General features: G+C 39.3%; 4 protein-coding genes and 1 long non-coding RNA gene across 9 annotated transcripts in view; 3 read left to right on the top strand and 2 right to left on the bottom strand.

Annotated features, from left to right (window-relative positions):
• The window catches only part of prg4a (proteoglycan 4a), a 10,450-nt gene extending 9,508 nt beyond the window's left edge, over window positions 1-942 (bottom strand). The window contains exon 1 of one of the 2 annotated variants that reach the window (XM_019347958.2): window positions 1-942. This exon is cut by the window's left edge and continues 54 nt beyond it. In XM_019347958.2, coding sequence (XP_019203503.1) covers window positions 1-19 — 19 coding nt within the window. In that variant the 5' untranslated portion in view covers window positions 20-942. The other variant, XM_003453169.5, reaches the window with a different exon arrangement.
• Window positions 1-6,639, top strand: part of LOC109195647 (uncharacterized) — a 9,878-nt gene extending 3,239 nt beyond the window's left edge. The window contains exon 3 of the long non-coding RNA XR_003214972.1: window positions 5,584-6,639. This is a non-coding gene — a long non-coding RNA (uncharacterized LOC109195647). The remainder of the gene's footprint in view (window positions 1-5,583) is intronic.
• Window positions 6,640-7,057: 418 nt separating this feature from the next.
• On the top strand, window positions 7,058-11,858 carry dusp12 (dual specificity phosphatase 12). Of its 2 annotated transcripts, none has more exons than XM_005457950.4 (8): window positions 7,058-7,259; window positions 7,957-8,221; window positions 8,362-8,475; window positions 8,623-8,741; window positions 8,866-8,953; window positions 10,016-10,107; window positions 11,138-11,217; window positions 11,372-11,858. In XM_005457950.4, exons 2-8 carry the CDS (start codon window positions 7,959-7,961, stop codon window positions 11,513-11,515), a joined length of 900 nt encoding a protein of 299 aa, XP_005458007.1. In that variant the 5' UTR covers window positions 7,058-7,259; window positions 7,957-7,958; the 3' UTR covers window positions 11,516-11,858. The 2 variants fall into 2 exon arrangements, with proteins under 2 accessions (XP_005458007.1, XP_003453216.1); XM_003453168.5 differs by having other exon boundaries at window positions 7,059-7,215.
• Window positions 11,859-29,360: 17,502 nt separating this feature from the next.
• olfml2bb (olfactomedin-like 2Bb) lies at window positions 29,361-44,603 on the bottom strand. 3 transcript variants are annotated; one of them, XM_019348177.2, is made up of 10 exons: window positions 43,924-44,603; window positions 43,556-43,823; window positions 41,898-42,170; window positions 41,668-41,775; window positions 39,667-39,828; window positions 39,298-39,517; window positions 38,746-39,162; window positions 38,215-38,391; window positions 36,650-36,846; window positions 29,361-34,538 (listed from the first exon to the last, which is right to left on the bottom strand). In XM_019348177.2, the coding sequence occupies exons 2-10, from the start codon at window positions 43,808-43,810 to the stop codon at window positions 34,143-34,145; spliced, it is 2,205 nt and encodes a 734-aa protein (XP_019203722.1). In that variant the 5' UTR covers window positions 43,811-43,823; window positions 43,924-44,603; the 3' UTR covers window positions 29,361-34,142. The 3 variants fall into 3 exon arrangements, with proteins under 3 accessions (XP_019203722.1, XP_025756289.1, XP_005458002.1); XM_025900504.1 differs by having other exon boundaries at window positions 43,556-44,603; XM_005457945.3 differs by having other exon boundaries at window positions 38,746-39,024; window positions 43,556-44,603.
• Window positions 44,604-45,965: 1,362 nt separating this feature from the next.
• On the top strand, window positions 45,966-62,448 carry LOC102079196 (protein Niban). Its single transcript, XM_005457944.4, has 14 exons — window positions 45,966-46,167; window positions 48,962-49,092; window positions 49,258-49,395; window positions 49,498-49,615; window positions 50,984-51,145; window positions 55,441-55,556; window positions 55,947-56,051; window positions 56,795-56,957; window positions 57,114-57,295; window positions 58,104-58,250; window positions 58,355-58,465; window positions 59,003-59,110; window positions 59,208-59,319; window positions 60,887-62,448. Exons 1-14 carry the CDS (start codon window positions 46,113-46,115, stop codon window positions 62,155-62,157), a joined length of 2,919 nt encoding a protein of 972 aa, XP_005458001.1. The 5' UTR covers window positions 45,966-46,112; the 3' UTR covers window positions 62,158-62,448.
• Window positions 62,449-71,630: the final 9,182 nt, after the last annotated feature.

Below are 71,630 nucleotides of genomic sequence, written 5' to 3'. Positions count from 1 at the left end.
ATATAATCATCATCACCATCTTCACCTTTATCCGTAAGCAATATCAGATCAGATCTAAGTGAGATAATCAGTAGTTAGTTACCTCCTCAGTGTGTCACCTCGCCTCTTCTACTCTGTCTGTCATCTGCCGTCTATTGGTCTTATATATGAGACAAAAGCACACACGAACAGGACACTTTTAATTAGCAGCACACACAAACACACACTGGCAGTACACCCACAGACTAATTAAAAACTGCCAACATGCATTTAAACTTCCTACATTGTCAGTAAATCAACTCCTACACAGAGTAACATATTTCAAGACTTCAAGTAAAAAGTAATTAGATTAATTACTCCAGTAACATAAATAATATTTACGTATTTGAGATCAAATGTGCCGTAAAGCACTTTGAAAGTAAAAAGGAGCACTAAATCAGAAGCTATATTTACTACAAGTATTTGTAGGGATGTTTGGTTCCGTGTGATACCACTCCTACCTGTTGACCTTTTGGCCACATTTTTCCAAACAACCAACTTAGGTACTTGATCCAAAACTGATGTCATGTGGCTTTATAATCTTTTATGGTGGATTTTAAATAGTTCAACTTGGTATACGGGTCATAAAAAGTGTCTACATATGGGTGACTTTAACGAGGAGATGAACAGAGGCAAAAAGAAGAAATGAATGAGAGGGGTCTATCCGGTGAGGCATTTACTAAAGTTTGATGTATATGCACTGCATCATATTAGTTTTATTTATTTATGCTCTACATTAAAACAAAATGGATAAAAGTCAAATAGATTTTTTGGGTGGAGGTGGAGGCAAAATTATAGCATGGGGATGCCAAAGGAACCAGGTTACTGGTGTTAACTGATTATGTCACTGCTTATAGCGGTAGCAGCTATATCATTTTTGACAGATTATATGGTATGCTTCAGATCATGTGCTGTTTCTCTCCTTCTCCATATTTTTCTCTTCCCAAGTACAAGTTCATCTTTATTTCATCTGTAAAGATATTTTTTCTTTTTCTTTAAAAAAAAAAAAAAAAAAAAAGCATACCAGATTTTCTGGCAATGTCTAATCTGGCCTTTGTGTAATCAGTGGTTTCACTCTGTATTTCAGTTTATCTCTTGATTGTAGACTTTGAAAATGATATGCCTCCTTCCTTGAAAGTATTCTTGACTTGTTTAAATTTTGTGAAGTTGTTTTCCTTAAAAGGATTTTTTTTTGGTGACAAGCGGTTGATTTGGCCACTCTTAAATGTTGGATCTTTCTGTGGATTTATTTCTGATTGTCTTGACTTGCACATATATTTCTCTAAACTTCCTATTCAGAGTTGCAGCGAACAGAGACCAAATGTATCTTCAATACTCAGAATAAACTCCACATCTCTTATTGCTTTAATTTGTCATGTAATAAAGAAGAAACCAACCTCACCTGGTTATGAAACTGCTTATCAGTCAATTGTCCAATTATTTCTGAACCTCACAAAATATGGCACTATGTATAAAAAGGGCTGTAAATACTAAAAGGTTACCACAATACCTTAGTTAAACTCCATCTTGATTGCTTATCAACAAGTGGACTGTGTTGCCCCTATCTACACATACACACACACACACACACACACACACACACACACACACACAGTACACTCCCCAGATCTACACACTACCTAATTTAACCATCCCCTTCTGTGAAAGGACTGCTGCTATCTACCTGAACAAATGTGACTGGAGTTTGTTTTAGAACTTAGATTTCATGCTATTTATGCCTTTTTTCGCTGCTCTTTTTTAAACTTATTCTTTTAAACTGTATTTATTCTTTTTAATCTGTATTGCTTATTGCACTGTAGAGGCTGGTGAGAAACAGTATTTCGTTTCAGGCTGGGTAACGCCATACGAAATGACAATAAACTTCTTGAGTCTTGAGTCTTGATTTAAAATTAACTGTGGTAATAATAATAATTATAATAAATAAATATATGATTTTTGTAATTTCCACAGTGCTTAGCTGTTCTGTTAATTCAGAATTTATGACTGACAACAACTATACTTGTTGTACTGGCAAACATCTACTCTAAAATGTTGACAATACATAAACTGATGTTTTCGTTTGCCCATATCTATCCAAAAAACATGCCTAACCAGGGACCAAGTCCCCGCTTATGGACGGGATTAATCAGGCATAAAATACAATTATATATTGAAGGTCAGTTCTGTACACAGCCCCTACAGGTAGGCAATTGATGTATCAGTTCTTTTTTTGAAGCCATCTCTTTATATGTACAGTGTTATGGTCATAAGAAGCTGCTTATTCAAACGACATATGAGATTATTTTCAAGTAGAAGAAAGGCTCTGTTTGACTATGCTGAGATGGACACAATGTCAATGAGTCACTCCACCAGACCAAACACACTATTAACACGCCCACACTGCTCACAGTCACCTGCTGGCCTTTTCACTGAATATATGTGTGTATGTGTTCTGCCGTCTTCATATGGTTCATTTTGAACAGTCAATTATGTGTGATGGGGAGCCCTCTAATAAGCCCTCAAGGATGGTTGTGGTTACTTCAGGGTATTGTGATTGGCGAGATGGCCAGATTAAAGCAGCTCGTAAAACGTTATTAGCACCCCACATTGTGACCATGTACAGACTGTGGGATGCATGTTGGCGGGCAGTTCAGAGCAACACACACACACTTGTTAGGTGTAAAGAAACAAGAGTCCAGACAGACATCATGAAACATGTATTTAAAGAGCATCTGGCAGTAGAAATAACCGATTCATTCATCCAGCACATGTAATTGTCACTTATACAATATACAAGTCAGACAGTTCACTTGAGAAATGTGCCTGTTGCTGTCTGTAGCTGCCATGGGACACAACATCGTGCCTGTCCATTCACATTCACTTTGTTCAGTTTTACTGTCAGTGGTAATGACTCTGGTGGGACCGTGGGCTGCTGACCAGTGTCTGCTCACATTACCTCACCCTCCTGGTATCATCCTCTCACTGTCTTCACTTGTTCCTACTTGTTATTTCATTTTTATAGTCAGAGCCAATTACATGCTTAAGTTTATTTAGTAGTGGGAAAGGAATGTGTTCCTTTGTTTACTTAGTGTGATTAGCTCATTCCAACTTTTAACTTCAGCTTTATTAGGAACACAATGTGAAAAGCTTGTATGACAGTATCTTATGTTTTCAGATAAATTTGAGTTTTTACATTCCACAGTTATTGATCTGTTAAGCACTTTCTAAAAAAACAAGTTAATGACTTTTGGTTTGTCTAAATCAAAAGACTTCTTAATACTTAATGCTTTTCCCAGTAACACATCATTCTCGGAAAAGGAGAGCCTTTAATGACTAGTCACAAAGGGGAGTGGGTGTTATGGTTTTGAGGTTTAGTTAGTGTTTTGGTCTATAAAATTTCTATTTATTTTTTCTAGTTTTTGTGATTCCTTATTTCTCAGCTTTTGCGCTTTCCTAAAGTCTCCGGTGGTTCCATGTCTGTGACTCTGTCTGTCCATGTGCTGTTCTTATTACTGATTAGTCATTTCCTGTTTTATTTTGTTATCCAGTTTTCCTTTTGATAAAACTTGTTTGTTTTGTTCTCAGTTGCTGTCATATGCCTTATTATTTCCCCTTAGGGAAATCAAGCTTATTTAATTCCCTGAAGAAGGGATTATATGCCCTGTCTTTCAAACCACTGATTTATGGCCCCCTGTCAAAGGATTTATGACTTAGGAAGTTATAAATGCTTATGACAGTTATAATTTTTATGAATATTGTAAAATTATGATATGTCACAACTCGGTAATAATCAATACTCAAATGCCCCAAAAATGTGGACTAGGATGATGAATAGGATGTTTGAGATAGAACTGGACTATAGAATCATTCATAATGGTCTGCTGTTGTCATTTTAAGCCAAAAAGTTTACTTTTCAGACTAAAAAAGCGTTTGTAACAGTGATGATGGAGGGAGATGGAGGCTGCATGCCCCTGCATGACCCTTCTTGATTGCAAACCGAGAGATTGACAGATAAGGTCTAGGAGTAGTCCCCGATGTTTGCAGACAACATTGTGATCTATAGTGAGATTAGAGAAGAGAGATATGGAGAGAAGAGGAATGAAAGTCTGTAGAAGCAAGACACAATACAGTGGTCCCTCGTTTATCACTGTAGTTACGTTCCAAAAATAACCCGCGATAGGTGAAATCCGCGAAGTCGCTAACTTTAATTTTTACAATTATTATAGATGTTTTATGCCTGTAAAACCCCTCACTACACACTTTGTACACTTTTCTCCAACAGGCATGAACACTTTCACACTTTTCTATCTTGTTTAAACACTCTAAAAGTTCAAACCTTCGTAGAAAAATAAGTCCAGTAGGCTATTATAGAATAAAACCAAAGGCACCCACAGGTGCCTTTGATGGTGCAAAACGTTTCATCGACATTTTTGTGTTTGCTGGAGAAAACTTACAAACAAACAGTACAGCACTTCAGAGTCACACTGCTAGCGATAGAAGATTTTGATAAATTTGACAAGCTGAACGCATTCTGTACTGTACAGGAGACACGGCACGGGATTGATTGACAATGGTCTACAGCCAATCAGAACGCAGAACACAATGCGCTGTTAAAAAAAATAAATAAATGAAAAACACGGATGCAAAATTGCACAAAAAATAATCTGCGAAACTGCGAAAGGTGCACCGCGTTATAGCGAGGGATCACTGTAGATATATGTGAATAAGCAGGAGACAGGTGTAACAGTAAAGCTGCAAGGAGCAGACATATAGGAGACAAATGAGTTTACATACCTGGGGAGTAACCCATTCAATACAATAGACAGTCAAGAAGAGAGTGCAGGGCAGTGGAGTGGGTGGAGACAAGTGTCAAGGGTGACTTGTGACAGCAGCAACATTAAAAGGGAAGATTTACAACATGGTAGTGAGCAGGGCTTGACTGGGACAAAAAATCGGCCCGGGCATTTTGACTAGAGACCAGCCCACCAGGTATTATAGGAAAAGCCACAAAGCCTTTGAATGAAAACAAACGCTGTCAGTGACAGTGCCAGTGATGTACACTGTCTTGTTGGTATATATGTATGATTTCTATACATTTTACATCAGATAAAAACTTTACTTGTAAGATCCAGATAATTATTTATTAAAAGCTAGACATTTTAAATGGAATAAGAAAGAAAAGTATTTCTTCGTGCCCCCCTTTCCCTGTTAATGCCCTACCTGGCCCCCTGGCAAAACTTTGCTAGACCCGCCCCTGCACAGTTACCAGCTGTCAGCTACGTAGAAAAGGATCCTGGTGTTTGTCTCTCAGAAACACTTCATAACTTCCCTTCAACTCATTCATGTCACCTAAAAGGTAAACCTGTTTCTCCATCACCTGTTCAGCTCTGATGATTCAGTAAGGACATCTCCTGGTTTCATCTTCATGTTTCCCTCTCACCAGGATATCCAAACCGACATCAAGTAGCGGCAGGAGAGGGAGGGGGAGAGAATAAGAGAAGAAGAGGCAGCAGCGCAGCGTAAAGACACAGAATAACTCCAACTTTGTGTCTTTTTTCATTCTAGCTGAAGTACGGGACAAATCGCTTCCTTTTCAGCTCAAAACGAAACGCGGCCGGCCCGGCGGCCGCCACGGGTCTCTCCCCCTCCTTCCTCCCCTTTCCCTCATCCACCTGCTGGCCTCTGTGGAGGTTCTGCCATAGCCACCACCAAGCAGTTATTTTTACACATCTGCCAGCATCTTGTGATTCTGACAAATCGTCTGGAACCAAAACTGGAGCTGGTAGCTGAAGGTTTTCACCGGGAGTGAGCAAGATGGACAGGATCAGAAATGAGTACATCAAGGGGACAGCCCAGGTTGAGTGGTTGTGATTTCACGTGTTTTCCTATCATTTTATTTGAATGTTGTCACATATTATGCACAACATAGGCTTGTAATGTATTTTTAATTTCCCTGCTTTTAGCACAGAAAGTGCCTTCTGTGGAAGACAATGAGGACCGTGAAACAGAAATTAATCGGTCTGACATGAAGTGGAAAAAGGTTTGAGCAGAAATGAAAAATCACAGTTTGAAATGTTGCTTTTCTGTCTGTTATTGAACTCAGCAGCTGTTCTGACATCTGCAAGTCATTCAAGTAACTGGAATACAGAGCAGACAGGACACAAAATATGGTTCAAAATATGGGGGAGGGGGGGAGAGAGTTCCTAAGTGACAGAAAATATTTGCCTAGATCAAATCCCATATGTAAATACTTCAAAGTGCTTTTCCCCTTTTTTACTTAATCTGCCCAGACCCTGTGTCCTCACATAACAATTTGGCTTTTCTGCACTTTACAAAGTGATGTAAAACACAGAATGAAGTGTAAAGTGATGTTGACTTTATCTTTGTTGTAAATTAAATGCATTGTTCCCATTTGAAAAGTTATTAAAATGATGTAAGAACTATCAAACAAAGTAAGACTTCCTCTTTCAATTTAGATGATGAGGAAATGATTAAGATGTAAACATAAGGGGGTAAGGCTAAATAAGTATATACTTCTGCCTACTCCTTTTCAAACAACTGCATGGAATGATATTATGAAATGTTGGTGAATGTATATGTTTGAAATAAAAATGAACTGAACTGAAAATTAAATGTAGTTAACATACTTTTCACGTTCAGCTAATTACAAATAGCTAAGAGAAATTAAAAATTCACCCTAACCAAGAGCCAAGAGGGTCTCCAGATTATTTATTGGAATTTTTGTATTGCTCTCCGAGCGTTGTCTAGTTTATCTTCAATTAATACTTTTCTGGGGTATGATCGATAGGGGTGGGTGGGAAAAACAAGTAAAAAAAAAACCTTTATCAGTAAAATGACCCAAATTTGGTATTCGCAATTGTGTTCCTCTTGCTTTGTTTAACGTCAGAGATACTGGCTGTACATAGAGCGTATATGTAAATACGTTTTGACTATTTAATTTTCTGCCATTCTTATTATAGTTATTGAAATTATTTTGAAAGTATCGAGGTCGGAACTAACGACGCGTGTTTGTGTTGACATCTACGTTTCCGACCGAGCATTTTAAAACAGGAACCAAATGCTGATACAGAGACTACACGTTAACTTTTTGGGATTTTATTTGAGTCTGTAACGTATTTCACTGCACTCACTTTCTCTTAAATCAGTAGCTGCGTTACACACTAAAAGGCGAAGCAGGTGAGAATCAGCAAAAAGGCGAAAACGACTGCGAGAGATCGCGAGTGAGTGAACGATGTGAGGGTGTGTGGGTTGTCAGAATGAGTAGATGTTAAAGTGAAAGTTCAGATTGATATTTTGGCAACTGAACTGAACCGAACACGATCACTACTTGCGACACAGAAAACAAAAGTAGTTACTTGAAAATAATACTAATGACGGTTTCTTTGAACTAAAGCATCCTATTTTTAATCTTTTGCTGTGTCAGAGACAATATATAGAGAAACATGGCACTGAATGGTAATCAGTTGATGAATAACAGCAACGATGGTGGCAGCAGTGACTTCCAAGAGGAAAAGCTTTTAATAAAAACCGTATTTTAAGCCAAAGACAGCAAACTGTTTGATGATTCGACCCTTTTTATGTCCGGGTGACCTTTGAAATTAAAATTCAGACAGCGGTCCAAATTTGCTTCTAAGATTAAAACATAATTGTATTCTATTCCTATACTTGTATGTATGTATGTATGTATGTATGTATGTATAAAAAGTATTTTTTGTTTTTGATGCTTATTGATATTTTTATGTTCACATTTTAATCTTCTAATTTTAAATTGGTATCTAACAAATGAAATGCCAAAATGATCCAAAGGGGGAAAAAATATAAAGGTTTGATTTGAGAAATTGGGCAGTGATCAGAATGTTTAAAGCTGTAAATGTGGTCTACAAAAATGGTTATAGACATGGTTATATGTCTCTGCAGTCATGATTCTGGTGGACCCTGGGCTGTACATCGGCACTGCAGCTAACCTCAACGACCACCAGGAACTGGTCAGTGCGAACATCAGTCACATCCTGTCTGTAGATTCTGTAGACCCCAGCCCACTGTTTCCTGATGATAGAGCCTTTGTTAGGAAGTGGATTGATGTCTTAGATGAAGAGACTTCTGACCTCCTCAGTTACATGGACACCAGTTTCGGGTTCATTAAAGAGGCTGTGGATGGTGGCCGGGCTGCACTGGTTCACTGGTAAGGCAATTTTATATATCAAATTTCAATATTGTGATTAAAAAATGCTCCTTTTATTATACTCAAGCTTGTGAAAACATGAAATGTGAAATAATCGTGTTAAGTGGCAAACTGCAAACATGGTTTTGTGTGTGTTTTAGTCAGGCTGGTCGGAGTCGCAGTGCCACCATTGTTACTGCTTATCTAATGAAGAGATACAAACTGGGATTCACTGAGGCTTATCACAGACTAAAGAGCCTCAAACCAGATGTACAGTAAGTGTGTGTTTCACTTTAAAGTACTATTATTTGTATTTAATGTTTATCTTCTGCAGAGATTATATTTCTTACTCCACACATAAAATTTATATATATATTTTTTTAATTCTCCAAAGCACACTTGCTGAAATGTATGTCTTTTAGGGTCAACAGTGGTTTTGAGGAGCAGTTGTGTCTGTACGAAGCAATGCAGTGTGAGGTGGATACCTCCAGTCCTCTGTACAAACAATACAGACTAACCAAGATCACTGAAAAATACCCTGGTAACCACACACACACGTTCTGAGATTATAGTTAAACATTTGAGCTCTTCTTGTTATTTGTGTTGTGCTTTCTTGTTCTTAAATTATATGTTTCCTTTCTGTATGTGTGCATGTGTTTGAGCAGAGTTACAGAGGGTGCCTAGGGAGGTGTTTGCTGTTGACCCTGCCCACTCCAGCTCCTCTGAAGCATCCTATCGATGCAGGAAGTGCAGGTGAGAGATGGAACCTGAATGCTTCAAATTACTTGTCTTTAATAGGAAGAAGCTGATGGCACACAAAAAAAACAAAACACTTTGTTAAGTTGATGATTTTACTTCTTAGCTCAACAGTCCACAGTTTAATTTATGACTCACAGCCGATCATAGCAAACTACTTAGAGTGGTGTGAAAAAGTGTTTGCCACCTTCCTGATTTCCTTTTTTTTTTGGTTTTGTTTGTCACACTTAAATGTTTAAAGTAAGCGCAAAATGCATTTTCTAAATGAAGGTGTTTATTTTTAAGGGGAAAACTAATCCAAACGTACGGGGCCCTGTGTGAAAAAGTGACTCTCAGTCTGGAAAATTCCTACACAACTCTGTAAAAGGCGAAAACACGGAATAGGGGTTAAACTTCCCAGGAGTAGCTGGCCGACCAAAATTACCCCAAGAGCACAGCAATGGCCTATTCAAGAGATCACAAAAGACCCCAGAGGAACATTCACAGAACTGCAGGCCACATGTACCTCAGTTAAGGTCAGTGTTCATGACTCCACCATAAGTAAGAGACTGGGCAAAAATGGCCTGCGTGGCAGAGTCAAAAACCACTGCTGAGCAAAAGGAACATAAATGCTCATTTCAGTTTTGCCAGAAAACATCTTGAAGATGCCCAAGACTTTTGGGAAAATACTCTGTGGACTGACGAGACAAAACCCTTGAGTGTGGCTGAATTGCAACAATTCCACATAGATGAGTGGGCCAAAATTCTTCCACGTCGCTGTAAGAGACTCATTGCCAGTTGTCGCAAACGCTTGATTGCAGTTGTTGCTAAGGGTGGCCCAACCAGTTATTAGGGTTAGGGGGCAATCACTTTTCACACCAATGTATCCTGGTATTGTTAAAGTTTGTCTTGAAGTTTGTACATCTTGGATAGGATATGTAATTTCCTAATGTAATCTAAGGAATCCAAGGAACTGAGTGACTCTGCTTCTGAATGGAGAAAAGGGGGTATTCAGCCTGGTGTGTGTGCCAGTTTGAGCTACAGCTTCTGCAGGCAGTAACCTCCACTTTCTCCTTGCAGTCGAACTCTATTTCGTGGCTCCAGTATTCTCAGTCATTTAGTAGGAGAAGGAGCTTCGGCCTTTAGTCACAAAAAGGCCAGTAACCTTACTGGTAAGAACACATACTGTGAACATTCACTCAGTAAATTATTGACAATGTCATTTTTAATTAGTATCTGGGTATTTTTTTTTAACATTTCATTGACTTTTTTTCACCCACATGTTCTTTTTTTTATGTTACAGAGATACAGCTGCCCTAGATTAACAGTATTAATATTACCATTTTTCATATTTCTATTAACAGATGCCCCACCTATATTTACAAGCTAGTTAATCAGAAAATATAATTACTGATGTTATCCAGGAATTTTCAAATGAACTTTTTTGCAATAAAGCTGAAAAACAATAGTAAAGCACATTCTTTTTTTTCCAGAGATTTAATTTTAGTTATTTATTTACTTGCATTCCTTAAAAAAACATTCTAGTGGTTGAATGTTGAGTAATTTAATTTATGACTTGTCAGAGAAGTGTGACGGCTCAAATTTTGGCATTAAAAATGTGAATTCAGTTTGTTTTTCATCTAATAAATAGTAATATAATTTTTTAGTTTTAAGCAAGTTTCAGATTGATTTCTTAAAAAGTTTCTAAGATATTTGTGTTTTCTTACTTTTATGACAGGGACAGCTGAATAAACAGCCTCACCAGAAGTGCATTGAGTATTAATCGTATTTAAGTTTCTGCAATATTGCCCTCACTAAGTCTTGTTTGGAGCACTTGTGTTGAATTTTGTTGTAATTGTTTTTTGTTTTTTTTAAGCCATGACTTATTTCTCTCGGTGGTGTCAGAGGCTCTTGATTAGGTCATTTTGTGAAAGGATAAAGAGTGAAGTAATGCATTAAACAGACTCTTTTATTTGAGCTTGCACATATCTTAAAGCAGAAAGTCTGAGTTAGCAAAGAAAACTGATCACCATTGTTGTTACTTGTTATCTCTGAAATGATTTTACATTGTGTTGACATGGCTAAACTGAAGAAAGCTTGACTGTTTCAAACTGGCTTCACAGTACATCCATACATCCATAAAAAGACTACATAGTAATCGCACTTACTGAACTTGTAATCTTTTGATGTGTTGTTGTTCAGGAGAGGTCCAGTGTACATCATACTTTATTGAGCCAGTGCAATGGATGGAGCAAGCCTTACTTGGAGTGATGGATGGACAGGTAAAAAACTTGTCATTTTTCTCTTGCATCATTGTTTTTGACCGCCCAACAACTTTTGAGCACATATGAATGTTTGATATGACCACCTTTTGCTAATTTACAGTTCTTGCTCATTCTCTCTTCCTTTCTCTTATATATTTTTGTGTGTGTGTAGCTGCTGTGTCCTAAGTGTAACTGTAAGCTGGGCTCATTCAGCTGGTGTGGAGATCAGTGTTCGTGCGGCCGTTGGGTCACTCCCGCCTTCCAGTTGCACCACAACAGAGTGGATGAGATCCGGCAGCTGAACATAATGAAATAGCACTTCCATATAGTCTGTAAGAAAGGGAATAATCATCACGAATAAAGACATACTCCAGTTTGTAACATGAAAAAGTGATTCAATTTAGAATGACTGATTTGGATGATTATCTGAAATACATAATGTAAATAAATATTATCTAAGAACTGTTGCAGGTACTTTTATGTTTCACTGATTAGTATACAACAGTACTATGTGTGTATCTGTTTTTTTTTTTCCTACCAAAAACTAACAAATAAAAAAAAAAGAAGAAAATGTCTGCCTTTCACACAAAAAGTGGACCATATGTTTCTTTTGAATTTGAATATTTCATGTTTAAGCTATTAAAAGGAGCAATGTGTAAGCAAATGCACTTCTTCGTGTGCTGCAGCACTGAATCGTTTATGCTGTTTCCTGACATTGATAATCACCTGTCTCATTCTGTCCTAGTTGAAAGTCTTAAAGTAAGCTTTTTATACAGATTAATCGCAGCATGAGTTATCATGGGATCAATGAGCCCACACTGAAGAAAAACTGATAATTGAAAACATTTACATTTTATTTATATAGCACCAAATCACAACAATTGCCTCAAATTGGTTTATCTTGTAAGGTAAAGACCCTAAAATTGTTGAGAGAAAACACAAACAGTAAAAAGAAAAACAGGAAGAAACCTCCAGCACAGAGTCAGGGGAGGGAGACAGGACAACAGACAAGCTATGGAAGAGAGACAGAGATTAATCATAACTAATGAGTAAATGCAAAATGGCATATAAAACACCCAGTAACTTAAAAGAGTTGAGTGAAGAAGAAACACTAAGTGCACCATGGAAGCCCCCAGCAGCCTAGGCCTATTACATCTTCAGAACCTTGGACCCCAATACAGGAAGTCTGGGTCGGCACTCTTGTAAAAATGTTTTATCCTCTGAGCCTGTGGGTCAGAGTTCAGATGGAGCCAATGTGGATGTGATGAAACGAGCAATGAAGGAACATCAGGCACAGGTTAAAGTCCATAGAAAGGCTTTTTATTTAACCCCAAAACAAACTTGGTTAAATTATACAACAATCAAAATCTTGAGCCCATAAATCAGCCCCCCAAAATACAAAAAGGGGTAGAACACACAAAAACCCAACTGAAGCTAACATATTCTACCAGTCACACCTGTTACAGACCCTAGATCTGTAATTTTAGGGACCAGGACAGTAGGCCTCAAGGGACTGTTACATCGAAATGGCTGGAGTAACCTGTAAGAGCTTTTTACACATAACAAATGTCATTCCCCCCCGCCCATGATCCAGAACCTGACCAAACCTGGTGTCTGTGTTTATTTGATTGTAAGACGGCATCACATCCAGTTCAGACTCTAAGTGTACAAGATTCACACACATTCATACAGTGCTTTGTATCTATGCCTTTAATCTAATATTCACACACACACACCACTCATTCCGAGTATCTTTTCAAAGGACACGTCAACAAATGGAGTTGATCAGTCCACTGACCTTCCTAGTAGTAGAGGACCTTATTAAGCACCCGAGCTACAGCTGCCACGACACTAAAACCTCAAATGGTGAAGTTTTTCTATCTGTCCACTAGATGGAGCTAATTGATTACATAAACTTTTGGCTGCGTTGTGTTTTATGCTTACCTGCAGTAGTAGGAGAGAAATTACAAAGCTCAATGGGAGAATCCTGCAACAGCAAAGATGGTGGTGGAATTGAAAAAATCCTGGGATGGTTTTTTTTTTAACTTCAGATTTGAGCTGGTTAAAAGATATATACTGCTTTGAAGTAACTGCTCGAATAAGTGCTCTGAGCTATTTCAAGGAGGTTGCTGAGCAGTTAACAGCTGCTTCTGGTAGTATGTGATTTACATTTTCTAAATGTGTGACATCTTCCAGCTGTTCCACTGATTCTTTACTAGACTGAATATCACAGTGCTCTGACAATGGCAAAATTCACTGGAGTAAGAAATCATCACTAACATAACCTCATTGTATATGAGGCCTTTCTGTTTGTGTGAGAACACAGTCTTATTCTATTTTTTTTAAACAAGTCTGTCCATTTACTCTGATAGTTTCAACCTTACCTCCATACATACTAATAAAAAAACCAGCATGGCCCATGTTTCCAAATAATTTTAGCCCATGAATTCAGTTTGTCTTGGCTGTTTAGGTTATTATTCAGAAGAGAGAAACTTCTGCTGGAAAGCACCTCATTAACAACAACAACAACAACAACAAAAAAGCCCAAAAAAGTGTGATCTTGCACAACACTGCTTGCAATACTGAAAGCAACTGACTATAACGATAAAGGTTATAATGTGAAAGTGATAATGTGCCTGAGAAAACTCAAACTACAGCACGTGTATTGTTACAGCAAGTGGTCCTAAGTGAGACTGTTTAACCACTACTGGACTCAGCCATCCTATCCAACAGATGCCTGGAAAACTGGAACACACACTCTGGAAATTTGGTGCAGAGACAAAGGGGCAGGAGGAGCAATAATAATGACACTAAAAAAGAGATGGTTTTGTAAAAGAGGTGGAATGAAATGAAAAAATGAAAAGAGTTGAAAGGAATGAAAGGGAGATGTGGTCTGAGTTTTCCATTCTCTCATTAGCATTGTATTTGGGAATCCATTCGAGCTTCATGCACAATCTGGCTATGCCTGAGAGGTTTTTTTTAAAAATGTAAAATCGTACAATCATCTGGGTCATAAAAAGTAAAAAATTTGCTTCTCTGTGAAGGAAAATGATTTATCAGTTCAGTTCAGCTGAATATACTAAAGCTGTGCCACTCAGTTCTACCTACCACTGCTGCCTGAACCTCCCTCACCCAACTCCCCCCAACACTACTACAGCTCTATTGGTGATATGGTACCATCTTTAAGATATGACTGAGCCTGATTATTAGCCACATGGAGAGGGGTAAACTATTTTTAAAGCATTATACTATTCCATTTTAACTTTACTTTATGAAACAATTTAAAAAGGTCATACACTCGATCATGCATGCTACCACCATCACTATCAAGAAGGGAGCTTAGACAAAAACTGTGTGGGCCCAGTACCGTGAAAGTGTCATGGTAACCCGAGACTCTTTGCTCTACCCACAATCTTTATCTGTTTTCTATAATTTAGCTGTTCATAAGGAGAAAGATTCTCTTCAGTCTTGACAAAACTGACAAATGTATTTTTATTTTATTTATTTACTTATTTTAAGCAATCTTCTGTTTTTATATATACACACACGTGTGTGTGTGTCAGGGTTCCTGGGTCGGTGACCCAGTGATTCAGTTCTGTTCATGTTCAGTTTAGTTTGCCACATTAATGTTCTCACTTCCTGTTTTTTCCCATGTCAGCTTGTGTCATTAGTCAGATTATGTTCAGCCCTGTACTCACCCGTTTCCAATCATTGTCATCATTCAACCTGTGTATTTAAGCTCCTCGGTTTCACCAGTTCTTTGTCGTGTCATTGATGTTAATGTTGATGTTCGTGTGATGTTGTCCTTTCCGTATGTTCCCTCAGTTCAGTCAGCCATTCAGTTATCCAGCCAGTCAGTGTCAGTTCACCATCTGTTCATCCATTCCTTATAATAAACCTTCACCAGTCTTCACCTACCTGCGAGTCCTGCGTTTGGGTTCCTTCTTCCTCGCCTCCACACAAAACCTGACAGTGTGTATATAGATATATATACACATATACACACATATATATACATACATATATATATATATATATATATATATATATATATATATATATATATATACAGTGGCGGTCCTAGCCTGTTTGGTGCCCTGGGCGAACACTCCCTCTAACATACACACACACACACACACACACACACACACACACACACACACACACACATATGAAGAGAGAGTATGCATAGTATGCAAACGGCTACCAGACAGCCATCATAATTCGTCATACAATGAGAACAGGACAAATCAACAACTGAAAATGACTAATTAATATTAAAATCTGTAACATAATGTATTGTTTGGAGTTTAGTCTGTTACTGTTACTATTTTTACCATTTCTTCCTGGAGCAACTGTAACCCATATAATTTCCTTAGGGATTAATAAAGTATTCTGATTCTGATTGTTTCAGGATACATGACCTGCCATGATCCAATGACACATCTGCTTACCTGTATCTTTTGCTCGTTTCTCCTCCTCCTCTTTTCTCTTTTTTCTAAACTGATGGCTTTGAACTTTTCTTGTCCATCTTGGTTTTAATTTTGCACTCCAGTATGAACACCCATCCCCCAACCCCAGAATCATAACCTAATAGACCTACACCTTAGTTCACAGATTCACTTTGTCTAGGGTTTATTTCTGGGATTTCACACAACCCAGGATTCAAATCATGAATACATAATGGGCTTGGATTTACAACATTATGAATGAAATGTGCTCTATTTGGAAGCAGCATGTCTCCCGGCCCCGCCCTCTCCTCCCTGTGCTGCAAGCAGCAGGCGCACCTCGCAAACGGAGGGCGCCCTTACTCCCAGCAAATGGGCGATAGAAAACCGATCGGTGCCTACGACATTCCCTAAATGCGCATGATGTTGGGGCAGCATGAGTACGAGCAATTTTTTTTTTTTTTTTTTGCCGATGCCCGTGATGCCGCCCCCCACCACTATGCTGCCCTGGGCAACCGCCCGTGTCGCCTGTATCAAAAACCGCTACTGTATATATACATATATATATATATATATATATATATATATATATATACATACATGCACACACACACACACACACACACACACATATATATATACTGTATATACTATGTATACATAGTGTATGGCCTTGGCCAGCCGCTTGAGGAGGTACACCAGAGAGATAGAAGGCACGAGAATAAACCAGCTGTTCTCCACAGAACCAGCAAAGGTGTACTCTCAGTGGCAAGGGAACAATAAGAGAACAGCACCACCAAGGCTGGAGACGGAGCAATACTGGAAGAGCATATGGGAGAAGGATGCAACCCATAACGGCAATGCTCAGTGGCTAGTGGATCTGAGGGCAGACCATAGCGACCTCCCTGAACAGGGTCCAGTAACCATCACAGTGGCAGACATCCAAGAAAGGGTCTCCAGTATGAAGAGTTGGACAGCACCAGGGCCCGACATGGTTCACGCCTACTGGCTGAAGAAGCTGACTGCACTCCACGAGCGTCTGGCAGCACAAATGAACCAGCTGCTAGTTAACGAGAGACACCCGGAATGGCTAACCGAAGGTCGGACGGTCCTGATCCCCAAGGACCCCAAGAAGGGACCGGTCCCATCCAACTACCGACCAATAACCTGCCTCAGTACTACATGGAAGCTCCTGTCAGGCATCATATCGGCTAAGATGAACAGGCACATGGGTCAATACATGAGTGGGGCACAGAAAGGGATTGGCAAGAATACCAGAGGCGCAAAACACCAGCTACTGGTAGACAGAACAGTCAGCCGAGACTGCAAGACCAGACTGACCAACCTGTGCACAGCCTGGATTGATTACAAGAAGGCCTATGACTCAATGCCCGACAGCTGGATACTGGAATGCCTAGAATTGTACAAGATCAACAGGACCCTAAGTGCCTTCATCAGGAACTCAATGGGGATGTGGCGTACAACACTAGAGGCCAACACCAAGCCCATAGCACAAGTCACCATCAAGTGCGGGATCTACCAAGGAGATGCTCTGTCCCCACTGCTGTTCTGCATAGGCCTGAACCCCCTCAGTGAGATCATTAACAAGACTGGCTACGGATACCGACTACGGAACGGAGCAGTTGTCAGCCACCTCCTGTACATGGATGACATCAAGCTGTATGCCAACAGTGAACGAGACATCGATTCACTGATCCACACTACCAGGCTATACAGCAATGACATTGGAATGTCATTCGGGCTGGAGAAGTGTAGTCGGATGGTAACAAAGAGAGGGAAGGTAGTCAGAACTGAGGGGATCGAACTACCAGAAGGCAACATTGCAGACATAGAGGACAGTTACAAGTACCTGGGGATCCCGCAGGCGAATGGGAACCATGAAGAGGCCGCTAGGAAAGCTGCAACCACCAAGTACCTGCAGAGGGTCAGGCAAGTCCTGAGGAGTCAGCTGAACGGTAAGAACAAGATCCGGGCCATCAACACCTATGCCCTGCCCGTGATCAGGTACCCTGCTGGGGTAATAGGCTGGCCAAAGGAGGAGATAGAAGCCACTGACATAAAGACAAGCAAGCTGCTGACCATGCATGGAGGGTTTCACCCCAAGTCCAGCACCCTGAGGCTGTACGCCAAGCGGAAGAAAGGGGGCCGGGGACTGGTGAGTGTCAGCACCACAGTCCAGGATGAGACAAGAAACATCCATGAATGCATCACGAAGATGGCCCCAACTGACAGCGTACTCAGTGAATACCTCAGGCAGCAGAAACCCAAGAAAGAGGAGGGAGACGAGGAACCATCATGGAAGGACAGGCCCCTGCACGGTATGTACCACCGGCAGATAGAGGAGGTGGCTGATATCCAGAAATCCTACCAGTGGCTGGACAAAGCTGGACTGAAAGACAGCACAGAGGCACTAATCATGGCAGCACAAGAACAAGCTCTGAGTACAAGATCCATAGAGGCTGGGGTCTATCACACCAGGCAAGACCCCAGGTGCAGGCTGTGTAAAGATGCCCCTGAGGCAATCCAGCACATAACAGCAGGGTGCAAGATGCTAGCAGGCAAGGCATACATGGAACGGCATAACCAAGTGGCCGGCATAGTGTACAGGAACATCTGTGCCGAGTATAACCTGGAAGTCCCGAGGTCAAAATGGGAGATGCCCCCAAGGGTGATGGAGAATGACCGAGCTAAGATCCTGTGGGACTTCCAGATACAGACGGACAAAATGGTGGTGGCTAACCAACCGGACATAGTGGTGGTAGACAAACAGGAGAAGATGGCCATAGTGATCGATGTAGCGGTTCCGAATGACAGCAATATCAGGAAGAAGGAACACGAGAAGCTGGAGAAATACCAAGAGAAATACCTCTCGAGCTCTTCCTCGAGAGAAGAGCTCGAGAGGATGTGGAGGGTGAAGGTAACGGTGGTCCCCGTGGTAATCGGAGCACTAGGTGCGGTGACTCCCAAGCTAGGCGAGTGGCTCCAGCAGATCCCGGGAACAACATCGGAGATCTCTGTCCAGAAGAGCGCAGTCCTGAGAACAGCTAAGATACTGCGCAGGACCCTCAAGCTCCCAGGCCTCTGGTAGAGGACCCGAGCTTGAAGGATAAACCGCCCGCAGGGGTGAGATGGGTGTTTTTTTTTTTTCTATGATTATGTGGAGGAGTGCAATAGGCCTGTACAGTCCAAAGCAAATTTCTCCCAGGGGAGACAAATAAAGAGACTTTGACTGTGAAAAGTTTGGTGGGTTTTTTTGCCACTTTCATTTGAATAAATAGCCACTTTGTAATTCAAAATCAAACAGAACATGTAGTTTGGTTTAATACATTCACATAATCAATATCATCACAATAAAACAACCTTTTTTTTCTTTTTATGTAAATTATGATTACATCCTTTCATGTTTTAACATTAACCTACACTGAAGAAAAAAGAATAAGCCCGAAGCTGTGGCAGAGCAATGTTAGCATTGCTTCCAATTCAATTTAATTCAATTTTATTTATATAGCACCAAATCACAACAACAGGCACCTCAAGGCTCTTGCAGAGAAAAATGATTTCAAATGAACTAATTAATTTTGTTTATTTGAGCTAATGGTAGCACTAGATGATGGCAGTATAGCTCTCTTACATGTATGGATGTAAGGCTCCAGCACAGAATGAAGATATGACTTATGACTGTGACTAATGCAGAACCTGCATCAAAGGAGGAGGGGAGGTGCTTTGCAAGGAAGATCGCAAGACAGTTTACAGTACATAATAAAGATTTAAAAAAAAATCTTCACAAAGGTGGTACACTGAACCTTCTAGCAAGCCAACATTACATTCAAGTTGGGTGGTAATTGGATTGTAAGATGGATGGTAAGTATGAAAAATAATTATATAATAATTATATAATTATGAAATAATAATTCTAAATTTATTTGGACAGGAGGAGCTTGTTAATGTTCTGAAGGCAGTTGGGGCCATAGTTAATAAGAACACCAATGGTAACATGTGTAATAGACAGAAATCCTGCAGCACCTGCAAGGTCCCAACAAGGCACATGTACTTGGGAGAACCTGCTGTGGTCAGAATGCTTACATAAAGTTACAATAACTTCTTCAAAGTTGACATTTTATGCCCACTTAAGACAGTGTATAATGTCTTCCTAAATTTTAGATTTCATTTATAATGACTTACATTATAAATGGCACCTATAGTAAATGTTTAATTCTAAATATTTCATCTTTCATTATTTCAGTGGAAATAATGAAAGATAAAATATTTGCTCACTGAACAATACCAGGCACTGCTGTTTCTTTAAAACCTCCAGGTTTGTTTTTATTACTATACCTAATTCAGCTGATCAAAAAAGTGTCATTCATCTGTCTGCTGAGATGGTTTCTTTAACTTTATGGCCTGCGAGAGCAAAACATAAAGTGCAGGGTTTAAGAAATCTATCAACTATAGTCCTTCCTAAAATTTACAGGTCTATATTGATTTAACTGACAAAGTTTTAGGTTTAGTGCAGGCAGTCTGAGTGGAAGTTTACCTTACAAAGAAGTTACAGTTTTCCCACAGTTAATTATGCATAATATTAGACTGTCTTTATCAAAGCACATCCCACACTCAGCATAACAGTAATTGTAGTTTTTCAGTGTTTCTCAAGAGTCGTGTTGCAACCACATCTTCTACAGTTCATCAAATGTCTTTGTTCTAAAACCATAACAACTCTGTTAATAAGACTTTATAAACACAATTATGGTCCATAAAGTCTTCCATAAAAATGACTAGCTTTGGTAATTCACCTAAACAGCTTTTTTTCAACCATGGACCTTATATGTAAAATAAAATAAAATACAACCACACTGACATCACTCATTAATTTAGTCAAGTCTTGTTGTGAAGCCTCAAAATACGCATTTTTTTTGCCGTCACCATCTTGGTACTGGGAAGCCCAAAGTGAAAACCAAGAAGTGGAGCTGACTTTCTCCTTCACGATAGACCAGTGCAGCCTGAGTATCCCTGCAGACTATCTGTCTCCCACTCCCCTCTCAACTCATTTGTGAACAAAATACCAAGTTACTTAAACTCCACTTGGAGCAGCAACTTGTCCCTAACCCAGAGTCAGCACCCCACCTTTTTCTGTGTGAGGACTAATTCTCATTCCTGCCACTTTGCACTAGGCTGCGAAACTCCCCAATGCAAGCTGGAGGCCACCACCTGATGAAGCCATCAGAATCACTTCATCTACAAAAGGAAGGATGAGATTCTGAGGCCACCAAGGTGGAGCCATGCCACTAATTGACCACGCCTAGAAATTGGTGGTAGGGGAAGCTCTGGTAGAGTCCGAAACACACTGGGAGCGAGTCCAGCTTATTGCATGCAATGTAGACTAAGCTCTTGCAACAGTTGTACAGGGACTGAAATGTCTCGTAAGAAAGGGGGTCAGACACCCTGTACTGCCAAAGCACCACCCAGAGGATAACCTGAGGGATACAATTGAATGCCTTCTCCAAGTCCACAAAACAAAGTAGACTGGATGGGTGAACTCCACACACACACAGATTTTATGAGCAAATAAAGAGGCGCACCAGCATTTCACAAGAAGGATAAAAATCAAATACTCTCCCCATTGTTGTTGTGCTGCATACCTGCAGTTTAATTGGGGGTCAGCATCTCCCTCAGCATAAAGTCATCTAGGCTTTGCTTCTCACTCTGTACTCCTTTGCAAACAGCAACGCAACTACCATAATTATGATACAGCGTCCTTTCATTCTGGAAAGTGTCTTTGGAGACGGCATGCTTAATAAATGCCAATTGTTAAATATACAAATTTTACTATTTTACTTTTAGGGCTCTGTCTCCAGCATCAGCTGATGTTTGATGCCTTCTGGCATTCCATCCATAATTAAAGTTAGGAATGTATAACCGGCAGTGGCCACAATTGTGACGGTCTGTTCTCTGAGATCTGTTGTCTTGTCTGCACAGGTCGCTTACTATCAGAGTTTAGCCTGCCCTGTATTGTTTTGCCTACAGTGTTCCGCTTACAGTGGTTGACTGCAGCATTTTTCTGCACTTTAGATAGCCTAAGCAGAATAAATTACGTGCTTGCAGCTTGGGTGGCTAAGTGTGGGACCTTTTCCTGGAGTTGTCCTGGAGACTTTCTTTCCCATAGAAAGTTTGGTTCCCTTTATGGAGTGATTGTTGTACCAGAGCTATTGTGGGTGAAACTGGTGCTACACAGCTTAGGTGACAGCCTTATTGTGAAAGTTTATTAATATTGTGTTTTACTTTATCTTGCCTTTAGATGTGTGTGTGTGTGTGTGTGTGTGTGTGTGTGTGTGTGTGTGTGTGTGTGTGTGTGTCTGTGTGTGTGTGCGATTTTATTGGATGTATGACTGTTAAGCACTTGGTCTTGGGCTGCGTGTGTCCATAACAATAAAGTCCAATAATTAATAAATTATCTTGTATGATCCTTTTTAGTTCCTGGATTTGGCTCCAGAAGGATAAGCCAGTAGCACAGTAGCAGTGGTGCCTCCCTGGTGATGGATCCTCCCTTCCACATTTCCTTTATTGTACAGCACTCCTACTATAGGAGGCAGCTGTGGCTTGCGAGATTCTCTCTCTCTCTTGTCTCTAGCTCCCTGGCTTGTCTTTCAGCTCTGTCATGTCTGTCTGTTGTGCGTGCTGTTGTCTTCCCACGTCAAGTGGTGTGTCTTAGTCTTGGTCTGCATCTCAGTGAGTTTCCTGTCTTATTTTGATAGTTCTTGCCTCATGTGCTTTTGTTTAGTTTTGCTGCCCCTGTCACTGTCTCTAATTTGTTTTAGCTGTGTTTCCCTGCTGTCTCGACTCTTACTTGTCACGTATATGGCTATTTATTGTGTGTGATCTATGCCAGCAGTCAGCAGCGCCCCACCTACACTACACACCATGTAAGTAGAGCACAACTTTCCTCTTTTGAGTCAGTGGACAGTTTGAGGCAGAACAAAAGTCTTTTTCTGTGGTCTTGCTTATGCTGCAGGCCCTGCTTTTACACATCAGTTCCCTCAGAAGTCCCACATAATAATCAAGGTGGATAGGATTGCTTTGTCAACCAATGACTTCCTACACCTATGATGTCCTACCATCTGCTTTGAGGATTACCACCACAACAGGTACCAACTACCTTACAACCACAGCTCCATGCAGTGGCCACAACAATGGAGGTGCGGAACATGGTTCATTTGAACTCCATGTTTCTAGGCTCTCTTGGAATGCTGTTGTATTTCTGCTGGAGTTGGGAGCTAAAGATCTCACAGTCTGGGACCTCTTAACAGCACTCCCAGAGTACCCTCACTGTATGTTTAGGTGTGCCAGGCCTTTCCAGCATCCTTCCCTGCCACCTGATCCAACTCACCATCAGTTAGTGATCATCTGACACCTCAGCTTCTCTCTTCATCCAGATGTCCAGAACATACAATCACAGATCTGATGATACAATTACAAAATTAACGTGTGACATGGGGTGCCATGGGTCCCATCCAATTATGGACACATCTATGCTTGAAGATGCTGTTCATTATAGACAAACTATGGTTTGCACAGAACTTCAATAACAAAGCACTACTCAGGCTTAGATCAAGCTGGCTGTTCCTCCCAATCATGTCCATCAGCCCTTGGGTCCAGGGTTGCTGAGGGTGCTCAAGAGAATGCTGCTCTTCAACATCTTTCAAGAGGAAGGCTTGGGACACTGAGTCTGAGTGGACCATACTGAGCATCTCTAGTGCTAATGTTGCAGTACAAAGATGTTGGTGAAAGGTGGTTGGTGTCTGTCCACCAGATGATGGACACCAGAGGTGAAGGGAGCCACCAAGCTAAAGGAATGCTATCAGGCTTGATTAGCCTGTGGGACTCCAGAGGTAAGTGACTGGTATTAGCAGTCCAACTGGAGTGCAGTACTGTCAGTAGCTGAACCAAAAATTCAGATGTGGTAGGAGTTTGTTGAGGCCAATAAACATGATTTTTGGTCAGCCCTGAAGCAATTCTGGCAAACTATCAGTTGTCTCAGGCCTCAGTATACCTGCCGCATTGATCACTTCTCTCACCGTTAGAACTTTTCCTCACAGTCACTTGTTTCTATACCTGGCTTAAGGCACAGGAAACTGCTGCAGTATTCTGCAGTAGTCCAAAGTTCATTTGTCATTTCTTTATTGATTTAGACAGGGGCAGACATTTATAGGGGTACTTTTACGATTACAAAAAGAAATTTATTTATTTTTTAATCGCTCTTGAATAGAAACACAACTATATGCATTAGCATTTTGTTTAATATCCTTTAAAGATAAACCTGGCTAATGATAAACAGTCATTCTATAACTCCAGACCCACAGGATTTCCTACAGAAAAACCACAACTGAGCATGAAGAAGTGAAGAATGAAGAATTTCTTTTGAGAAAATGACCACAGACTAATAAAGCAGATGTATCGTGACGAGATACACAAATAAGCAGAGAATATATGTGGATGTCACCTTTTGCCATTTATCGCTATAAAATCACAAGATTACTTCCATTAACCTACTTCGTGTAACGTGATCCAAGACCTGCAGGACCTCCAGGAAAAGCAAAGGAGTGACATGATGGAGGATGTGAGTCACATTCAAACTTCAACCATGTGACCCTGTGGTCTGTATGTCTGGACTCATGGAGCAGGATGTCTATTTAGAAAGCACTCAGCAGGCATCTGCTGCTCTGACTGGGCTTAGAGGAAAGGCGACTTAGGCTATCGTTATGCAAACAATTGTTTTGGCACTGAAGTAAGAGTCTTTGTAAAGTGAAATCTTCGCAGATTAGTGCAAGAACTACAGCTATTTCTCTGTCTTTCTGCCTCATTTATACTTCTCTGCCTTTGGCTGCAGACAGACACGGCAAACGAAGTTATTTTCCTTTCCGAGTGATTGATGTGTGATTTAACATCCTCTTGCTTCCAACAATTTCTTATTTTCAGACTGTTCTTCAAAGATCTTTTCTTTCATAAGCTACCTAAGCTGCTTGTTATTTTTGTCTTGTCTCCATTACCGCACCACAACCACAACAAGGTTATTCCTGCAAGTACTTTGGCTGTATTTCTCAGTCTGTCTGAGAAGCTTAGAGTAACAAACCAGATGTTGTAACGTAATGCCTGGGGGACACATTAGCTCTCCCTGCTGTCTGCTTTTCTTACTCCCCTCATTCATCTCTCATCTTTACTTGTCTGCTGCCCTCAAATCCCTATTATTTTCCACCTCTCTCCACTTCTCCTCACGTCGTCTTTTTCTGTTCTCATCATTTGCGTCTCCCCTGCTTTCTAGTATTTCCTCTTTTAGAGCACTGAAGGTCTGGCTGGAAACCTAAACGGAGCCATCTGCTGCAGAAATATTCAAACTTACATAATCTACATATTGTTGAAGTAGGTTTCCTAAATACACAAAAATATTTTCTTTCAACATGAGAAAATGACTGTATCAAAAATCCAAGATGTTCCGTAAGTCATATGTAGCAGACAAAGGACATGTGAGCAAGTTTCATTTTCTGTAATAGGTTCTATTTAACTCCACCAACAAATTCCAAGAATACAAATGACTGACAACAATCAAAGAGGACCCACTGTGTTCATTTCTATCTCCAGATTTTTTTCTTGCACTTTTCTCAATAGCAGTTTTTACCATTCAATATAAAGTAATGTAAATAAAGTTTATTTATATAGCCCTTTTCACAGACATAAGGGTCACAATAAAATTCATAAATCACAATGTTAATAGAGAACTATATTAAACCAGAAAAAAATAAATAAAGAAAAATATAAATAACAACAGAATGTCAGCTGAAGGCCTGATTAAGGCCAGAAAAATGTACAATAGTTTTTTTTTGAAGAGTCCACAGACTCAGCTAAATGGAGCTGGAGTGGTAAACTTTTCCAGAGCCCACTGACTGAAAGGCTCTGTTCCCCCATTCTTCAGTCTTGTATAAGGGAGAACTAAAAGATTTTGATTATGTTTAACAAGAAGCTGAAATGTTGTTCAAGTTTCCTTGAAGATGTTTCACCTCTCATCCGAAGAAGCTTCTTCAGTTCTAAGAGCAATTGGTGGAGAGTCCTAAATTTTAAGCCCTATGGGAGTGTCCCCAAGAGGGTCATGGACCCCCTGTTGATCCTCTACCTAATCACACGATCCAAGGTATGAAAACGGGTGTGGGTCACAATCAGCCATGGTTTCAGGTGAACCCATTGTGAAGCCTAGACCCACGTTATCATGTGATTTACTGAGGTCAAATGACCCATGATGAGAGTGGGCGTTAAAACATCTGCGAAGGGATCTCAAAACTGGATTACAGATGGTAGACAGTTGATGTCGTAAACCACCGCCTCTGTTCAAAGATGGTCGCTCACAGTGGACATAGATGGCTTCTTTCACTCCTCTTTCAAACCATCTGTCTTGTCTGTCCAAAATGTAAACACTGGCATCCTCAAAAGACTGACCTTTGTCCTTAGGATTGCAGATGGAGAGCCCTGTCTTGTCCCGTCGAGGTGGCTCTTCTATGTTCTACTATGTGTTTATGAAGTGGCTGTTTGGTCTCTTCAATGTAGAGCAGCGGTCCCCAACGCCCGGGCCTCGGACCAGTACCGGTCCGTGAGACGTTTGGTACTGGGCCGCGAGAGTTGAGGCTCAGGTGTGAAATGTATGGTTTTCAGGGTTTTTATCGGTTTTCAGCTTTATTTTGTTATCTTTTTTATCGTTAACTCGGTTTCCTGGGTCTTTTCACGTGTGTTATGAATAAATCTTCTTTTTTTCGGTACCGGTACTAGTTTTATTTTGTTGTATTTATCCGCGACACCTTAAAGGCCGGTCCGTGAAAAGATTGTCGGGCATAAACCGGTCCGTGAGGCAAAAAAGGTTGGGGACCGCTGATGTAGAGGTCTGAGCATTCCTCGCTGCACTGTACAGCATATACTACATTGTTAAGTTTGTGTTTAGGAGTTTTGTCTTTGGGATGAACCAGATTTTGTCTGAGTGTGTGGCTGGGTCTGAAGTACACTGGGATGTCGTGCTTGTAGAAGACCACGGGCCTGGACGCTCCCCATTGCCTGTGAGGCAGCCACTCTCCTCACTTTAGCCTTAGACATGTCAGTGAGTGGTGGGCCGGTGTGAATACGTCAGGGGAACGCAGCCTGCAGCAGCAACTTGGAATGTAAATGTAAATTACCGATGATGGCTGGAGAAAACTAACCAGAAAGCCGCAACGAGGGGCTACTGGCTGCATGAACCTGCAAGACCATGGGCAATATGCCAGGGCATGTAAGCTATGGGGCATGGCCACGTATCCACATCCACAACCGGCGGGGGGTCATATGGAATATGTAACGGAGTAATATTATTTATTAGTGATTGAAGAACACTGAAAAAGAACAACCATAGGTTTCTCTTCAGCACTGTAGCCAGGATGACAAAAAGTTTGAGCTCTGTTGAGCCAACCTCTAACCTTAACTAATAATGAGTTCATGAAAAAATTACCCATAACCATCTCACAGAAGTAACACTGTGTACAGCTGCTTTAATACCATTGATATTTATTTACACTCTTTTTCTCCAATTGATCTTCCTGAGATCTTCAGTAATTACTTCCTCCAAACCATCACCGTGTTACGCCTCATTCCTACAAGACTGCTCAAAGAATTAATTAATGTTCCAATCTTAAATAGGGTCAACCTATCTCTATTAATCAAATATGTAACACAGGCCTTCAAGCTGGCAGTAATAAAAACCGTTACTTAACCGTCTTAGCTAATTATAGGCCAATCTCTGACTTTCCTTTCACATCAAAAATTCTTGAAAGAGTAGTTGTCAAACAGCTAACAGATCATCTGCAGAGGAATGGCTTATTTGAAGAGCTTCTGTCAGGTTTCAGAGCTCATCACAGTACAGAAACAGTTTTAGTGAAGGTTACAAATGATCTTCTTATGGCCTCTGACAGTGGACTCATCTCTGTGCTTGTCCTATTAGACCTCAATTAAGTGTTCGATACTGTCGACCATAATATGTCAACGTGATTAGAACATGCTGTCGGTATTAAAGGCACCGCACTGCAGTGGTTTAATTCATATCTGTCTAATAGACTCCAATTTGTTCATGTAAATGGAGAGTACTCTTAACACACTAAGGTTAATTGTGGAATTACAATTATTACACAAAAAAAAAGAAAAAAAGAAAAGAAAAAGGAATTACAATGGTTTCCTAACTAGGACCAATTTTGTTTTCATTATACATGCTTCCTTTAGGCAGTATCATTAGAAGGAATAGGATACAGTTTCACTGCCCAACCCAACTTTATCTGTCCATGAAACCTGATAACACACACCAAATGCAGGAATGTCTTAAAGACATAAATGACCTCAAATTTTCTGCTTTTAAATTCAGATAAAGTTGTAGTTTTTGTACTTGACCCTAACAGTATTAGAAATACAGTATCTAACCAGATGCTAACTTTGAGTAGCATTAACTTGGCCTCCAGTAACACTGTGAAGAATCTTGGAATTATTTTTGATCAGGATATGCACATATTAAAAAAATACGTAGGACTGCTTTCTTCAATTTTATCATCTTATCCATTCTTTCACCCTTAAAATAATCTCTAAACTTTTAACCTCTCATTCTCTTCCAACTTTTTTTTTCTTTTGCTTTTCCTTCTTTTTTTCTTTCTTAACCAAGCCCTATTTTGGTAGTCTTTTTTTTGTTTTCTTTGGTATAAATATAAATGACCTTTAAGTGAGTGTAATTGGAACCCAAAGATTTTGATCTCCATGAGAGCCCTTCTCTATCGTTCTTTTGTTTCTTTGTTTAAAGTTTTAGCTCAGTGGTATTTGAGAATGTGTATCTAGATACCACTGTTATCTTTAAACTAGACATTATGCATTGCATGTTTAAAGCAGACTACTCTGTCAGAAGAGAGGATCCTTAGCATATGATTTCTACTGTGCGTGTGTGTGCATTTGTGTGGTCTCCTTGCTTTCAGGCGTTTAGAACAAGTCATTCAAAGTTGTACAGAACACACACACTAACGCATTCACTCAGTTTGGCAAGTCTGTAGTGTATGTGTATGGGCGTCTTTCTTCTGCATCCTGCTCAGTGGTCACTTACCACACACACTCCACCACCACATCAACATGATGGTTATATAACTTTTGATGTCATCTCCACTGATGTTCCACTGAGTTTTAGTGGAATATTCCTGCTCAGAATTTATGCATTTGAAATCAGCTTGGACTTGATGTCATTTGCTTATCTTTAACGTTTTTCAAACAATTTTTTTTCTAAATTTCATTTCTTTCTTGTTACAACTTTGCTGTGCACACACATTCTTTTTCAGCTGGTAAGATTGTGGAGCAGCGATAAAGAGCTGGCTGAACAGAACCAGATTGGAAGAACAGCGGCAGCTTTTTATCTTAAAAGTGAGCAGTGCATCACCCTGTTTGTACCCATGTGTGTTTCTCTAACATGTAGCAGGTCTGATTTGTGTCCCGAGCATTTCCAGTTTGAAGTTCAACAGCATCTGGTCCAGGGTTTATTTTCCATCCTGTGTTCCTTCCAGTGGCTCTGCTGCTTCCAGGAAAATTTAATCATACCTCACAAATAATGCCCACAACAGGATACAGAGGCACACAGAAAAGGAGGAAAGTGAGACAATGACACTGAAAAACGTTTGAATCGTTTTATTATAAATGTACAAACTCCTAGTTAAGCAGTCAAAATTCTTGCCCTTGTCTTGTTTTTTTTTTTTTACAACCAAAATAGTACAAGTTAAAAATTATTTTACCACTTCTATCAACAATGGGAAACACATTAAAAGGACAAATGATACACATTTATATCACAAAGAAAATAACAGGCAATTACTTTAATACAAAATCTAAAAAAAATGCATTATACTGGTGTTACATGGGGCATATCATATGCAAATCTGCTTTCATTAAGCAAAGAATTTCAAAAGCTGCTCATTTTTAAGAAGCATAAAGCTCACAAAACCTAATCTTGTGAATATATCAATAAACAAGATTCATTAACCATAAACCAGAGGGGATTATAGGTTAGGGGCCTACCCCTTTTAGGGGGGGCTCAGCTCCCAATCATAATGTCGGTATAATTAATATTAATGAGGTATGTTGTTTGCAAATATAATAAACCCCTTTTACAGTTGCAAACCTCAATTCAATTGGATAAACATTACAATGTTACCTTCAAAAGCAGCCAAATAGTTGGAGTAATCAGATTTCAATCTAATACACCATTTTAGTGTGGAGCCTTTAGTTATTAAACTCAAGCCAAAGGCTCAGTCATTAAAGTTTTACTGAATTATTTGTAGCAAAGCAGATAAGATGAGAAACATGCACAACACTCTCAATCACACAGAGGCAGTCCACCAAATCATCAAGCACTTATAGTAGCATTAATTAGTACAGAAAACCATCCTGCCACTCTATAGTGGCAGGACACAAAGCAAACTGTAGTAGAGCTGTTTTATATTAAAGCTTTTAAATCCTGCAAAATGCTACAATTCATATCAATATGTCCTGTTCAGAATTTCCATTGGCATTTTTAAGTGTGCTACTGGAAAGCATGCAAAGCATCCACAAAATACATGAAAAACTACTTTATGAAAAATAACTTTTGTTTTTCCAGCTAACTTCACTATGTGCTCCCTCAATCTTCCTGTTCTTCTACAACCTCTCTGTCCTCTCTCTCTCTCCATCCTTCTTTTCTCAGCTAGAAGCTACAAAATGACAACAAATATAATCTCATAATAGTTATTATAGAACAGTAATGAGTATAAGAGGGGTATCTACAACTGACAACAGGGCAGCAGACTGCTTACATACGCAAACTCATCATCAATAAATGTGGGAAAGCTACAGCTTCATTTTTGGTGAATTTGACTACATGTCCACTCTTACCAGTTTCTTTTTGCGCTCTCTCTTCGCTGTCTTCATCCTGTTCTCTCTCTTTCTCTCCCTCTCTGTCCTCTCTCAGTCTTAAAAGTTAACTTAAAGTTAAATGTTACAGTAAATAAAAGGCAAAAACTGATCCATATCAGTTCATAGCAATATTCAAACTGAATACAGGCTGCAGCTGGACATAGGTAGGTGACATCATTTTGACTTGCTGATACTTGTATCTGGAGCTGTACTGTAAACAAAAACTGAATCTCAATTAGACCAGAAAAGGATCAGAAATTTTTAACAAACTAAAAGAAAAAGTACATCAGCTCTTTGGCTGGCACCTTGTGATATACCAGCAGACTAGTGGATCAGAAGGTTACAATTAGCTAATAATCTCTAGTGATTTAAGCTACATTAGCTAACACTTTTTATGCTGTTTAGAGAACAAATAAAAATAAGCAGATACCTTATAAGTCACAGCAATATCTCTGCATTGTCAGAAGAGTTTGAAACTTCAGTTAAAGTGTGTTTTAAACCTGCATCACTGATTTGTTTCATGAAATTACTTCTGCATCTTCCTTTTACCACAGCAACGAAAGATTTAGAGAGGCTTACTGAAAAAACCACGCTGCTGAAGCAGCACCAGATATCGGTATCAACCCATCCAGTCCACAAATACAATATAGTCAAACACTAGGTGTCCATAAATTAAGTCATGTTTAATAATAAGAAATGCGCTCAACTACCATGGCCTGTATGCATGCTCTTCACACAAGACTCCACTGCTGAAGAAAAAGCATGTTGAAGTGTGTTTAAAGTTTGCTGAACAACATTTAGGCAAACCTGTGAAATACTTGAAGAGTATAGTCTGACTAGATGGCAAAAAAATTTAACTCGTTGGCTCCAAAATGCACATCATCTTTGGGGGTCAAAGGCACAGCATACCAACAAGGATGTTGGAGATGGGAATATTATTGTGTGGGGGTATTTTTTGGCATACGGCATTGGCACACTTTATGTAACTGAAGGAAGGCTTAATGGAAAAATGCACAGAGACACCGTTGATAAAAGTCTGCTGAAAAAGAACTAAAGCTCAGAGTTAGTAGACACGGCACACAGAACCTTTAGGATTTCTATCGAAGAATGGGCCAAAATCACACCTGGAGCAATGCACACGGCTAGTTTTGCCATACAGGAGACTGTCATCACCAACAAAGGCATGTTTGATACTTTTTCCCTTAATTATGGACATCTATAGTTTCTTTCTATGCACGTGTGGATTGGATGGGTGTTACCAACATCTGTCAATGGCACCTTTATCTATACTTAGAAAACTGGTCACATGTTCAATACTTATTTTACCTGAGGTACTTGACACTGCTGTAATTTTGACTCTGTGTAGATTAAAGAAAGTTCTAAATAAATTTAAACTTGTTGACCTAATTCTTGTTTTTTTCTCTTTTAAGTCATTAAAGATGTATGTTGTACAATCATTCCACTCTGTAAAAAGAGCAGTTCAAAGACATCTTTAAAAGCCCCAAATTAGCATAACATTCATGGTCATGATGAGTAAATATACCGGTAACCCTCTGCCCAACATACAGTCAGTAAGCACCCTTACTGTTTCCACATCCACTATAACCAAAACAATCATTGCTTCTGATAAATAATTTTGCCTGGAAAAGGTTATAAGACCATTTCCAAACAAAATGAAGTCCATCACTCTACAGTGAGAAAGATTATTCATGTGGAAAATATTCAAGACAGTTGCCAATTCTCCCAGGAGTTGACATCCCAGCAATTCCCCCTAAGGTCAGATCATAGAATGCTCAGAGAAATTGCAACCAAAGAGCTACATCTCAGAATCTACAAGCCTTAATTACTATGTTAAATGTTACAGTTCATGACAGTAAAATAAGAAAATGATTGAACTAGTATGGATTGTTTGAAACTGCTGCCAGGAAAAAGTATCTTCTCTCGAAATAGAACATAACAGCACCTCTTGGATTTGTAAAATTGCATCAGAACAAACCACAAGACTTCTGAGAACATGTACTTCAGACAGACAGTACCAAAGTTGAGATGTTTGGCCATAATGTGCAGTGCCATGTTCCATGAAAACCAGTCAGCAGACACTTAATACCGTCTGTCAAACACAGTGGTGGAGTGATGATTCAGCCTTGTTTTTAACAACAAGACCTGGGAACTTGCAGACTGAACCAAGCATGAACTCCGTATACTAAAATATTTTAGAGTCAAATGTGAGGCCATCTGTCCCCCAGCTAAAACTGGTCATGCAACACGACAATGATCCCAAGAACACCAGCAAAATAGCTGACAGGGCTCTGCATAAACAAATGCCTACAAACCTCAAAGAACTGAAACAATGTAAGCAAGTATGGGTCAAAATTCCTCTACAGTGATTTGAAAGACTAATAGTAGACAGAAAAGACTACTTTACATTGCTTCAGCTTATTGCTGCTAAAGGTGCATCTACAAGCTACTGAATCACAGGGTCTAGTTAGTTTTCAGAACGGAGTCCTGTGAAATCTCTCCTTTTTTATACAACTCTTTCTTCTCCTGATCAGGATTCAGTTATCCTAAAATTGCTAATCCTGTTAAGTATTCACACAGAGTTGATTACAAAAGTAGTACTTCAATCTGGGTCTCCACCAATTTTATTATCCAGACATTCACATAAAACAGGTAGTGTTTATAATCTGGGAGTCCATTGGGATCGACTCACTTTTGAAGCTTGCCTTCGGCAAGGCTTTTTTCTTGTTTATTGTGGCCACTTCTGCATTTGCTTAATTTTTATAGTTCTGGAAGTTGCTGCTTGTATATAACAACATTATCCTTATTCTTTAATAAGTCAAGGCTTATTGCCTTATTTCTTTAGAATATAATATCACGCCAAAGCTAATACAACATAAAATTGATTAAACTGACTAAAAATCAGAAGGAAAAGCAAGTTTCTCCCAATCTGCATGCATTTCTTATTGATGCTCATCAGAGACTGGTCAGTAGGAGGTGGTTTTGTATTTACTGATAGTAGGTTAGGCAACATCTGAAAGACTGGAAATCCTGGGTTAAAACTGAGGTTACCTCTTAAAGTCCTATACATATTTCAGGCTGGATTTCACAAAATTATGTGTAAATTATGCGCAAATGAAAACCAATGAAATTCTGATGATAAGACAGTTTGTTCCACATTAATTGTTGTTTATGTGAACAAAAAATACAGATCTAGAGAAATAATTTTGGCTTTTCTATAACTTTTCTATAACTTCTCCATGTCACCCAAGATACAATACAATTCTTCTTTTCTTGTCTGCAAGTGCTGTGTCCGACAGTTACTGACTTAAGTGTGTGCACATCAGAGCAGCAACCCAGTGACCACACAGTGTTTGATTGATCCACAGTCTTTTCGAAACAAAACACAGACGGAATATCTGTTCAGTTTTCGTATTTCTTCCATCCTTGGCTTTGTTTTGACTCACTGGACAAACTAAATTGCCAAATATTCATCTAACCATCTGCCCATTATTCTAAATAAGCAAAAATGACATCATACATCATCTGATGACCATTATCCCATGAGTACAGTTTCTTGTCCAGTGGACAGTAAGCCAGCTGAGAATTATGTGCATGCATGTTTGTGAACGCCAGGCTTGGCACTGTGTGCGTAAGTGTGTGAGTGTCAAATGCGTAGGTCACGTTTGCATAGCGACGCTCCATACTGTCCACTGCATAAAGCACGCCACATACCAAGAAGCTGTTACCGTAACGACCTCTTCTGAGACCTGTGCGAAAGGTCTGTATTGGTTGAAGGTCTCGAGGGTGGAGGTGGATTAGCAGGATAACTTCCTGGTGGAAGCCCTCTGTGTCCAAAGCAGGGTAAAGCAGCCACAGGCCGGACTCATCTACCGCAAACTCGACCTGCAAAATACACAAGCTCAAGTTTGTATGACTTTTGCATCTTAAAATAATTTTAGACTGCAATCTTTCAGGTTGTTGTTTTGGTTTTAGAACCTATAATTTTACTGATTCATTCCCACTGCAGTTATTCATCTGCAGCAGGCAGCTGTTTACATACTGTGCTCAGCTCCCCAGACAGCAGATTAAGGTAGATTAAGGTAGTCCTTGCTGGTGGAGACCAAAAACAGATTTAAAGAATCTTTAAAGAGATTTTAAAGAGTTTAAAGTGAGCCTGACTGGCTGACTTTTCTTTCTAACTACAGTTGAGGCCAAAATTATTAGCCCCCCAGGAATTTTGGAACATTTTGTTAAACTTCTGCCCAATGTTTGCAGCATTGATGAAACTTGATATATTCAAACATTCACCAGTGCGATTTAGTAGCTTTCGGTACATTTTGTAATATAAAATACCTTTTTAGGCTTGCTTCATATCAAATATAATAAAAGATGGGGTGGTCAAAAATATTAGCCCTATGTGAATGTTTGCTTTCAAAACACCTAGAGTAATTAACCAGTCAGCTTTGAAACCACATCTGTGCAGTCAAACTGGCTTCCTAACAACATTCAATCAGCATAAAAAGGGTTCAAGGAACAGGGCATTTGAACACATGAGAGGAACTACTGTTACTGGCCATGCCAAAGACAAAGAATATAATTCTGGAGCTCAGAAAAAAAGATAGTAGAGGCTCATGATAAGGGGGAAGGCTACATGCCGTTTCCAAGCAATTCACAGTGTCTAGAACTGCTGTACGTTGCATCATTGCCAAGTACAAGGAGACAAATTTTGTAAGAAGCAAACCTGGCTGTGGCCGTAAGTTCAAGATTTCAAGAACTCTGGAGAGGAAAATAGTCACAGATGTCAGCAAGGAACCGACATCTGCCAAGACAATTGTTACTGACCTGGCCTCTTCTGGAGTTGATGTTTCAAGGAACACAGTTGTGACGGCTCTTTATCATGGTGGACTTCAGGGGGATCATCCCAGAAGAACACCTTTACTCAAAGAGCGGCACATCACAGCCTGACTGAGGTTTGCCAATGAACATTTGAAAAGTAAAGATCACTTTTGGAAGTCTGTGCTTTGATCTGATGAGACTAAACTGGAACTGTTTCAGCACATAGTTGTTGCTTATGTTTGGCAAAGAAAGGCACAGGCCTTCAACCCCAGGAACACAGCTGGGAACATCATGCTGTGAGGCTGTTTTGCAGCCTCGGGCACAGGGAGCCTTGTTTGGTTGCATGAAAAAGAAATTATGTTGACATTTTGAAGGAGAATATGCAGAAATCTGCTCATAGCCTAGGCTTAGGTCGTCGCTGGGTCTTCCAACAAGACAATGACCCAAAGCATACATCAAAATTAGTCCAACAGTTCCTCAAGGATACCAAAACCAAGATCCTGGAGTGGCCCGCACAGAGCACAGACCTCAATCCTATTGAGAATCTGTGGTGAGTGCTCCAAGTGAATGTCCATGCTTGTAAACCATTCAATTTGGACGAGCTAAAACAATTTGCAATGGAGGAATGGACCAAAATCCCTCAGGAGACCTGTGCAAACCTAGTAAAGACCTACTCTAAGAGATTGTTGTCAGTTGTGGCTCAGAAAAGGTACAGTATTGACTATTAATGGCCATGGGGCTAATAATTTTGGATGCCTCATTTTTGCCCTTTCTTGTTTCGACTTGGTGTATCAATAAAATATCCTAATTAAACTTAGTGGACATTATTATTTTGGAAACAGATAACACTATACAAAACAGAGACTTGTTGTTAATGGTCATTTTCACACTAAAATCAAGAATGTTCTCTAATTTCATAATGGGGGCTAATAATTTTGGCCTCAACTGTACATTTCCTAACATCCACCTGCAGTTCCTTACTGAAAACAGGAATCTTCTGTTTAAATTCTCAGAAATAAACCACAAAAGTGATCAGTTGTGCTCTTTAGTAATTTATAATGTTCCCACACACAATTTTAATGATGGTTGAAAGACTTCTAAATGTATATACTTCTTGTTTAAATCATTATGGAGTACTTCTTGGGCCGTTATTTAAAAATGAAAGTAATGAGTCTTACTTCAGTCTGTGTCCTGTGAATTTGCTCCTCCAGTAAAGCATCGTGCAGTGTGGTCCACGCAGCCACATATCTGTGCCTCAGGTCATATCTGATAATGTCCCTGCTGAAGGCTCGATTATAGTAGAAAGCCCCATTAAACACAACATGGCCTGTTCCAGTGAAACTGTAAGGTAGCTTGTATGAATTACTTGTCTGACCTGAACAGGAAGGACACACAGAAAATAGACATGCACAACCTTAAGGATCATCAAAGTAAGATATGTCCATCATGTAGAGAAAATATTTTACTGCAACTAATAAACATTGCAACAATTTTTAACTTAATTAATACCAGTATTTCAAATGGTTAAAAATGTGTTTTGTTTTCTAATCACACTAATGTTGAGACTAGATTATTTCTGTTTATAATGTTATGCAATAAATCAGACTGTATTTTATATTTCATATTTGGTTTCACAATTATCCTCTCATTTGTACTGTCTTATAATTAAAAGACCCGCCTCCACACCCTTTAAAAAACCCCCAAACTTGTTTCCAGGCTGTGGATGATCTTTGTCTTTGTCAAGAAAGTTTTTTAAACTATTTCAGCTTTTTAGAAACATCTTGGTTTCAAGCATCCAATGAAGAACAACAAATATGATTTTTGTCAAAACTTTGTGATTAAGTAATCGGCATTAGGATATTGAGCTAAGTAATTGTCATTGTAAAATTTCCCCAAATTGAGCAGCCTTATTTTCTAAGACAGGAAATCCCTACCATATCCAGGAGAAGCCAAATATCAGATGCTGATGCATCAAAATTATGTTCAGACTAGCATTTCATCCAGATGCAAAGGCGAAGGCAGTTTTACGTCACTGCAAAGGGACAGCTATGGTAGATGAATGCCCTTTCCTGAGCCTGGTTCTGCTGGAGGCCCCTTCTTGTTAAAACGGTGTTCTTCCTTCCCACCATCACCAAATACTAGCTCATAATGAGCCGTATGCTCATCGGGGTTCTCTCTAAGAGTGTCTATTACATGGGCCTTTCCTTACAATATGAAGCACTTGGAACAACTGTTGTTATCTACTGGCACTACACAAATACACATTAATTTAAACTATTTTTTACATACTTTAGGAAACCTCATTTAAAATTAAATTGGCCACCAAGATTTAGAGGATTAAATATAAAGATCATTTGAATGTTAAGTATCTAAACTTTAACTCCTAGACCTGGTAATATTGAAACACAGGTGCTAAAATGAATTTCACAAATGTATAGAATTTTACCATATTCCTGTTCAGCTTGAAGGACCTGATTCTAATGCATGAATCTTTTTCTAACACATCCATTGTGTGTGAAATATTGTTTCCTGTTTTTCTGTTTTTTTACTTACGGATTTTCATGTCACTGTTTGTTCTGTCGTTCAAATATGAAATGCATTTGCCACTGATTGCTAAAACATTGATGGCTGGAAATAATCAGTTTTGGCAAATTTGTGGAAGAACTTTTATGAGATGAATTAGGGTACCTGACACTGTTTGAGATTAGAAGATAATCTTTTTCACAAACACAAACCTCTGTACCTAATTTGAAGGTGTCCATGTCTCGGAACTCCAGTAAGTTGTTGCCATAGTGACCATTAGTGAGGTAGATGACGTTCCCATGACCACGAGCATCTCTCATCCAGGCTCCATCACTAAGGCCATAAGTATTTTTCTGGACCGGTTCAGAGATGCTAGCTACTGTGTCCTTACACACTCCTGTAAAAATACACATTAGGTGTCAGTAAGGATGCACCTACTACCAGATGAGCTATTACAGTACGTAGATGAGCCCAAAATGCTATAATTACACCTTTCTGGTAATTATTTTGTCTGTCTAATATCTACAAGACTGAACAGTTATTTTGAAGAGGGAAACTATTGATAGAGGCCAAAACCACATTTTTTTTTATCAGGCTGGGAAGCTGAAACTGAATGCATTTTAACACAGGATTTTGTGAGATCTCCCTCAAGTGGCCACTGGAGCCCTGGAGGTTACCATTTCATTTTTATGAAATAATCAACATTATTAGCTTCATATGGAAATGAATAGGTTCATCAGTCTTACTCTACCTGGCTTTTTGGTAACTGTTGGTTGGTCGGCGGGGCTCTCTGTCCAGCTGAGGCGGCTTTTGGTTCTTGACTGAGGCGCTGAGGTGGGAGCTGCACCAATAGGTGGAGTGATATTGGTGTCTGAGGGTGAAGTGGTATACTGGCTGACAGGCGCAGTGGGGCGAATAGCAGGTCTGGTAGTTAAGGATTTTTGGGTAGTTCCCGTTGGCTTTGGAGTTGTTGTAGAGGAGCGAACTGGTTGGGTTGCAGTTATGGTTTGTTGGCTGGTAGATGGGGGAGCTGTTGGTGGATGGGATGGTGAAGAACTGGTCAAAGGTATGTCTTTGAGGTCTGGCTTTATGGTAGTTTTTGAATGCCTGTTACGTGGCAGCTGCTCAGACACCTGCAAATCCACTGATGATTTTGTGGTTACAGAAGCTACAAGACAAGATAAAAGAAGAAAGGGCCTTTCTCTGTAATTTTTAAAATAAATTTTACCTGTGATTAAATTATAAAAGCCTTTAGCACATAACTTGAAAGCATTGATTTTACAGATCAATGCAATAGACTTACTGCTCTGTGCTTTGCCTTTCTTATCCTCCTTGTAGCTCTCTTCCTCTGCCTTATAAAAGGTCACACCCCTGATGACAACAGTGTTTTTGTCTTTCATTGGCTGCTTTGGCTCTGTCTTCTCTTTGATTGGCTTTCGTGTTTCTGTCTGATTCCTGATTGGGTTCTGTTCCTCCACACCATCTTGCTGGTGGTTTGTCTTCAGCTGGCTATCATAATTCTTCTGTAACAGAAAATTCAGTCTCATTTATAATGAAGAGGGACTATCTACGCACGATAGCAATCTTCTAGACGAGTGCACAGCATAAAATCAGACAAGAGTTTGTCTTGGCTTGCGATGTGTTAAGACACAGATTTTCACAAGGTTTTTACCTGCTTGTGGGCGTAGGCAGCTCCTCCACTTTTAACTCTTGAGCGCTCATCATTCAGTTTCTTTTTTTTCAGCTGGATCTTTTTTTCTTTATCCTTTTCCCTCGCTCTTTCCTTTACACGTTCTTTCTCTCTCATTCTTTCAGTCAAATTTTGTGTGAATGCCTTGAGTTCAGAAAAAGACACATGCAGGGTCAACCAACTATTTCAGATGACATCACTTTGCACTTAGTCTGGACTCTGTGAATATACAAATATATATTTTTTAAAAGTCTGGATATTCAATTCAATTTTATTTATACAGCGCCAAATCACAGCAGTCGCCTCAAGACGCTTTATATTGTAAGGTAGACCCTACAATAATACATACAGAGAAAAACCCAACAATCATATGACCCCATATGAGCAACCACTTTGGCGACAGTGGGAAGGAAAAACTCCCTTTTAACAGGAAGAAACCTCGGGCAGAACCAGGCTCAGGGAGGGGCGGGGCCATCTGCTGCGACCGGTTGGGGAGAGAGAAGTAAGACAGGATGAAAGACATGCTGTGGAAGGGAGCCAGAGATTAACAGGTAACAGGTATGATTCAGTGCAGAGAGGTCTATTAACACATAGTGAGTGAGAAAGGTGACTGAAGAAGAAATACTTAATGCATCATGGAAATCCCCCAGCAGCCTACATCTATTGCAGCATAACTAAGGGAGGATTCAGGGCCACCTGATCCAGTACTAACTATATGCATTAGCAAAAAGGAAAGTTTTAAGCCTAATCTTAAAAGTAGAGAGAGTGTGAGTATGAATGGTTATCTGTCTCTCTGGTTTAGCCCTGTGTACCCTGCCTCTGACCCTAAAGTAGCTGATATAGGCTCCAGTGCCCCCCGACCCTGATAAGGATAAATGCAGGGAAATGGATGGATGGATGTCTTCTCCTTCACTATAAAGTTCAATCTCATTGCATGTGCAGAGGAGAATTTAAAACAAATCACAGAAATATTTCTTTAAGAGTAAAACTTCTATGGCCTAAAGACAATACCAACTATATATATTTTTTTCAATTAATTGTAAAAATAAGCTATTCCAGTATTGCAGTTCAGCCATCCATGTAGGGGTATCATATTTCAAGGAAATGTCCAACAATCATATTTCTGATATTTTTTTAAAAAATGAATACATTTTGTTGATTTTTGTGGCTCACAGATAACAAACTTTACAAGTGTAAGTGAGTGACGGGCATTTGCCATCCTTCTTTTCCAGTGTGCTACTGTCATTGATGACACACTAGCAGCATTATAGTACAATAGTAGTGACACAGTATAAGTCAAATGTAAACACAAAAGTAGCCAACGTGTTTCTTGGAAATTTTAAGTAAAGGGAAGTTGCATCTTAGGTTGAGCCTTTTGAACTGCTATTTAAGGCCCTCCTTTTACCACCATGTAAACTGTGTGAGTAATTTTCATCCACTGTTTGCTTTTCCTGTTATATTGAGTGCAGTTAAGTGCAAGTGCTCCACCAATGCTTGGTGGAGTCATTTGTTTATTTCTGGGTCGCACATTACCAACTAGTAGTTCCTCCTTGGTAGCCTAGTTGTAATCGGTGATGTGTTTTTGCCTTTGCCTTAGGGTTTGTTGCTTCCACCTTTAGAAGGCAGTCACGCCCGGGCTTGTCTCGTTTTTGCGGGCACTTTGGAACGTAAACGCTTCACATTGCTATATCGTTGCTACAACAATGTCAAGACTTTAGAGCACATAACTGGTATACTAGTATTGCCCTAAAGTATATGATACGCCACAGTTTAACATCCAAGCACAGTCAAAGAGCAAGCTGACAGAGGATATGAAGAAGCCAAAGTGTTTAGTTTTACCATTTGTTTGTGTTAGCAGGTCTGTCTACCTTTGCAAAGCTTCTGCATTAAAAATATATACATGCTGTACATAAGAGTATGTACTGTAAACAACCTATCAGTTTTGATTTTTAATAGGTGTTTTTTTGGACAATATGTGCTCACCTTCTCTATGTTGTCCACCCTGGTCAGTAGCTTGGTGGTAACAGAATGGAGCTTTAACAAGTCCATTCCATACAGAGAGCCTTCCAACAAGTCAATGATAGTTGCCAGCTAAACAAAATCAAGAAATTGTTATTTTTATTATTATTATTATTATTAGTTAAACATCTTCCCACTCAAAACTAACTTAACAGTGTATCATCAGTAACCAGAACACATGTATATGTTTCTACCTTGATGTCATCTTTGCTCGCTTCCTGTAGTTTTTTAAACCTGTACTCTCCCTCGCAGGGATTGACAGCGGAAGGTGGAGCCATGCACACACACTTCTTGCAGTCTGTTCCTTTGGTAATTGTCTCTACAGTGTAAAAATCCTGAGATGGTGATTTTAGGTCACTTTCATGGACATGGCTGCAGTCGGATTGCTTGATTGGTCGAACAACACAGCGACACACACAGTCGGACCCTGAAGACACTGTTTTTACTTTGTCGTAATCTCCCAGCAACTGAAACAGAGGAAGAAAGTTGTCTTTCTCAGTATATTTTTTCCACTATATAGGCCAGATAGCAGGAAACCTGAATAAATAGTGAATGTAAAATTTATATTATATTATATTAAAATGGCCTGTATTTGTATAGGGCTTTCCTTAGTCCCTATGGACCCCAAAGCGCTTTACACTACATTCAGTCATCCACCCATTCACACACCCATTCACACACTGGTGATGGCAAGCTACATTGTAGCCACAGTTGCCCTGGGGCTCACTGACTTATATTAGTCAAGTCAAGTTGGCTTTATTGTCACTTCAACCATATACAGTTTGTACACAGTGAAGCGAAACAACGTTCCTCCAGGGCCAAGGTGCTACATGCAACATAAATTTACAACATAAATTAACAGAAAACACTAAACTAGCTAACTAGAGACAGGACAGACTGACCTAACATAAATTACAACATAAATTAACAAAAACTAACTATCTAACTAAAACTAACTATCTAACTAGGTAGGTAGTGCAAAGGAAACAGTAAACATACTTGTACTTATATTATAATTTATTTAGCAGAAATGCAGGAACTAAAAATGCAGAAATGGAGAAATGCAGGAACTAAAATCAGAAAAAGAGTTGAAATATCTGACGATATGCAGCTGCAACAGTGGTGAGCTGTGTGGAATGAAGACAGCTTTAGGCATTTACAAACAGGCCCTCTTTGGTTTGGACCACTTACAGTTTGAGGATATTACATAACCAACCACCAGGGGGATGCAAACTTTTACCATAGTGTACACACACATACACACACACAAACACACAGCTTTGGGCTTGATTTACCATGACAGTATGAGGTAAAAGGAAATTTCCCGTATAGATAAACTTTTGGGATCGCTGTGTCAGAAACAACCCCTGAAATCCAACTTAAGATGGAAAACGAGAGGTTCAGGGTTAACTGTTTAAAGCAAAGTAAGTCCTAACAGCACAAGTGCTGTGGGATCTCATGTGGTTTTCCCTTGGTGAGGTAGATGGAAAGTTTTGCTGAGGTACTAACTGCTGTTATTCAGTTGAAGTCTCCTGGAAGAAGAATTAAGCAGGTCGAAGTAAACAGGTAATGGATTGAAGTTTTACTTTTTATAATTTGCATAAAAGAGCATGCCTTTTGCAGACCTTTACTTCAGTTCAGTCAAATGTAAAAATAGGTCAAACAGCACATCATCTTGTGCTTTTAACTTTTAAAACGTTTTAAAATTGAGAACTGCCTTAATTATTAAAACTAGGAATTTCTATTCTCCCAGCTCATTTGCAGTATGTGAATATACATAAACTTCTTTTTCAGTGTAGTTTAACATAGAATACAATTAATCATAAAAAGGCGCCCATTATAGTTCACAAACCTGGCTTATTATATTCTCTTGGTTTTCCAGCTCGTCCTCCAGAGGCTCGACAGTGGGTTGGAACTGTGGAACTCTTCCCTGAGTGGCTTTCTCCGGGAACTGGTGACTACCCTCTGCTTTGCCTGTGGAGTTGGCATCTTTAATCGGCCTCAGCTCGTCGGTTTCAGCCAGCAGCATCTTCTCCTGAATGCTTCCGTCCACCGCCAGACTTCTTACAGCACAGCAGAAAATCAGCAGTGAAAGTCCGCGCCACATTTCTGCACAGCAGCTAAGGATAAGCAGGACTCAGTATACAAACTAGTCTCAAGTAATTATCAGGTAGTTGTAGCCAAAAATTGCGGAGCAAGTACGAATGAATAAACACCCACGCATCAAACGGTCCAGTAAACTACTTCACTAGGAAGTAGGCTTATTGTCCTTCCGAGCGGGTAAAAACGAGTCCATAAAACGGTTTAGCTTGAAACAAGTATCCAAACTTAAAAAAAAGAAAGAAAGATCGCTTGTACTTGTTATTTTTTTTAATGAAGATTCGTATTAAAATAATTGTTGTAAAAGAAACGAATTATAACTTAAAAGCTAAAATAATAATAATAATTTTTTAAAAAAGGTTGCTTCAACTCGGGTCAGTGTGACGTGTCGCCGGTGAGCTGGGTGGCACCGACGGACCTCGACACCGGCCCCGATCAGAAGTGGACTAACTGCGCTCGAGCCTGAGCCTGAAGTGGGAGTGGGACAGATGGGCGGGGGAGGGAGAGAGAGAGAGCAGAATGGCTCCAGGTTGGACACTTAACATTACACACAGCTTACTGCAGTTTGCCAGCCAATCAAAATAACCTAACTGGGCACTGCAAAGGTCCCGAGGGGTTTATTATGTCACAACTGTTTTTGCTCTCCCAGTAAACCTCACGGTGAGTATGTTCACGTTTAATAAGGTTGTCAATAAAACCGATGTCAAACAATTTTCTTACTGTTAATGTCTCGAAATATACCACAAGGTATTTAGTTTAACCAGAATATCTAAAAATAGATCCTGCTTATTGTAACAAAAACTATTAGAAATATAGAGACTTTTTTCAAATTATATTTTAATATTTATATAAAAATACTTCATATCGTATATGAAAAATTACAAAAACAAGTTAAACTATTGTATCATTCCTCAGTCTTTGTGTCTGTCATAAACACATGGCCATTAGAATGTCAAATATACATCCATCTGTTCTCTTCTGCTTATCCATTTCAGGGTTGTGAGTTGGATTCACTAAAATGATGTGCATGATGAAAAGGCACCTTCGCTGTAGTAGGGAATTGTGCTTTTTGTGATTGTCTTCCATGTACACACTGTTCGAATGATGTTCATATTAAGTATGGACAAAATTTTAGGTCAGTGTTTGAAAAAGTAACCCCTATGAGCCACAAACTCATAAGATTGCAAACAGACTCCAGTTATAAAATAGTTATAAAATACACCAAAAGCTGAAAGCTATGTTTTGTTGTGTTATCTAAATATTGTGGAAATCACAGTGGTCATTAAAATGTGTTTAGAATTTGCAAATTGATCATGATTTATCTCAAAAATCATGTATCATGGAATCATGGAATTGATTAAACTGGCCCTGTGTTTACTCAGTGTCAGAGTGTGAATAGCCTAATTCAGGCACACTCTGGCTGAACACAGAAGCCCCACCCATTTGATTTAAAAGAGGAGGGGCTTAAAACAGCTTGTTTCAGACACTCTGCAACAAAGCCCGGTAAAAGATAAGGAAGTTTATTTTTTAAAAGCTACTCCTTCACTGTCCAAGAATAAAGACAAATTGAACTTTAAATAAACATAATACAAAATATAATCTTTAAAAGATTTAGTTAAATTTGCTATTACCTGGCAACTGTATATTTTAAAATGTAGGAGATTAGGGTCTAGACTTTCGTTGGTTGCTACAAAGGTGCTTTTTTCATCTTAGTATATAAAGTTGACTTCAAAGTTTTATTCAGCAGAGTTGAGAAAGGTTCAAATAATCGTTACTTAAATAAGTTCATTTTTTCATTTGCCGTCTTGTTCTTTTGGTCACTACCCACAGTTCTAGCCCAGAGGTGGGGGCAGGAACATAGACTGATTAATAACGATCTCTCCGTGAACTGCCACAGATAACCCAAAGATGAGGGACTAAATGCTTGTTATCTTTTCTAACTTGTTCAATAAATGCATCACATAAGAAAATACTTATGTTGTTAGGTAAGGGTATTGGGTTAAACATGTGCTTTCACTCTTGTGCGTACCAGGAGATGGCCTCGCAAGGATGGCTGTGACACTTGGGTACAACGTTAAAGTTGGTAGGGGCCGCAGTGACAGATTCCACCTCACATTTTGCTGGCCCCGCCCCACCTCACCACACACTGACTCACAGAGCACAGAGGAAATGAGCTGAGCAAAAGCCTCTTGACACATTAGAGCAGCTCATTCAGTTGACATGTGTTTCCTATGTGTGTTGTGCGCAGATCCTTAAATAACCCTAGTCACCTTTTCTAAACAACCTTCAAAAGAAAGAAAGTAGACATTATGGGAGCATCTTCCTCTGGCTTGCTGGATGAGGCCAAAATCAGCCACATCAAAGGTAACTAAGAAATCACTTTTCTTTTTCAGAGCAGCTCAGAAAAACTTGAATGTCAGTTTTCTGATCCTTAGAAATAGAGGGGAGAGAGTAAAAGTGAAACAGAACCTATAAATGTATGGGCAACAATGATAGCAGCTACTTTGGCTTTGTAGTAGTCAAAGTAGTAGCAGTAATAAAAGTGATAGATGTGGTTATTGCAGCCTTTGTTGCAAAAGTAGCAGTGAATGATATAGCTGAATCAATGTAGTAGTAAATTTAAAGACAAACCAAACTGCTACTTTGGTTCCATTACTTTTTAGACAGCATAAATATATTTTTATTAGTCTTCCTTGTTGCTGAAAGTTGCTAACTTTCAGCAAAAGGCTGACAGGAAACCTGGTTAGGGGTGCGGTGTGTTACAAGGGTCCCCGGAATAATGGGTTGACTGGGGAAATTGCGGTTATTTTGGGCTGGGTACCAGCCTTGACCACCAAGCTAAGAGGAAGACCTCAGTTTGACAGTAACCAAGCAAAAGAAATTATGCTTTAAAGTCTAATTAAATTATATCTATTTTAATGAATATTTTAACTTTAATAGAAAAAAGTAACAAAACTGATGTGTTCTGTGAATGTTTTTGCTTATTTCTCCATGTGTACATTCCTATACATGTTATCAGCACAGTCACATCCTGTCACTAATCTCCCTTGCAAACTCAAATGTAATTACAGCTATTTCCAACTATTATATTATTATGGGTTGTCAGATCTCTGCCTATCTATGTGTGTCAGTATGTAAGATGAAAGTCAGGCTGGATAGTGACCCAAAGAATATGTGATACTGGTCTCATACTGTAAACAAATGATTATGATCAATCTACACTGAAGACACCAGATTAAAAATACGGAACCACAGTCAAAAGCCACTTACACACCAGCGTACACAAGCTGGACTTTTTTTTAAATTTGGCTACATGACAAATTATTTCACACCTGCACACTGTGGTATTGTTTATATTTGGCTGAGTTCCTTTGTATATGTGTGAGGTAGTTGATATATCCTCTCACCCTTGTCAGACATGTACATTATTTCTTCAAATATGCCTGTCTTGTTTTACCTCTCCAAGATTACTTTAAGTGTTTTTCTTTGTTTTCTTTGTTTTTTTTTTGCTGCCTGTCCCGTTTGGTTCTTTTGCCATCAGAATTATTGTCTTAAGGCCAAGAAAGATGCCCAACGTATTTACTATACCAAGCGGACCATCCACTTATGCCGTATTGGTCCATTTGATTGACTTTCGTTTTTATTGTTTATTTATTTTATTTTATTTTCAGTTGTTACATATGGGACAGACATGACCGGGGGAAAGGAAAGGGAGAAAGAAAGAGGGGAGGGAAAGAAAAACAGCTGGGAAGAGGAACGGTGATAAAGGTGGGGGGGGGGGCAAAAATACATATATATATATATATATATCAATCACCTGGATCACCTGTTGAGAAAAAAAGAGAGAAAACAAGCAAAAAAGAGAGCAATATAATAAACAACATCATCGCTATAATAAGATAAGATAAGATAAGATGGCCTTTATTAGTCCCACAGGTGGGAAATTTGTTTTGTTACAGCAAAAGTGCAAAGTATATATAATCTATGTGTATATGACAGTAAATACTAAATACTAAATACTGAATATTATTGTGCAGCTTTAAGTGTTTTGTTAACTGCGTTAAATTAAAAAAAAAAAAAAAAAATCTCCCTGGAGTCCAGTGCTAGTTACATGGGCAATTTTTATACCTTATCTCCAACATAACTTACAACTCCAAAAAACTTAGCACTGACAAATTCTTACCTTATAAACATTAGGACTTTGTTTTTCCTATAGGTGGTTTGGCTCATGTTTAGTGCTGAGCAAATCCTGCACAGTTGTCAGCTTTTTGCTCAAAACATTAAAAAAAAGGTTAGGGATGACTATCAAAACAGTGAGCTGACAGAGGTATTTGAGTTATGTCAGCCTGATGTCTTAGTGGTCACACTGCTTTCCCATAAAAGTCACAATAAGAGTCTTGCTGGGCTGGATTTAAATGGTAAGTTGCCTTGTAGCCATTTACAGCCATTCATGCAGTGCTGTGTTCTATGCCTTTAAGTGCTATCTAACTACAATCACATTCTCACCTGTGACCCTTTAACTGCATGTAGTTATATTAATAAACGAGCATGCACAACATTATGATTCCACATGACTCTTGTGCATTTTATGCTCAGCTCATTAACATCAGGATTATTTTCAACAATATGTATATAACAGTGTGGCGTCTCACTAACTCTTAATGAAATTTAAAATAACACTTACATTTGGTCCATGCCTGAATGTCAGACAGACTTTAACATGCTGAACAAGCTAGCCATGTTATGTAGCCCATATCTGAAGCAGGCTATGATAGGCATTGGCCTAGCAATTTAAACATTTGTCAGTATAGAAATATTGACAAGTGGAGCTTTAATATGTACATTTCCATCCTTAAAACTAAATTTACCGAGTTATTCTGCACTTGCAATGGTTTCCTTCAGTGAAGGGTATGTATACATTCAAACACTCGTTTTGAAATTAGTTTTTAATATCATGGAGTTTTTAATATCTGTGTAACAATGCACAGAGAGAGGAAAACTATGCTAACTGATTACTGGTGTAAAATAATACACATGTAAATGTGAAGCTACACAGGTAAATATGTGTCATTATGAAAAAAATTGTTCTGAACAAGTTTGAGTAACATCCAACACAATAATAATCCCAACAACAAGCTGTGTTTCTGTATGCATCCAGGACTGGTTGATGGTACATTCCAGAGCTTCAGTGACTTTTACCGTCAACAGTACTCTGTAGCCTACCTTGGACACTTACACCAGGAGGTGGAGCCTAAGAGAGAGGGGAGGGGCTTATTGCTTACACGGAGGGTAAGAGTTAAATCTTTTCAAACTCAGTTTGACTACATATATATTTATGCATGTTGATGCAGCTGGAAAATTGGTATAAATTTCTAATTATGTTAAAGTTTAACCAGTGTGTGCTTGTGTGTGTGTGTGTGTGTGTGTGTTTTTGTGTGTTTGGGCACTGTACAGCCTCAGTATGCTCCCGAGGAGGTGCTGTATGAAGGGAGCATTAAGTTCTCCAACTGGGATGAGCAGTTAAAGAAATGCAGAGAGAGATACATCATTCTGCGAAGAGACTACAAAGCAGAGATACATGACAGCATGGAGGTATCACACAGATTAATACGCTCACACACAGCACGTGAAATTTGCAGTCTAAATGATTTGCATCCTGTGATCAACATTGCTATCTGTGATTCCAATTTTTAGACCTTCAACCGTGGATATGTGGCTAAGATGGTCCTTCACCTAACAGGGGCAATTGTGTTCACCAAAGATGACGAATCAAGAGCTCACCTTGAGAAAACCTGTGCCGGAATACTGAATGGTAATTTAGATGTGCAACAGCATGACTGATACTACTCATAGTTTCTCTTCCCAGTGAAGATATATCAGCATCTCTGAAGTCAGTTAATAAAAATGAAAAGACTGTCAGTAGGGAAATGCTCCATGATGAGGGTATGAGTACAGCAAACTGAGTAACACTACAAACTTAATCATTTTAGTACAGATAATTATTTATATATGTCACACAAGGCAACAACTTGATAACAAGCAGGTTTTAATAAAGAAGTGGAACCTTCAGGGTTTTCCACTGGATTTAACAAATTCCTGACCCTTCAAAACATATTTGTAATTTTAGCAAGTTGTGATAAATGTGGAAAACACAGCAGCCATTAGGATGATTACCTCTCAGTGATGCTGACCGCTTGTGTTTGTGAATGTCTAACACTGTGCCACATTGACTTATGGTATAGCATTTTCTTCTTTCCTTTCATAAAGGATCTGCCAGTGCAGTCTGTCATTTGTATTAGAGCCTAGATTGTACTAAATTCTTCTAGAGGGAGAGAGTTATTTTGAAAATGGAAACAGGAAACATCGAGGGAAGCAAGATATACAGTGATACACGCTATCTATCAACTCTTCGAGACCACTTGTAAATGTCCTTGTTTTTTGGGGGGGGGGTTTTTGTTTTTTTTAAAAGAATATTTAAATAAAAAAGGATTGAAATATTGTAAATGAAATTTAATAATCACTAACTATCAGTAGTTATAAATCATTAATAATTTTGAATGGAATATTTGACTAAAAAGGCATACAGAGGTCCATTTTTACCTACCATCACACCTATGTTCCAGTGGCTTATTGTGCTGCATAATGCAAATCTGTCATATTAAAAGTCTACTACTTAATCAGTAGAAAAGGAGTTTTGATTCATTATAAAGCAGCTGAAATGTATTTGGCTAGTGAGGTGTCTGAAAAATCAGATTGTGTTGACCTGTTTAAGTGTCATACACAAGATTTTATACAAGAGTGTGTACTACTCTCACATAACAGGACAATTTGATCAGAATAGAAGAAAATGTGGAAAGTTGCTAAAGATGATCAGGCTCAACAGAATCTCTAATGAACCTCAAATTCACATGTTCAGGGTGGGTTGCCATTTGATTTTATAGCAATCTGTCAAATCAAATACCATGATTCATCATTATTAAGTAACAAAGGTCACCAATATCTATGAAGATGTCCAGTATCTGATAGATTTGATTTTAGTCACTTAATTACATGATAGATAATTTACTAAACAGTCCAAGGTTATGAGCGTAACATAAACAAAAGCTTCATTGTTGGACACAAATTAATAGAGAATACAGTCAAACCCACATCAGTAATTTTGTTGTATTTGTGTTTCCAGGAGTAAAGGAGGACTCTTCTTCGGCAGTCGTTAATCCAGATGCATTTGCTGTGCATCTCCACTTGGCTTACACAGGCCACACCTGCTTCCTGTTTCAACAAGAGGAGGAGCGAGATCACTTCCTGTCTGGCCTGAAGACCTGCATTAGACATCGCAACCTTGGTAAACACTCATATGTATGCTTTTGCCGTGGCCCACTTAGCCTTGCTTCAGATGTGCAGGGTAATAACACAAAATAAAGACAAAACAATGTCAAATGCCTGCTTGCACAATCACTGCAAGCTAAGAAGTTCCCTAAGCAGTCCAAGCCATCACACTTGTAGATCATTTTAAAAGATGAATCACTCACTTTCAAATTATTTGAAATATCCAATTTTTAAAAAAATGACCAGACCCATCAGTTTCCCCACCTTTTTCACCCCAAAGGTCTTTAAAAGGTCTTTATATGTTGCTATGACCAAGTGTAATTTATCTATGTGCATGACTTCTAATTTCTGAGGATGTCCTAGCTCAGAATTATCCAGAAATATAGAAAATCTTAAAGGGCTCACAGCATTTGAACAACTGAGTATTGTTTAACCTTTTTTGGCCACAGTAGCGGTTTTTTAACCAGCCTTTAATAGTCAAATCAAAAGAAGATCACAACATTTTACAAGAGTACTTCAATAAAGGTAATACTAAATCCTGGTAAAGATGAAAGTTATATACAAAATCTGACATAGTATGACATAGTTTGTCACATCTCAAAGGTCTGAAGGAATATCATATCAAATAGTACTGTATCAGGCATGTCTGTGTTTTCAGATATCTGACTTTCATATTTATTCATCAGAGATGTTAACAACATTGTAGTATTCATATTTCTCACCAGAGCAAATCTGTGCCTGAGTCTATCCATGTTATTGTCCATTACCAACAAGACTGCATTTGTTCTTGTGTTTTCATATCAAATGAAAACACTTTTAGAAAGTATGCATCATTCTAACTACTACAAGGTCAACAACAAGTTTGGGTCCATTTTTTTGCTCAGTAGCTCTGAATTTTTCTAAATCTCCCCTAAGCTGGTAGTCCTTGCTAATATTTTTGAGCTAAGAGCTCGAAAGGATTCTCAATATTTTGTCATGATGTGCAGCGCTACATGCTGTTTATTAAATCCAAATACTTTTTACAGTTGTCTAATATCAGATGTGAGTGTAAAATATTTCAAAGTCCTGCTTCTGGTTGGCTCGTCTTTAGTTTGTCATTCATGTTGTGGCAGTTGCCTGGGTGACAGATATAAATATTAATGCTGCTGACTTCCTGTGTGGTTAGCTAGGATACAAACCAAAAAACAAACCCCTTCACTTTAAGCAATAAGGTTGCAAAAACACAGCACATCATATCTGCACAAAGATATCCTCAGCAGGAAATAGCACACAGATGGTGGCCACTGACTATTTCACTTTAGATGTGTATAGCCACAGCACTTACAGTGATGTTGATTTTATTCATCTCAAAGTGATATATCAACCTCTTCTTCCAATAACCATCTCTCTTCATTTGAACACTTCCTTGGAATTGTAAGTCTTTGACTTTTTTAAACATTTGATGATATTCTGGTGTCCCTTCAAAAAAAAAAAAAAAAAAAAAAGCTAGCCTACCTGAAGTACTTCTGCCCCCACTGTACACTTGTATGATATATAACACATAATGTTATTTTTAGATTATTGCAATCTGACAGTTGTGGTCAGATGTTTACATAAACTCATGAATGCCATGAATAGGCATGAATATCTTGTTAATTTAGGGGGTTTTATTTATTATTTTTTATTTGAGTTACGAATTTGCATTTTCTGTAATCCACACAGGATCATACAGGCTGAAACACACATACATGTACTCATATCCTTATACATAAAACACAACTTGAATAGGTAGTCGTTGACAGGCTTCTGGCAAATTCTGGTTGGATATTTGACCACTCATCTTGGCAGAATTGGAAGACTTAATTTAAATTGGTATGGTAACAATATTAAACAATAGCCTGTCCAGTTTTTAGCCTGCCCTTCACATCTTGGTAGCTAGGATAAGGCTTCAGTGGAGTGGAGAATTCTTTTGGCCAGGTTTGCAAATTAAATTAAGAGAGTTTAAAAGTATCACACCTTGTGGAGGGTATTTACAGATGTCAAAATATTGGACTTTAAAAAAGAAATTTTGCAATCATTATTGGAGATTGTTTGGATAGCCATTATTTTTAGTGTTTGTGCATACAAACTAGGTTTTAGATAGTCTTTTCTAAAATTAGGAAACCTCTCAGTAGCTGCAGTGAGAAAAAATGCACACTGTTTTGTGAAGTTAGCAATGACACAGATGAGGACTTGGTATGTTAGTCAGGGCAAATTCAGGGGTGATAGGTAGTGATGGGACTACAGCTTTTAGTTAGCCATTTGAAACTGTCTATTTACCACAGAACCATTTCCATCCATCCATCCATCCATCCAAACCAACTGAGCGAGTCCTGGGTCTACCTCCTTGCGGTAGGACATTTCCAGAATACCTCACCTAGGAGGTGTCCGGGAGGCATTCTAGTCAGATGCTCGAACCACCTCAAATGGCTCTTTCTGATGTGGAGGAGCAGTGGCTCTACTTCAAGTCCCTGACCTTTAGAAATAAGGTCGGGTCTTCCACTCATTGAAGAAATCTCATTTCTGCCACTTGTATATTTAACCTCATTCTTCATTCACTACCCAGAGCTTGTGACCATAGCTGAAGGCTGGAGCGTAGGATTGATGGCTTTGCTTTTATGCTCACCTTTGTATTCAATTCAATTAGATTTCATTTTATTTAAATTTAACCAAATCACAACAATAGGTGCAAAAAATCACTCAGTGGGATGAGGAGTATAAAAAAAACATGCATCATATTCAATTCAATTCAATTCAATTCAATTCAATTCAATTCAATCAATATAGTTCCAAATCACAACAGAAAAACCCAACAAGAATCATACAATCCCTAATGAGCAAGTGCTTCAGCAACAGTGGGAAGGAACCCCCGGCTGGGAGTGTAGAGGGGAAGACAGGACAAAGACATGCTGTGGAAAAGAGCCAGACAGGGTTTTCGGGACAAACTGTTAAATGTTCATTTTCTATGCCATATGTCAGAACAAGATCTAGAATGTCATTAAAGTGGTTGGTGGGTTGTTTTATATTTTAAAAGAAGCCAATTGACACTGTCATTTTTAGTATCTACATGGATGTTAAAATCACCCACAATAATTATTTTATCTGAGCTGAGCACATAATTTAGATAAAAAGTCTGAGAAATCATACAGAAACTCTTAGTAAGGCCCAGGTGGATGACAGATAACAACAAATAAAACTGGTTTTCGATATTTCCAGATAAGGCTAAGAATCAGGCTTTCAAATGAATTAAAACTCTGTCTGGGTGTTTGGTTAATTAACAAGTTGGAGTGGAAGAGTTTTTGGACACCACTCAGACAGTCAGGGTTTTCAAACGGGGTGCTAAACGGGGTCTCCAATTCAGCGATCCTGGCCTCCAGAGCTGCAAATAGGCTACATTTAATTACAAGTATCATTATTACTAAAGTAGGCCGAGGAATAAGTAAACATCTGACACAATGAGCAGGAAAGTGCAGGAGGAACAGGTGAAAAGACCATGCTGCTAGAGAGTCTGCTACAAGCTAATCTAAGCGAATCCCTAGAGACACATTTAGTGAATACTGTCAATATAATTAGCGGATCAATCAACAGAGAATGTACTTTGTATAAAGTACGTGAAGATTATACTTTGAAATAAGATGTCTATATGTTTTTAAGTAAAATCTAGGCTATCTAATCTAAACTATATCCTCAGTCGAGGTCAGCAGCATCCCATGTGTAAAATGCCTCTTCCTCTCCTGAAATATCTGATGGTTTACCAGAATCACTTTGAGGCTGACCAAAAGTCAAATAGGAAATGACTGCATGTGGGGGTTTTTTGTTTTTTAATTTTTAGCAGGATATGATTCATATTAATGTTGCTGATGACAAAAATAAATTTACTTTATCAGCATTAGTGGGACTTTCTGTTCCTTAAACTTCTGCAGTCAATTTTTATTAGAAAAAAAACCTGAAACAGCTCAAGGGAAACTAGACTACAAGACATGATGGTTTTTAGTGAATTAGCAAAAAAAAAAGAAAAAGAAAAAAAAAAGTAAAAAATTAGAGATGTGAAAATGGTCAGATGTGTTGTAATGAGAATGGAATACTGATGTCAGGGATCCACTGAGTATACAGGATCAGCACAATTTCTACCAAACTAAAATGACTAATGACAAAATACTAAGAATTAAGTATTTTAATACTTAACATCAAGAGCCACAGGTGTTCTAATAAGAATGGGATACTGATTTCAACTTTCAGAAATAAAGGGACAGGATTCTTTCAGAATAATAACAAAATCCCTACTTTCTGCAGACCCATGGTGTAATTCATCATATGAGAGTCAAGCATATGCACGAGCCCTCCGACTCTACCGACAGGAGAAAGGATGCTATGAATCCTGGGAAATGCTGCTGGGCACTGAGGAACAAGTTTGTACACACACACATTAAAACTTTAAGCCTGTCTGTGTGCTTCATTTCAATTTAGTTCTATTTCTTTTTATAGTGCTAAATCACATTAATAGTTATCTCACGGCACTTTTTGTTATAAAGACCCTAAAATAACATGCAAGAATAATTAGAAAACTCCAACAATCAGATGTCCCACTACGAGCAAGCATTTGGTGACAGTGGGAAGGAAAAACTCCCTGAACCAGGCACAAGGAGGGAAAACCTCCTTGTGCTGCAGCCAGTTAGAGTGTAGGGAAGGGAGACAGCAGAAAAGAAAAACTGTTGAAAAAAGCCAGAGATTAGCAATAATTTATGATTAAATGCAAAGTGTTGTAAAAACAAAGCCATAAACAGTGTGCTTGTATGTAGGTGCTAGCCTCCCAGGTGATGGAGGAAGTGTTGCCATGGTTACACAGTCAGCTTCAGTCCAGGATAAAAGGCAAGAAGATTGAAAGGATACGGCAATGGCTCGCAGTAAGTAAAAATATGACACCAAGTCTCTGCAAATTCTGAGTCTATCTATTTATGAAATGTTCCTGTTCAGGATTGTTTTAGTACTATGTCACTCGTTTAGCACGTCTCTTAATATTCTCACTAACACTACTGAATGGTATGGTAAAAAATGATCAAAGTATTAAGCAAGATTCACAGGAATTATCATCTAATCAAGCAGTTCTGAGCAGCTTGCGAACCTATGAGGTAATGAGCTGCTTTGCAAAATGTGTTTAACAATATATTTATAGTTAGCAATACATAGGGGCATTTCTTTTACTACACTTTTTCTCCATGGCCATTTATGCAAATTAGTGAATATTTAATAATTTGTTTAGATAGCTATCTAAAGATAATGTAATGTGTCATTGGCATATTTAAATATAAACCTTATATTACAAAAGTCCCTATTGTAATCAACTGGGGATCTTAAGCAAAAGTTCCTTGTTATGCTGCCCCCAGGTGGCCAAAAAAAAGCATTTTTTAAAGTGAACTTCAAGACTTTTTCTTTCTTTCGAAATGATATAATCTGATACCATACCAACCTGATCTTCTCAGAATGCTACCTAACTTATCAGAATTAAGGGAATTATCTGACAGCAAGTACCTTTGAACTACAACGCTATTATCTTTTACCCCGTGTTCCAACAAATTGTGTGTGGCAGTTTTAGCATCAGTTTTTTATCTCTCTGTTGCACAGTATATTAATTAGTTCGTATGTATAGACAGTGCAAGCAACCTACACGTTGGTGCTGGAAAAGCTGACTGCAGGTCTGGAGACTCTGAAGAAGGAGTGCCGTCAGACAGCATCAGACAATCAGGCGCTCATCAGATCCAATCTGGACCAGATAATGTCCTCTCACTCGTTCCTGGAGCAAAAAGTCAGAGGTACACATTGTTTGACTAAACTCATATGAAAATGCCTAGAAAATGAGTGACTGTTTTTAATGGCACTACTCAGCTAAATCCATATTAAGCTACAAACTGAGCATCCAGCCATGGTTCAGCTTTTGTGCACATTTTGTGAATCTGTATCTGTTTCAGCATGTGTATGTGAAGAGGCAGAGAAAGTGTGCAGTGAGTCTGTAGCACCCTACATGTCCTCCATCCTTGAAGCACTTACCGAGAACATAAGCGGAGGTATTCTTGGGATGCAGCGCACACTGAAAACACAGATGGATTCGGCCTTTTTACACAAAAACGAAGGGACGGAGGAGACAAAGAAGGTGAGAGAGGACTTTGGGGGTGTTCCAGTAGTCCATTTTACTTAGGAAGGTTCCTAACTGAGAGACATGACCCTAAAGTATTTGTGTGGTGGCCAAAATAAGAGTTGTTCCAATTCTCCAAATAGAAAGAAAGAAAGAAAGAAAGAAAGAAAGAAAGAAGTTTGAATGCTGCCTTTATTGTTTCCTTTAGCATAGGATACAGTGAACCATCCTTTATGAAAATGGAGGCGAAAACACTCCCATAATTCACTACAATGGACCATCTGACAATTATGAACACAGCCGACATAAGTGGAGCAGATCATGTAAATGTTATTTGTACAGTAGCTGCATTTTCCATTTCATTCCAAACCTTTTGATATTTTTACAATTTTTACCAACAGTTTGTTAAGCTCAGAGCTGAATATCACCAGGAGCCTCTAAACACTCAATGTGAAGACTGAGTGAAGAGTTTTAGGTTTTAGCAGTAACAAGAGCAATAACAACTTTGAGCCATCCACGCAAAGTGCAGATTACGCATTCATTCTGATAACATCGCCCCTTCTAAAAGTAAACTCTCCTAGTAGCAACTATCACACCCACAATGGGCATAAGACGTGATTTTATGTATTTTTGGGGGGATTAGATTTCATGCAAGATGTTAGTAAATCTGGCCATAAATGTTCCTTCTTCTTTAAAATGCCAGCCTTTGTAATTTCTCATTTGAAATCAAGAAACACAAGATGTTTGAAGTTGAAGATGTCTGAAGTTTTTGCTTGCCCAAATTTTCAAAAGTGCTGACACAAAGCATTTGCTCTCCTTCTTCTAGGCCTTGTCCAGTCTACGATCAATGCATCTAGATCAGTGCTACAAGCAGGTGGAGAACCTGACAGAGAAACTCGAAGGCTTAAAAGAACGATTTGGATTGAGCAGCATTCATAGACTGGTTCACTATGCAAGTCTGGAGATGGAGCTGGTATGAAGCACAATCTTCAGTATAGACATGGCCTCTCAAGGAGCCTAAAAATAGAAAAGATTGACGCGAGCTGTTTTTTAGTGTTTGCTGTGTGTGTGTTACAGTTGCTGGACAGCGCTGTCTACACCTTGGAACAGTTCCTCCAGTCATCAGCCAGACTGCAGCCCACTCAGGTTCCTGTTAAGTTGAACAGAGCTACAGAAAGAGTGCTGAAGGTAAAAAAGTTAATTATTTTTAATTTAATTTTTATTTAATAAAAAATCTATCATGTGTGATCAGGAGATTTCTGAAGGAACTGTATAGACCGTGTATTTTAGAAATCCAAATAAATGAAAGATATGTGATTTTCATAAATTAAGGAATAAATATGCTTAGATACACCATTAAAATGTTACACACTGAAACAAAATGATGTGTGCATTCTAGTGGGAACCCTGGACTCTGGTCCCAAACCCTAAAAACATTTCTTTGTAGCGGGTGTAATGCGCAGCTTGTTAAACCTGGAAAGCCCTGAGAGACTATTTGAAATCTACAAAGAAAAAGCATTTGTGTCACTGGCAACTTGTGTGTTTATGTGGGTCAGTTGCAAATTGACACACTACAAGTTCAACTGCCGATTCAGACAGCAAAGTAAAGTAACCTTTCACAGTGATAAGTAACTTGTTCCTGTTTTCTAGTGTGCCCCACAAATACAATACAATCTTTGCTCAAAAGTGAGTATTACAAAAAATCTTGCTTGTGTGTGTGAGTAGCAGCTGGACTATGACAGCAGGGTAGTCCAGAGGAGGCTGTACGAGGAAGCCCTGCTGGAGATCACTCTGCCTACTCTCACCAGGAAGATGGACAGCAAGTGGAAAACTGTAGGTCAACCTGCTACTTCACTCTGTCCCACTCTGTCGTGTGTTATTTATATTTTATATTCTACAAAGCATGGACTGTCTGGTTTTCTGTGTCCAGGAGCTGCAACAGTTTGAGCAGTACATTTTTGCTGACTACAGCAGTTTTATCCTGGTTCATAACATCTACGATGATGTTCTGAAAACCATTCTCAGCAAGCAGATAGAGACAGGTAAATATTGATCTTGATATTGATCTTTGTTTGTGCATTGGTATAGTTTCTTGTTTCTTCTTGTTTCTGGTATTCTCTCCTAGGCTACAAGGAGACAGGTTACAAATTAAATGAAAAACCTGGACTCTACAGAGATTGCTGTGTCTGTTACATTGTGGGAGCATTTTATTTGCATGGTTTTACCTTAGAGAGAGGCATCATTGTGAATCTATAAATTGTAAGGATTTGGTCACTTTTACCTTGTCATGAAGCATCTTCAATCTATTCTTGGATGACGGTGCATCCAAGCCCATTCATCAGGCACAGAGACCACTCATTTTCTGCTTCTAAATTCAAATAAAACTGAGGTTATTGTACACAGCCCAGAAAACCTTAGAAATATGGTATCTAATCAGATTCTCGCTCTGGATGGCATTACCTTGGCCTCCAGTAACACTGTGAGGAACCTTGGAGTCATTGTTGACCAGGATATGCCCTTCAATGCGCATATTAAACAAATATGTAGGACTGCTTTCTTCCATTTGCTCAATATCTCCACAATTAGAAATATCCTGTCTCAGAGTGACGCTGAAAAACTAGTTCATGCATTTATTACTTCTAGGCTGGACTACTGTAATTCATTATTATGAGGATGTCCTAAAAACTCCCTGAAAAGCCTTCAGTCGATCCACAATGCTGCAGCAAGAGTACTGACAGGGACTAGAAAGAGAGAGCAGATTTCTCCTATATTGGCTTCGCTTCATTGGCTCCCTGTTAAATCCAGAATTAAATTTGAAATCCTGCTCCTCACATACAAGGTCTTAAATAATCAGGCCCCATCTTATCTTAATGACCTTATAGTACCATATTACCCTTTTAGAGTACTTCGCTCTCACACTGCAAACTTACTTGTGGTTCCTAGTATTTAAAAATAGTAAAAAAGTAGTACATCATACCTGTATGATTAGGCTTAAAACCTTCTGTAACAAACCACGGCTTAGACCTAAGCCCGATCTTTACAAGCGGGTGTCTTTCTCTCCAATCCAAACTGGAAGCTGGTTCCATAGAAGAAGCGCCTGAAAGCTGAAGGCTCTCCCTCCCATTCTACTTTTAAATACCCTAGGAACCACAATTAAGCCAGCAGTCTGAGAACAAAGTGCTCTGTTGGTGTGATACGGTACTATGAGGTTTTTAAGATAAGATGGGGCCGGTTATTCAAGACCTTGTACGTGATAAAAAGGTTTTTTAATTCAGTTCTGGATTTAACAGGGAGCCATTTAAGAGAATCCAGGATGAGATAAATATGCTCTCTCTTTCTAGTCCTTGTCAGTACTCCTGCGGCAGCATTTTGGATCGACTGAAGGCTTTTCAAGGTGTTTTTAGGACAGCCTGACAATAATGAATTTTCTACCCCATGTTTTCAGATGTAAAGAAAAATGGGTTCTGAAAACCTGGACATCCATTAGGCAGCTGACAGAATGAAGTGCTCTGTCCTATAATGAAACCTGTGACACATACTGAATATGAACTGGAGCATTCCTGTTTGGTCCAAACATAAATTCTGATTTTGTCTCTTCCTCATTATCAGCTGTCCAGGATGCAGCTAGTAAGAAGAGCAACAATCTCCTGTTGGACACTTCAGATCTTGCAATTAGTCAGTACAGTTTGCTGGGACAGACGCCTCCAAACTCTGCACCAGACAGCCCATCCGTTCATGCCCGACAGTCCTCCTTAGCCATGCCCACTGATGATCAAGAAACTATTTCTGCAGTGGAAGAAAAAAGTCAGACAGTTGATGTTTGCCCCCAGAGCAAGACAGAAGTTAACACTGATAGTGAATGTGACCAGACACATGTCTCTGACCAGAGCACAGTGCTTCTTTCTCCAGTCATTATCGTGACACAACAGTTGGGTGAAACTGGCAGCAAAGAGGACCTGTTCCTGAAGGAAACCATAGAAGTTCAGATCACAACTGATGCATCTTCTACAGCAACAGAGCCAACAATAGCAAATAAATCAGACACAGACGCAAATGTTACATATGAAGTCAACGCACCCGAGTTATCTGCTGAACAAGGACCTACCATCCCAGACTCTCTGGAGTCATCCCCTCTGGTCTCACCTCAGACAACAGAGATCCAAGTTCAAAGTGAACCTGCTATGCCTGACCTTTCAGTCTCAAATCAGCCATCAGAAGAGGATTCTTCCATCCAGCCTGCCTTACCATCACACCCACCTGATGCAGATAGTCCAGTAAAAATCAGCCTCGGATCACTAAGTGAGGCAATTGCTTGCAGTTCCCCAGAACCTCCTGTTATGCCAATGATGGGACAGCAGACCAGTGACAGAGCAGTCTATTTGACAGGAGAAATTAAAGACAATTGGGAGATGGAGAGAGTAAAAGAGGAGAAACACAAAGATGAAGCAGAAAATGAGGGGTGTGAGACAATTAAAGCAGGGGAAGAACAGAGAGAGAAAGAAGAGGTAACAGAGGAAGAAACAGGTGAGGGGCAGATGGAGATCCAAACAGGAGGTGAGCCTGCTGATGAAAGCTGCAGATCATCTGGATCACCAGTGGAGACCGCCACTGCCTTAAACACAGACCAGAAAACGAATAAAGAGATGATGGAGGAAGAAGTGCCAAGCAGTGAACTTGGGATTGAAAATAAAAAGGATGAAGATGAAGCAGCCACAGAGAAAGGAGATTCTACAGAAGAAAAAAAAGAAGAGGATAAACCAGTGGCGAGTGCTAATGAGCTACCATCGGACAGCGTGGCTTGCATAAGAGAACTTGTGGTTGAGATTATTGAGGTAGAAACAACAGTCTCCCCCGTTGCTGACAGCAGCAACAATCTCTGAAACAAACATTAAAACAGCAAGAGCAGGTCCAGGCCGATGATTCCCAACCAGATACAAGTCACTTCAATAAGCCTTACATTTTCTAATTATTCCAGACAGAAATTTGTGCTGATTTAATTAATATGCCATGTTTTCATACAACAGTAAGCTGAAAAATGAAATAGTTTGTCATTCTATTGTAACTCTTTAGTTGCTTTTTTGATTATATATTTTCTTTAACAATTGCATTGAATCATCCAAATAAAGATGTTAAACTTGTGATTAAAAAAAAAAAGTCGCTTTAATAATTCATTTGATTTGGTCCTCTTTAACCAATAAGCTCCAACTAATGCACTGAGACCTTTCTGAGACCTTTCTAAAGCTGTTGTGGCAGGCATGTAACCACTCCTGGGGTGTACCAGTATGTATATTCAGTTATATATGGAAAAATTTGTACACCATGTGATCCAAGCAGTTGTCTTTTTAATTTTTATGTACATGTGTTAGGGTAAAGAAATCAAATTAATGTTAAGTTGCAATTCCATTCAGCATGTTGAAACAGCTGTCCACAGTATTGCCAGTTTCTCATGTACCCCTTGGGAAAATTAATTGTCCACCCTTGGTGTACGAGATTCCGGTCAGACAAGTTGGATGGTCAATCAAGCACAATGATAAAATGATCGGCAAACCATTTCGTAATAATCTTGGCACTATGAGGAGGTGAAAAGCCCTACTGGAAAGGAAATCTGCATCTCCATAAAGCTTGTCAGTAGACTGAAGCATGGAGAGCTCTATAATCTCCTGGTGGACAGCTGGAATGGCCTTAGATTTGAGAAAACACAGTGAACCAACTCCCACCAATGATAGCAAGATGACATGCAAACCACAAAACAGACTACAGAAACTTCACACTGGTCTTCAAGCACCTTGAATTCCATGTGTCACCACTCTTCGTCTAGACTACAGGAACTTGATTTTCAAATGAAATGCAAAGTTTGGTTCATGAATAGTTTGATATTCCAAATGTGATAGTTGTGCCTCCTTTCTCTAAGTGTTGGCTTACCTGCATGCCACTCCAGGAACTGTAAAAAACAAGATTGATTAAGATGGATTTTTCTCTTGAAGTTTTGATTTAAAGTCATATTTGCTTTAACTAGTAAATTTTAAACACACTATTTTAACTTTAAGATGACTTTGCCTTCCCAGCCTACTGCCAGTAGACTGTTTATACTTTATAGAGCAATCCAGACATTGGCCAAGTCATGTGTGGAAGACCCTAAATCTGAGACATAATGAGTAAGTCAATCAATTCTTTTCTTCCTGACGAATATTTGAACAGATGCATTGTACAATTCATCTTTTAATCACATTGAATGCAAAAGGCATACATATTTTTATTGTTTTTATCATAAAAATGCAAACAATAAATGTCTTGTTGATCTAAATTTGAATTATAACTTAAAGTCTGTTTAAATAATTAATTAATTATTTAATTTAAGTTGTATTTCACATATTCTTGTGCAGGAAATAGATGTATAAAGGCCAGCATTTAAGAAAGCTTTGATAACCACTATTGTCACGTGACATCCTTGGACTACTCTGAATAAAAAGCTTATATTTTATGCTGGTAGATTGGTTTTTGCAGCTTAATCTAATTCAGCATCTCATGAATATTTCTTCCTGCAGTATTTTAGTTATACGATCAGATGATACATAGCTTGTTTTGTTTGTTTGGAGATGGTGGAGGATTACAAATACCCAAAAGGTTCATTCAGCCACGAAGTGCCACACAATGCCACGGGAAAACATTCCTACCTGAAGCCATTAAATGAAGCAGCCGCTTTGTAATTCTCAAAGATGCAAAAATACAGCTGAAAAACCGAAAGCCTTGATAACAAAGGTCTTCACCCTAAAACTGGTGTATTGTAATAAAAACTGTGATTATTCATTCTGAACCATTCTTAGACAGCAATAGGTCAGCCAACTATTTAAGAAGTAGTAACATAGTATGTACCCAGCTAAAATGAGGTTTGCAAATGTGAACAGAGTTGACTACTAGTGGCATATTTCTTTTATATTAATTGCAAAGCATTGTATGCACCACATTATATGTAAGTAAGTAAAATGTATTTATATAGCACTTTTCATAGATAAAATCAGAAATAAAAATAAATAATATAACACAATAGATAGAAAAAATAAAAACAACAAATTAATTAAAAGCTTGTCTGTATAGAAGTCTTCAGCTGCTTTTTAAAAGAGTCAGTGGAGTCTGTGCAACATAAAGACAATGGACGAGAATTCCACAACCTTGGTCCCACTGCCTGAAAAGCCTCAGCCCCGCGTTTTGAACCTATTACGCAAGACCAAAAGCATCCTCTGACCTGAAGACCTAAGTGCTCGGGAACTGAGTGGGAGCTGAGCATTCCTAAAACTCCTAATGAACCTAGACTGGCCCTGCTCTGATCTGTGAAAATTACTAAATACCTCCTCCCCTCAAAGTCTTGTGCTTTTTCCACAAACTAACCACTGCATGAACAGAACTGACAATGAACAGATTGTCAGTTCCAGTGTGTGATATGAACCATATCCCACAGTGTCCTCTAATGTTGTAGTTACAACCAATGTGACAACCAACATTTGTTTTCATGAAACACTTTTGTTTAACATAAAATAAAATTAACTTAATCAGAAATGTTGTGAATGGCAAGGTAATTAAATTTTAAATTATATTTTATAAATAACTAATTAAATGTGTGTATGTATTCATTTTATTTTTCTGAAATATAAGTGTAAAAAGGAGCACCTATATTTCATAAATATATAGTGCCAACAACAGTCGCCTCGAGGTACTTTGACACTAACAGTAATAGGTTTATAACATATCAGAAATATATTGTGGGCCTAAACCATTCGGTGCTTTGTAAACCTACAGGAATATTCTAAAGTCAAGCCACTGGAAAGTCACACTGCCCCAAACAGACATTCCTGTTGACAAAACAGGGAAAGAGTTTGTGTATTTTCACGCTTACATATTGGGATGCTGAACATGACTGTTATTGGAAGATTGCTTGTACAACTTGTTATAATTTATCTTGCTAATTAAGTAAGTCCATCCATCCATCTTCTTCCGCTTATCCGGAGCCGGGTCGGGGGGGCAGCAGCCTAAGCAGAGAAGCCCAGACCTCCTTCTCCCCAGCCACCTCCTCCAGCTTGTCCGGGGGAACGCCAAGATATAATCTCTCCATCGTGTCCTGGGTCTGCCCGGGGCCTCCTCCTGGTGGATACATGCCCGGAACACCTCACACAGGAGATGCCCAGGAGGCATCATTGTCAGATGCCCGAACCACCTCAACTGGCTCCTTTCGATGTGGAGGAGCATTGGCTCTACTCTCCCCTCCCGGTTCAGCCCCTCCCGGATGGCTGAACCTCTCACCCTGTCTCTAAGGGAGAAGCCAGCCACCCTGGGGAGGAAGCTCATTTCTGCCGGTCACTACCCAAAGCTCGTGAGTATAGGGACATAGATTGACGGGCAAATTGAGAGCTTTGCTTTTACACTTAGCTGTCTCTTCACCACGACGGACCAGTACAGCCGTCCGCATCACTGCAGCCACAGCACCAATCCGTCTGTCGATCTCCCATCACTCGTGAACAAGACCCCGAGGTACTTAAACTCCTCCACTTGGGGCAGGAACTCGTCTCTCGGAACTCTCGACCCGGAGTGGGCACTCCATGATGTGCTTAGGGCAGGCGTGTCCAAAGTCCGGCCCGCGGGCCAATTGCGGCCCGCGGTCTAGTTTTAATTGGCCCGCAAGTAATTTTATAAATTGAATAGAAAATGGCCCGCACTTCAACTTTTGCTTGAGTGTATTGCACTTCTTAGTTTTAACACCAGGGGGAGCTGCTGTTGATCAAGGCAGTTGCTCCACCAAAAAGGACAATCACAGAAGAAATTTACCCCCAAGTTTTGATTTGCACTGAAACTGTGGCAGTTATGAAAGAGTATAATGTACGACGTCATTATGAAACCAAACATCAGGCCTATGCATCCTACACTGGTGCTGAGCGAGAGCAGAAATTAAAGCAAATGCTAGCTCTCCTGCAGGGTCAGCAACAGTATTTTTTTCGTGCTCAAATTGTCCAGGAAAAGGCTCCAATAGCAGCTATGAGGTCGGGATGGAGACCTCATAAAACACGGCCTCGTTAAAGTCACCGAAATAATGTGCCCGGAAAAAGTGCAGGACTTCAACAACGTCAGCATGTCCAGAAATACAGTTGTGCGACGCATTGAAGACTCGTCAGCCAACATTAAACTACAACTGTTTGATAAAGCTGTGCTCTTGATTTTTACTCCATCGCATGCGATGAGATCACCGATGCCACAGACGCCGCACAGCTGCTAATTTTTTGTGGGGAGTGGATGAGAGCACGAGCACTTTAGGTGAGTAAAAATATATTCCACAGTACCCGTGTGTTAATGTGCAGGTACACATGCTTCAAATATCAATAATGCGCATACATTCTGTCACTACCCTGCTTTTGCGCACCACTTTCTTATATGCGTTTTTCTTGTTAACACACAGAGTACACACCGCTGTGCACAGCGCACGCACACGCAAAGTCAGCTGATCTCATCTGATGCAGATCTGCTCCTTGGTCAAGTGACATTTGTCCGGATTTTTTGGCACGAGTGGCGTCGGATCAGCACCGCAGCTGGATGGCCCGATTTACACCCAGCGCAGCTGATACTCACCAGAATAATTTACTAAAATTATATGCACTCCTGTTATTAAGTCCAGTTCAGTCTGTTAATGTTGATAATCGTTTCAAACGAACGTTAATAGATGTTTTGCTAAGCCTAATAACTTAAATAACAAGCTTGAAATGTACCCGTCCCATTTTCCCCTTTGTTTTTTCTCTGTGCTGTAAATCTTCTGTCTAAGAAGAAATCTGCTGCTGTTCTGAGAATGAGCTACCAAAGCTTTTTCTGAATAAATCAATAAAGATCCATTTATGGAAAGCTGTGATGAAAGCAGTTTTGTCTTTAATTATATTCAACAATATAACACATTTGACCATTTTTAAGTGATTTTTAAAACAGCAAAGGTTATATACCTAATTTCTAGTAAGTGGCCCAGCCCCTCCTATATTTTTATGTATGTGGCCCTCAGCGAAAAAAGTTTGGACACCCCTGGCTTAGGGTAAACCTGTCCTCACCTCTGAAAAAGGCTCCAGTGTTGGACCTGCCATTTTTTTTATTTATAAAGGATAAAAATGTTCCTCTCCAGACCTATTTCATAAAAATCAATCCATTAAACACATTTAAAAAACGCTACCTACCTTGATTTATTATTTCATTGCATTATCATTTACAACATTTCTTTGTTATTCTTGTTTAAAAGTGTTTTACAAAAACAGGTTAATATCAGGTAATTATAGATAGATGCAGAATTGATTTTCCCTTAACTGTAAAAATAGATTTAAACTAAATATGACAGGTTTAGTGTAGATCGTGGGTGTCAAACTCCAGTCCTTGAGGGCCAATGTCCTGAAGCTTTTAAATGTGTCCTTGCTGCGACACACCTGAATAAAATTAGTAGGTCTTTAGCTAGACTTTAAAGAACTTGACTGCATGATAAGGCAGCAATTCAGCCATTTGATTCATGTTAGAGCAGCTCATGAGCAGAGATGGGCAGTAACGCGCTACTTGTAACGCGTTACTGTAATCTGATTACTTTTTTCAAGTAACGAGTAATGTAAGGGATTACTATTGCAAAAACGGTAATTAGATTACCGTTACTTTCACGTAGGAACGCTGCGTTACTGCGTTACTAAAACCGTGATTTTTTGCGAGAACGTCTCATGACAGTGATGTAAGCGAGTGCGACGTTCGTGACAACAGCTGTCTGCAGATCATAATATATCGAGTGCGGGACAGAGTGTAGCATGCAGCGTTTAAAGCGTGGAAGTACTGACCTTATTTTGAGTTTGATTCCATAAAAAGTGACAAAAACATTAGTGTCCTCTGTGCGTGGGAAGAAAACTTCTTTTTACAGCGAAAAAACCCCTAAACTTCCAAGCAAGCACCGAGTGTACTACGACGTAATGTGAAATTCACAGAGAAACTCGCGGATTCTTCCACTGACCGCTGCGGCACACCTGCACCAGGGTAAACCTCCGCCTACCCCAGTCCTGCTTTACAGGTGAAAATAGAGCAACAGGACCGCTAGTCTTTGATTTTATTTATTTTCTGTTGTGTTTTACTTGCATCTATTTGAAAGAGTGAGTGTAAACACAAAAACATATTTTATTTTATGTGCTGGAATGTGCAGAAAATAGGTTTAAATGTTAAACAAATTTCTTCCAGTCAGAGAATGTTGCATATAATTTAATTTTTGCTTGATGCATAAAGTTAAAAGATTAAAACTAATAAAACAAGTTTTAAAAAGAGACTTTTCCATTTGATTACATTTTGTATGATGAATTATGCAGAAAAAGTAGAATTGGGCTGAAAGATCTATCGCTTTATCACCTATTCAGGTTGTAAATCGTCTTTTTAAAAAGTAACTAAGTAACTAAGTAACTAAGTAATTAATTACTTTTGAAAATAAGTAATCAGTAAAGTAACGGGATTACTTTTTGGGGAAGTAATCAGTAATTAGTAACTGATTACTTTTTTCAAGTAACTTGACCAACACTGCTCATGAGTGAATGAACATGGTGCAATAAAAGTACTTTCAGAAGTATCGGGGTGGCTGTAGCTAAGGAGCAGTAGTAGAGCAGGTCAGCTGCTGACCAGAAGGTTGGTGGTTCGATCCCTGGCTTCCCAAGTTTGCGTGCCAAATATCCTTGGGCAAGATACTAACCCTGACTTGCTCTCCGATGTGTCCATCGGAGTATGATGCATATGAATGATAGTTAGAAAGCACAAAGTATAGATAATAGTGCTTGTGTGAATGTGTGTGTATGGGGTAAATGTGGCGTATTGTATCCAGCCTCCATAAGTAGGACATTTTGCCTTCACTTTCATACAATGGAAGGAAGTGGAGCCACATCGTCCATCTTTCATACAATAATTTTCCACTCCTTGTGAAACTTTCCCAAAGATGCTCCTTGACAATCTTGTCAAAACTGCAGTCACCCCTGTTGCTGTGCACATTTTCTCTGAGCAGCCAGTCTTTTCAGCAATGAACTCCTGTGGCATACCCTCCTTGTGTAGTGTTGGATGTTTGTGGTTCGATCCCTGGTCACTCCAGTCTGCATGCCAAATATCATTGGGCAAGATACTAACCCCAAGTTGCTCTCTGATGCATCCATTGAAGTATGAATATTAGATAGAAGGCACTTAAGCGTAGAAAAGAGTGCTTGTATGAATGGGTGTGAATGAGGGATGTTTTATAAAGCTCTTCGAGCACTTATATAGAGTAGAAAAGCGCTATAAAAGAACAAGTTCATTTATTATTTACCATTTGATTGTCATCTGGAAAATTGTCAACTCAGCAGTCTTCTCCACATTGTTAGGTGTACTGAACTACACTGTAATCCCAAAAGTTATTTGCATTCAAATGGTTTAGCTATAATCACTGATGGTAATTAATTTTCTTTGTAAAACTAAAATCATATAACTGTGTCAGACAGAACTCATTGGTGGAAGCTTTTTGCACTTAACCTATATTGTTTTGCATGTGATGCACTAAAATGAATACATTTAATGTTAGATTTGTATTGTGATTGTCATTTATGCTTAGAAATATTTACTCATATATGCTTAGAAGTACATAATCATTTGTAGATTGAAAGAATGTCTCATCCCAGGAGGTCTGTAACAACTCTGTGTAGCATGAAGAGGGGAGTGCGTTCACTCCTCTTCAGAGTGTTCTGGCATAGATCACACACCTCCTAGGAGAGGTCGTATCTTCTCTTGCTGATATATGGTATAGCAAACATACGTATATCTGTTTTAGGCTAAGTGCCTTTTGTTGTGATGTACCGCTAGACTCCTGGCACCAGCTTTGGGGAGTCTTCCTGGGGTTACATCTTGACCCCATACACACACAGATACACACACACACACACACAGGGTATTCTTTGTTCACATGTATACCTATGTCATATGTTAATGAACCTATGCATATTCATGTAACCACAATAAAAGAGCAGTGTTACGGGAGAGCGGACGAGAGCAACTGGGGTCAAGCGAAGGAACGGCGCCTGTCCAGTTCTCTCCCGTGCACGTGAAACATAAAGAATGTTGCCTACTCGAGTCTTGCTTGCTGTGTTATTACATTGCCTTCAACGTTCCAGCGAATAGGTTCAAGCTACAAACCTATCATTAATTGGTCCTTCGAGCCGGATCCCTGGAGTCGGCATTCACCGAGGAGAGAACCCTGATGTCAGCGAGACGTGAGAATTTGTCATCGGGCCGGTGGATTAGCTGTCCGTTTTCTCTCCTCGACGAATGACGATCGGCGGGATCCGAGGCTGATATTACACGCTAAGCAACGCCGAGTAAGTTGGAAGAGTTGACTGGGTTAGTGTCCCAGAACTGGGTTAGGGTCCCAGAATGGGGTTAGGGTCCCAGAACTGGGTTAGGGTCCCGAGAGAGAGGTTTTGGTGAAATCGCCCAAGGGCCCAAGCGTCCGGTGAGTGTCCGGTTTTGAAATCGCCCTGTGTTTGTGTCCCGAGCGTCCCTTCACTGGGTTTTGAGTCGCGCGACTGGGTTAGGGTCCCAAAAGAGTGTTGCTGTGTTTGTGTGAATGACTGCGGAGCAGGCGCGGTCTGTGACACGGTTGTTGTTGTTATCATTGGTTCCTAAGCAACCAAGAGTGTGTCCGAGCGTGACAGACATTTATGTTGGACTTCACTCCTGGGAGCGCACAGTATTTATAAAAGAAAAAAAGAGTGACGGCTCCTTAGCTGCGCGGGTTCACGCGAGCACGGTCGCGCGGGTTTCACGCGGACCTGAGCCGTGCGGTTAATCGCAGGCTTATAAATGGAAGAGTTTAAGTTTTCAGGAAAACGGCAGCCTCGAAGAGCGTGTGGAGAAGGCCAGCCCACATCAGCAGCAGTTAAGCTATGTTCTGGTGAATGGCTTTCCCCCACCCCGTGCTGACACAAAATGTTTAGATGATTCTTTAGATTGCCCTGATCAACAACGGCCTGTGCTCCAGACCATTAATTTAACCAGTTGTTAACAGTAATCTGCATTAAGCTTAAGGTTGCTCAAATACAGTACAATGACATATGAGATGAAGTAAAATAGGTAAATATTTTACCTAATTACATGCATAGAGGCACTTGACCTGTTTGAAAGACTGTCGTCTTATTATGAGCTATTGTTGAGATATAGAGCACACCTATGAAAACAACTATTATGCTGAACCCTGTGTGAAACAGCTGAAAACTACATGATGGAGAAGCTGAGTTAAATATGAAAATGTAAGTCTTTGCCACTGTGGGCAAAGCACGCAACCACTGTGTGAGGTTGCGTTGCG

Source organism: Oreochromis niloticus, linkage group LG18 (assembly GCF_001858045.2).
Source record: "Oreochromis niloticus isolate F11D_XX linkage group LG18, O_niloticus_UMD_NMBU, whole genome shotgun sequence".
NCBI lineage: Eukaryota > Metazoa > Chordata > Actinopteri > Cichliformes > Cichlidae > Oreochromis > Oreochromis niloticus.
Note: the sequence above shows the minus strand (reverse complement) of the source record. Positions and strands in the feature narration are given on the sequence as shown.

Bases quoted from the DNA above. Each gene is read 5' to 3' on its own strand.
- dusp12 (XM_005457950.4), top strand. From the start codon at position 7,959: ATGATTCTGGTGGACCCTGGGCTGTACATCGGCACTGCAGCTAACCTC. The intron at 8,476-8,622 runs GTAAGTGTGTGT...TATGTCTTTTAG, and splicing joins AGCCTCAAACCAGATGTACA to GGTCAACAGTGGTTTTGAGG. The intron at 8,954-10,015 runs GTGAGAGATGGA...TTCTCCTTGCAG, and splicing joins TATCGATGCAGGAAGTGCAG to TCGAACTCTATTTCGTGGCT.
- olfml2bb (XM_025900504.1), bottom strand. From the start codon at position 43,810: ATGTGGCGCGGACTTTCACTGCTGATTTTCTGCTGTGCTGTAAGAAGT. The intron at 36,847-38,214 runs GTACAGAGGTTT...CTTCCTGTTCAG, and splicing joins CATGGACACCTTCAAATTAG to GTCAGACAAGTAATTCATAC. The intron at 34,539-36,649 runs GTAAGACTCATT...TGTATTTTGCAG, and splicing joins TTCACAGGACACAGACTGAA to GTCGAGTTTGCGGTAGATGA.
- LOC102079196 (XM_005457944.4), top strand. From the start codon at position 46,113: ATGGGAGCATCTTCCTCTGGCTTGCTGGATGAGGCCAAAATCAGCCAC. The intron at 55,557-55,946 runs GTTTGTACACAC...GCTTGTATGTAG, and splicing joins TGCTGGGCACTGAGGAACAA to GTGCTAGCCTCCCAGGTGAT. The intron at 58,466-59,002 runs GTAAAAAAGTTA...GTGTGTGAGTAG, and splicing joins CTACAGAAAGAGTGCTGAAG to CAGCTGGACTATGACAGCAG.